Source organism: Neoarius graeffei, chromosome 19 (genome assembly GCF_027579695.1).
Source record: "Neoarius graeffei isolate fNeoGra1 chromosome 19, fNeoGra1.pri, whole genome shotgun sequence".
In the NCBI taxonomy this organism is placed as follows: Eukaryota; Metazoa; Chordata; class Actinopteri; order Siluriformes; family Ariidae; genus Neoarius; species Neoarius graeffei.
The window spans coordinates 31573008-31645096 of record NC_083587.1 but is presented as its reverse complement, the minus strand read 5'-3'; the positions used below and the strand labels follow the sequence as shown (position 1 = coordinate 31645096).

The following is a 72089-nucleotide window of genomic DNA, read 5'->3' as shown; positions in this document are numbered from 1 at the left end:
TGTACCCAAATCAATGAAGGCAGTATGTGGCCTGTTTACAGTACCAGTGAAAAGATTGGACACACCTTCTAATATCTTCTTCATCTCATCTCATTATCTCTAGCTGCTTTATCCTGTTCTACAGGGTCGCAGGCAAGCTGGAGCCTATCCCAGCTGACTACGGGCAAAAGGCGGGGTACACACTGGACAAGTCGCCAGGTCATCACAGGGCTGACACATAGACACAGACAACCATTCACACCTATGGTCAATTTAGAGTCACCAATTAACCTAACCTGCATGTCTTTGGACTGTGGGGGAAACCGGAGCACCCGGAGGAAACCCACGCCGGACACGGGGAGAACATGCAAACTCCACACAGAAAGGCCCTCGTTGGCCATGGGGCTCGAACCTGGACCTTCTTGCTGTGAGGCGACAGCGCTAACCACTACACCACCGTGCCACCCTAATTTCTTCTTTTTCTTTATTTTTATTAATTAAAAGACACTTCATGTCTGAAAGTAATGATGGATGTTATTTCCCTTTACTTAGTTTAGCAGTTCTGGACATAATATGGATCAATACAGTTGTGGAATAGGGCTATTTACTGTATATTTATTATTTACCATTTGATGATCTCAAACACATTAAGAAGGCAAGAAGTTCCACTAATTACCTTTTGATGAGGCACACCTGTTAATTGAAAAGCATTCCAGGTGATGACCTCATGAAGCTGGTTAAGATAATGTCAATAGTGTGCAAAGTGTCATCAAGGTAAACAGTGGCTACTTTGAAGAATTTAAAATATGACACTTTTTTTTTAAATTCTGAGTTCAGAGTTCAGAGTAAAGGTTCAGAAATTGCCGAAGCAAGTGAGCAACAATATCACGTGACCACTGTGGGGCATGTTTGACCTACTTTTAACCAAAACAAGTCGACATGGGCAAACATGGCAGACTCCACTCTCCCACCAGCTACAAGCCAGTGGAAAAGAAAAGGAAAGCCTGCCGAGTGAGTGCAAGATAGAGCAAGGTTAGATGATATAATTTTTCTGGACAGATACAGCGGTGCGGCGGCATGGTGGTGGAATGGTTAGTGCTGTTGCCTCACAGCAAGAAGGTCCGGGTTCGAGCCCTGTGGCCGGTGAGGGCCTTTCTGTGTGGAGTTTGTATGTTCTCCCCGTGTCCGCGTGGGTTTCCTCTGGGTGCTCCGGTTTCCACCACAGTCCAAAGACATGCAGGTTAGGTTAACTGGTGACTGTAAATTGACCATAGGTGTGAATGTGAGTGTGAATGGTTGTCTGTGTCTATGTGTCAGCCCTGTGATGACCTGGAGACTTGTCCAGGGTGTACCCCGCCTTTCGCCTGTAGTCAGCTGGGATAGGCTCCAGCTTGCCTGCGACCCTGTAGAACAGGATAAAGCGGCTACAGATAATGAGATGAGATGAAATACAGCGGTGCTTGAAAGTTTGCGAGCCCTTTAGAATTTTCTATATTTCTGCATAAATATGACCTAAAACATTATCAGATTTTCACGCAAGTCCTAAAAGTAGATAAAGAGAACCCAGTTAAACAAATGAGACAAAAAATATTATACTTGGTCATTTATTTATTGAGGAAAATGATCCAATATTACATCTCTGTCATATTTATGCAGAAATATATACACAAATTTAATAATATAGATTATTAGCATAAGTTTATACACATCTCCAATAGAAACCGGCATCAGCTGAGTGGCTCTTGTGTTTAATAAAGTTATTATTATTATTATTATTATTATTATCTTACAGAGAAAGAAATGATAACACAAAACCAGTAACAGAAAAGATATTTGTCTTTTGTTTCACAGATCTGTTTGTGAATCTCAACCACAAATTATATACCCGTGACTCAAAACTCTCTGGGGTTAATGCAGAGTCACAATGTTTTCCGCATGTCACCATCACAGTCGAACACAGTTCCATAGTTATGCTAATTAGTTCATCACGTTCAGCTGTTTCCATAGGGCCATACTGTTTACCTCAAGAGGTAGGATATTATTTCCCAAAACAGAGAAAATCGACCCTCAGTGCATCGAAATGATCACATCTTGTCTGCATGATATTGTTCTTGCAAGACATGGAAAGATGAAAACAGAAAAAAAAAAATTCAGATGCCTTTGGAGTCATCACCTTTAAACACTTTTTTGTTTACCACATAATTCCATACATGTTCCATTTGTTATTTCATAGTTTTGATGTCTTCCCTATTATTCTACAATGTCAAACATAGTCTAAAAAAATTATGAATGAGTGTGTCCAAACTTTTGACTGGTATCGTACATGTAAACACGAAAAAAAAAAAGTGTGTGGTTTGACAATCCAGCTTTGATGAACAGTTTTGTTCCTGTACCCTGTTTATTGGGTAGGTTGTATTGTTTGGGATGGACTGATGATGGAGAGACCATGATATCTTCTTCTTCTTTTGGCTGCTCCCGATTAGGGGTCGCCACAGTGGATCTTTCGTCTCCATTGCTCCCTGTCTTCCGCATCCTTCTCTACCACACCTGCCACTTTCATGTCCTCTCTCATCACATCCATGTATCTCCTCTTTGGCCTTCCTTGTTTTCATTTGCCTGGCAGCTCCATCCTCAACATTCTCCTTCCCACATGCTCTGCATCTCTTCTCAGGATGTGCCCATACCATCTCAGTCTCATCTCTCTTAGCTTAATTCCCAAGTTCTCTGCATGTGCTGTCCCTCTGATGTACTCGTTCCTTATCCTGTCCAACCTTGTCACTCCCATCGCAAACCTTAGCATCCTCAACTCCGCCACCTCCAACTTTGCCTCCTGTCTCTTTGTTTAGGGTACGGTCTCCAATCCATACATCACAGCTGGTCTCACTACTGTCTTATACATCTTACCTTTCACTTTTGCTGGGACTTTCCTATCACAAATGACTCCCGAAATCCTTCTCCAACTGCTCCACCCTGCCTGCACTCTCTTTCTCACCTCACTATCGCAGCCCCCATTTTCCTGCACAGTTGATCCCAGGTACTTGAATTCACCAACTTTCTTTACGTCTGCTCTTTGGATCTTCACTACACTCTCATCCCCATTCTCATTGATGCACATGTAGTCTGTTTTGCTACTGCTCACCTTCATTCCTCTTCGTTCCAATGCATACTTCCATATCTCCAAACCCAATTCAACCTCCTTTCTACTTTCACCACATATCACAATATCATCCGCAAACATCATGTTCCATGGTGACTCTTGCCTCACTTTGTCCATCAAGCTATCCATCACTATGGCAAACAAAAAAGGACTCAAAGCAGATCCTTGATGGAGTCCCACCTTCACCTTGAACCATTCAGTTGTTCCAACTGCACACCTCACTGCTGTTTCACTGTTCTCATACATGTCTTGCACCACTCTAATATACTTCTCATTCACTCCACTCTTTCTCATACAATACCATATCTCATCTCTCAGCACTCTATTGTATGCCTTCTCCAGGTCTACAAACACACAATGTAGCTTTCTCTGGCCTTCTCTGTACTTCTCCATTAACACTCTTAAAGCAAAAATTGCATCCAATGTGCTCTTCCTTGGCATAAACCCGTACTGCTGTTCACAGATTGCTACCTCTCTTCTCAATCTCACCTCCAATACCCTTCTCCATAGCTTCATGGTGTGGCTCATCAATTTTATTCCTCTGTAATTACTGCAGCTCTGTAAAGCTCCCTTATTCTTGTATATTGGGACTAGCACCCTCTTTCTCCATTCATTTGGCATTTTCTCATTCTCTAGGATCTTATTAAACAATCTCGTTAGGAACTCCACAGCCATCTCACCCAAACATCTCCAAGCTTCAATCGGGATACCATCTGGTCTGACTGCTTTCCCAGTCTTCATTCTTTTCATGGCTGCCCTCACCTCATCCTTACTAACCAACTCTGCTTCCTGATTTGCTGTCTCCAGTGAATTTGACCTTTTCTCTCTTGGATTCTCCTCATTTAATAAATCCTCAAAGTACTCTTTCCACCTTCTTAATACACTCTCTTTGTTTGTCAGCATATTTCCATTTCCATCTTTCATCACTCTTACCTGCTGTACATCCCTCACTTCCCTGTTTCTCTGCCTAGCTAGTCTGTACAGGTCTTTCTCTCCTTCTTTGGTCTCCAGTCTTTCATACAACTCCTGGTATGCATCTGCTTTTGCCTTCGCTACAGCTCTTTTTGCCTTCTGTCTTGTCTCTCTGTATAACCGCCTTCTTTCCTTGTCTCTCTGCGCATCCCAATTCTTCTTTGCTAGCCTCTTCTCTTTTATAATTTCCTGCACTTCTTTGTTCCACCACCATGTCTCCTTGTCTTCCTTCCTCCTTCCCAATGACCACCCTAGCACTTTCCTTGCTGCCTCTCTTACTAGTACAGCAGTAGTATTCCAATCTTTCAGCAGACTTCCATGACCACTCAATGCTCGTCTCATTTCTTCCCTAAACTCCTTCTGATGTTCAACCCCTTTTAGTTTCCACCACTTAATCTTCGGCTCCACTATTTCACGCTTCCTCTTTTTCACTTTCAAGCTCATCCTGCACACGACCACTTGATGTTGTCTAGCTACACTCTCCCCTGCCATCACTTTACAGTCTCCATTCTCCTTCAGGTTACCCCTTCTGCAGAGTATGTAGTCCACCTGTGTAGATCTTCCTCCACTCTTAAATGTCACCCTGTGCTGCTCTTTCTTCTCGAAGTATGTATTGACTATTGCCAAATTCATCCTCTTTGAAAAATCAACCACCATTTGCCCTTCCACATTTCTCTCTCTTACACCATATCTGCCCATCATTTCCTCATCTCCTCTGTTTCCCTCGCCAACATGTCCATTGAAATCTGCTCCTATCAGCACATGCTCCTCCCTCTGTATACTTTCTACCACTTCATCCATCTTTTCCCAGAAAGACTCTTTCTCTTCATTCTGACATCCAACCTATGGGGCATACGCACACACAACATTGATTACCACTCCTTGAATCTCCAACTTCATGCCTATCACTCTATCTGACACCCTCTTCACATCAATCACACTGTTGACCAACTCTCCCCCCAAAACAATACCAACACCATTTCTCTTTCCATCGACTCCATAATAAAACAACTTGCATCCATCTCCAATGTTCTTGGCCTTGCTTACTTTCCACCTCGTCTCCTGCACACACAAAATGTCCAACTTTCTTCTTTCCATCATACCTGCTAACTCTCTCACTCTGCCAGTCAATGTTCCCGCATTCAGTGTTCCTACCCTCAATTCTAAGCTCCTTCCCTTCCATCTTTCACGCTCTCTCCTAACACGCCTCCCCCCTCTCTTTCTCCTTCTCTGTTTTGGCGCAACAGTAGCACACTTTCCACCGGCACCCTGTTGACCAACAGTACCAGAGGTGGTCGTTGTTAACCCGGGCCCCAACCGATCCGGTATGATATTTCTCTTTTCATTCCACATGTTAGATTTGGCACAGTTTTACGCCAGATGCCCTTCCTGACGCAACCCTCTCCAATTTATCCAGGCTTGGGACTGGCACCAAGAGTACGCTTATGCACCCCCAGTGGCTGGATTATATATACCATGATCAGTTGTGGTCAGAAGTTTACATTTACATACAGTGACATGAATGTCATGGCAATATTTGGGCTTTCAGTAATTTCTTTGAACTATTCTTTTGCTGTGGCAGAATATACAGTATACATCTTTAATAAAAAAAAAAAACAAATAAAAAAACACTATAATTTGGTGCACAAGTTTTAATTTTCTTTGGGTTTTCTGAAATCAACACAGAGTCAAAATTATACATACAAGGTCAAAAATATACATACAGCACACCTAATATTTGGGTAAAATGTCTCTTTGCAAGATTCACCTTGACCACACATTAATGTTTACCATGAACAAGTTTCTGGCAGAATTCTGGTTGGATATTTCATGACTCTTCATGGTAGAATTGGTAAAGTTAAATTATGATTATTTTTTTTTTTCTTGGCATGGACTCGACTTCTAAGCACGGTCCATATATTTTCAATAGGGTTGAAGTCAGGACTTGTTTTAAGTTTAATGTTAGCCTGCTTTATCCTCCACAACCAGCTCTGATGCATGTTTGGGTTCATTGTCCTGTTGTAAGTCCCAAGTCATGTTCAAGTTTCTGATGGTTTATGCTGAAAAATTCTGAGGTAGTCCTCCTTTTTCATTATCTCATTCATCTCATTATCTCTAGCTTGACACACACACACACACACACACACACACACACACACACACACACACACACACAATTGAGAGTGGTTTGATTTCTTTTGTGCTGTTCTTATCAACAGTTTGTTGAAAAGTTTATTGTTCAGTGCGAAAATATTTGTGTTGAAAACATCTCATCTCATCTCATTATCTCTAGCCGCTTTATCCTGTTCTACAGGGTCGCAGGCAAGCTGGAGCCTATCCCAGCTGACTACGGGCGAAAGGCAGGGTACACCCTGGACAAGTCGCCATGTCATCACAGGGCTAACACATAGACACAGACAACCATTCACACTCACATTCACACCTATGGTCAATTTAGAGTCACCAGTTAACCTAACCTGCATATCTTTGAACTGTGGAGGAAACTGGAGCACCCGGAGGAAACCCACACAGACACGGGGAGAACATGCAAACTCTGCACAGAAAAGCCCTCGCTGGCCATGGGGCTCAAACCCGGACCTTCTTGCTGTGAGGCAACAGCTCTAACCACTACACCACCATGCCGCCCAAAATCTATTTTTTATGTAAAAATTTGAAAAATACTTTTTTTCAAAAATCCAAAATAGCAACAGGCACCAGTTCACGTGTTGATTGATATGTATACAAAGTTTCATGAAGATATCTTCAGTAGTTTTAAAGATATGACCCAGAAACAAAAACATGACCAGACGAACAGCCAGACGGATGGATGGACAGATGGATGGAACCTGTTTCTACTCTTTACTACTGTGGTAAACAGAAAAGCATCTCAGAATGCACAACATGCTGAATCTTGAGGCAGATGGGCTACAAAAGCAAAAGACCATCCTTGGGTTCCATCCTGTTAGCCAAGAACAAGAACCTGAGGTGATTGTGAACAATAGTCTGGCCATTCTTCTCTGACCTCTCTTAATTAACAAGGCATTTCTGCCTGCAGAACTGCTGCTCACTAGGTGTTTTTTGCACATTATGTGTATACTCAAGAGACTGTTGAGTGTGAAAATCCCAGGAAAGTAGCAGCGAAAGGATTCTGAGAGCATTTCTCAATGTAGAATCTCTCAAGATCCTCCAGGGTCCTTGGTCTACTCTTATGGCCATGTCAGAAGCTTGGTTCTGTGTTCGCCAAACTATTTATGAACCACTGAACCATTCTGCAGAAGGATTAAACTCTGACCCAGTTGTAGTTTCTTGTCAGATTTTCATTTAAAATCTCTCTTACTTGATGGACTCCATAATGCCATGCATATTATCAAGGTAATCAGAGCCATTTGAGGAAAAGCTGCTCTTCATGATCATGGATTTTCCACCATACTGAACATTGGGGAGAAAAATAGCCTGGGCAATGAAGTAACAGAAATATGATATCCATCAGCCTTCCCAGAGAGAACCATGTTGGTGCTGGTGTCAGACCTCTGCTCTGGGAAGTCACAGCGGGAAGTGAAGTTAATGCAAGAAACCTAATAACAAGATCACAAAGTGGAGCTGAAGCCAGCAAAAAAAAAAAAAAAAAAAATTCTTCTGGCTGTGTATTCATTTCCAGCACTTTTTGAAATTATTACAGAAGCATTATGGTTCATTGAAGCTCATTAAAGCAATTATTATTTTTTTTTATCAGCAGAATTCAATGAATACACTAGATTATATAGCAAATATAGGGAGTACATGAATGAGAACAGAACAAGGCCTTCCTGATTTAGGATGAATTAACACAGACACAGAAGTCAAAATGTGAACAAACAATTCAGCCAAAAACGAAGTGTTCACAAAGTATGCAATGATCCCTGTACCAATAAAAAAAAAAATACACTTGGCTTAACAAATCATTTAAAATAGCAGAATAAGAATAAAATTAAAGAAGTCATGCATTGAGAGTCTAAGAGTAATTGCATTTCACTGTGAATGTTATTAGGTGCTCTGTTCAAGCAGCCGCAATATAACATTAGTGCTGAGAGCATTTATGCAGAGTACCAGGTCAGGGGGAAAACGGTGAGGTAGCGAGGTACTTCAAGTGATGCACTCTTTTGTTGACGATTGTTGCTTTATTAAATTTAGATTGTGAACTGTTTTAATGTAACAGTCAATTGAGCTTAGAGCTCACAGCTAGGAAAGATACTGTGCTTTAGTATGAGCTGCTATTATGCTCGGACAGCTTAAGACTAGCCCAACCTGCAGACGGTCTGTTTGGCCAAGCTGGCTTCATGACCGGGTTCAAACAATGACCCTTGCATGCAAGGCAGATTTCACAGGAATCACAGATTTCTCATTTACACACCTCACCAGAGCAGAACGAATGAATCACATCTGGCAAAGCATATAACCCATGTAAGTAGTAATTTACCTCATATGCTACGCAAGTGTCCCAGTTCCAGGAGGTCTCAATTAGATACCTTACAGAGGGGTAGTCATCTGCAGATTGGAGGGATTGCATCCAAAGTTAAATAGCAAACAACCAGCATCCCATATATGATCTAATATCGTAGGACCTTTCCAGCACTCTGGCAGTGCATATCTGGTTAAAGTGGTTTGTCACAAGCAACCAATCACAAGCCTGAACAGCAGCGACATGCCCATCCTGCCCTGTCCTATGGGTTCCTCCATAAACTTCATTGAAGCAAGTGAAGCAAGTTTGTTTGACGATGAATTAACATGAACGCCAACTTTGACTGTGTCAACTTCTTCACTTGTTCAATCAGTAAGTGTAGTATTTCAGAGATCTTTATCCATGGGTCACAATAATATTTTCTGATAGGTTTGGCAAACATCAGTTTTTTTAATATATATATATATGCCGTGTTTTTGGATTGGCATACATGTCCAGAATACCTCAGATGTTGTGCATAGATGAAATTCTGCAGGGGGGTGGTTTTCACAATGTTCTGTAAGTCATCATTGGAGTATACTAATTGGTCTTCTCCCTCTTCCAAATTATGTCTTCTCCATCCATCTATCCATTCACCTTTCACCATGCTTGACCTGCTTGTGATTCTTCATGTTAGTCAAGACCATTGACTGTAGAAAACATGGTTGCTTTATTAAATTCCATTGCCTCCCATTCGATAAAAATAAAGCCAAAATACCTTCTCTGTGTTGTCAAATTTGGAGCCAGGGTCTGCTCAGTAGGGAGTTTCTACTGCTAGAGTGTACATAGTGAAGACAAGGACTGAAGTCAGGTACACCCACTCCTTTTGGTAGGCCCTGCCCCCTTCTCCCAATGTACAGTGGTAGAAATAGATTTATGCACTGCCTAAAAGTGGAGCTCCCATCTGTTTCTGGGTTGTAGAATTTTCTTACATCATAGCCAGCCTCTTTTGTTTTATTTCTTTACCGTTATAGTTACTATACTGTTTCCTTATGTTGTACAAAATGTCGGGTGACAACAGTGATAAGTTACTCACTGCTATACTGTCCCGACTACTACTCTACTTCACACTTCACTACTCACTTCACTAGTTGTTGGGTTTCCTGTGGTGGCATGCACACACAGGACTGAAACCATCAGAAAACAATTCGATGGGTTACTCACTACTCCAGGGTTTCCCAAACTTTTCCATGCCAAGGCCCCCCAAACAGCATTAGCTTCTGGCTGGGGCAAACCCACAGACAATGCTACAAAATATGTAAAGAAACATCAACTTTTAGAATGTTTTCTCTTACTTTTATTCAATATTCAATAATTGTTACATTTGTTTAGCATAAGAATATTATTAACTAACATGTTTTCAACACGGGGCGGCACGGTGGTGTAGTGGTTAGCACTGTCGCCTCACAGCAAGAAGGTCCGGGTTCGAGCCCCGTGGCCGGCGAGGGCCTTTCTGTGTGGAGTTTGCATGTTCTCCCCGTGTCCACGTGGGTTTCCTCCGGGTGCTCCGGTTTCCCCCACAGTCCAAAGACATGCAGGTTAGGTTAACTGGTGACTCTAAATTGACCGTAGGTGTGAACGTGAGTGTGAATGGTTGTCTGTGTCTATGTGTCAGCCCTGTGATGACCTGGCGACTTGTCCAGGGTGTACCCCGCCTTTTGCCTGTAGTCAGCTGGGATAGGCTCCAGCTTGCCTGTGACCCTGTAGAACAGGATAAAGCGGCTAGAGATAATGAGATGAGATGAGATGTTTTCAACACAAATATTTTCGCACTGAACAATAAACTTTTTAACAAACTGTTGATAAGAACAGCACAAAAGAAATCAAACCACTCTCAATTGTGTGTGTGTGTGTGTGTGTGTGTCTGGGAGTGACAGATGGTTTACATTAGTGGGAGGGATGGGCTTGGTGGCTCCTACATAGTTTGTCAACCCTGGGCTTAATCTCCGTCAGTGCCATACGCATGTCATTGTCCACATGTAGACGTGCTCTATGTTTGGTTTTGAGTACCTTTAAAGTTGAAAAGCCAGACTCACACAAGTAGGCTGTTGCAAAAGGGAGAAGGCATTTCAATGCCCTGTCAGCCAAGCTGGGATAGTCCTTTCTTAAGTGTAGCCAGTAGTTAGACAGGGGAAGAGCCTCAAAGTCCATTTTTAAATCCCCTGAGTTTGTCATCTCAATCAGCTCCTCCTGTGACTTTAAGTCCAGACTAGAACCGACACCGGGGGCAAAGGGGTTCCTAACCCAGTTTAAATGTGTGTTTTCGAGGTCAGGGAAATAGTCTTTGAAATATCCTTGGAGGTGCTCCGGGTGGGACTGGATCAATGGAGAGACAGAGCCCAAATCATCACATGACAGCAGCTCCTGGTGAAGTAGTGGGAACATTTCTGTAACTCCCTCCTGGAGCTTGTTTGACCACAGCATGATCTTTTTGGAAAAAGCACGCACTTTGTCTTGCACCTGGAGTATGTACGTGTCACGTCCTTGCATGCTTTGATTCAGTACATTTAGATGCTGGAAAATGTCTGACATCTATGCAAGTTTGTGGATCCAGGTTGCATCGGTGAAACGATCTGCCAGCTGATGCTTTTCAGATAAGAGGAACTCTGCAACCTCCTTCCGCAGCTCATAGACACAGTTCAAAACTGCGCCCTGTGACAGCCAGCGCATGTTCGAGTGAAGCAGCAGCCCCTCAAAATGAGTGCCCATCTCATTACAAAGCAGGGTAAACAGTCTGTGTTTCATGGGATGGGCTTTAATCAAATTCACTACTTGTATAACCTCCTGTAGTACCTGATTCAACTCGTTATCCATCCTTTTTGTGACCAGTGCCTCGCGATGGAGCATGCAGTGTGTGGCCACTACATGCGGGGCCTTCTGCTTAATGAGAGCGGTCACTCCACTGATCTTCCTGGTCATTGCCGCGGCTCCGTCCAAACACACCCCCATACAACGGGTCCAGTCCAATCCGTTAGACTCAAGGTAATCATCCAAAACTTGAAAAATGTCTTTCCCAGTAGTTCTTCTTTCAAGTGCTTTACAAAATAATATTTCCTCCACAATACGCTAGCTTGAGGAGCAAAGCAGCTTGATAAATGGCGCAAACCGCAACGTCACAGGCAATCGGAGAGATGAGCATGGCAAACGTTTCGATATGATGTATTATTATTAATAATTATATTTTATAATAATGATTAAAAAACTAATTACAATATATTTAATAATAATTATTTTTAAAAATATTTTTTTTCCGCAATTTTTTTGTTAGCATCCCTCCAACTTTCTGAGGCCCCCCTAGTGCCCCCTGGCCCCCACTTTGAAAACCACTGCACTACTCAACTGTTGGGTTTCCTGTGGTGGCAGGCACACACATACAGGACCGAAACCATCAGAAAACAACTTTAAAGGTTTCTTTATGTATCCACAATCTATGCCTACAGGGCTCCACTTGCACGGGCCGAGCTCCGCTATTAGACAAATATGGCTATTTTCTCAAATTCTCTTTATTACATTTACCCAGAGAGCTCAAATGGTTTCAGCTGGATATATTTCATTCATATGGATCTGGCTATTGTAGGAAGGACATTTATCATCTCATCTCATTATCTCTAGCCGCTTTATCCTTCTACAGGGTCGCAGGCAAGCTGGAGCCTATCCCAGCTGACTATGGGCAAAAGGCGGGGTACACCCTGGACAAGTCGCCAGGTCATCACAGGGCTGACACATAGACAACCATTCACACCTACGGTCAATTTAGAGTCACCAGTTAACCTAACCTGCATGTTTTTGGACTGTGGGGGAAACCAGAGCAAACCCACGCGGACAACATGCAAACTCCGCACAGAAAGGCCCTCGCCGGCCCCGGGGCTCGAACCCAGGACCTTCTTGCTGTGAGGCGACAGCGCTAACCACTACACCACCGTGCCGCCGGACATTTATCATATGAACTGGAAATTTGCTGACACTGATATGACATTTATCACTTGTTAGTTAATTACTCATTACTTGGCACTGTAAACTAGTTAGTCGACTTATAAAATCTATCCTAATGTTCTTTGTAGTGATTGTGTTCACTGATGAACAAATAGCTTTTGTGCAAATTTCAGTAGGTGGCTGGCTGGATGTTTTTAATACTGAAATAATGTAGCTATCAAGGTGGTTATATGTCTTGGTAGGTAGTGGAATCACACTAGCTTTTTCCTATTAAACTCCTCAATGGTTTATTGAAACAATGGGGTGGGCAGTGCTAGAAGCTGTACTGCAGCCAGCCTGTAGGGGTGCTAGAACTGTGATGGCTACACTGTTTAAAGACGATATGCTGTCCATGTCGGTACGGTGGTGTAGTGGTTAGCACTGTCACCTCACAGCAAGAAGGTCCTGGATTCGAGCCTAGCGGCCGGCGAAGGCCTTTCTATGTGTGTTTGCATGTTCTCTGCATGGGTGTGCTCTGGTTTCCCCCAAAGACATGCAGGTTAGGTTAATTGGTGGCTCTAAAGTGAGTGTGAATGGTTGTTTGTCTCTATGTGTGAGCAGTGCGATGACCTGGTGACTTGTCCGGGGTGTACCCCACCTCTTGCCCATAGTCAGCTGGGATAGGCTCCAGCTTGCCTGAGACCCTGTAGAATAGGATAAGTGGCTACAGATAATGGATGGATGGATGCTGCCATGTTTTTGACAGTCAGTGGTGAAAACAGGCACCATGATAAACTAGACTCCATCCTCAATACCCTGATGGAAGCTGTCAATATGTGATAAAAATGTCTTTATATGAAGAAAACAATTTTACCAAGGAAGAACAGAATGACAGGCAGGGGCGTGTTTAGCCTATTTTTGGGGGTGCTCAAGCACCCCCCAAAACGAGCTGAGCACCCCCTAGCTCAGCAAAAACACTGCTTTTGGACGTAATTTTCAGAAATAAGTGCCCTTGCGCACTGCGCAATGAATGTGTGCGCGGGCGTGTGTGTGTTCTTGAATTCACCTGTTACGTGATAGTCTATGGCCAGTAAAATACCTCTCCTCCCTGTGTCCCCTCTGATTGGGTTGCCTGTCCGTGCGAGTGCTTGCTACGACATGGTGTTTTTTTTAACTGGATTCCACGCCGATGAGGAACTCGAAGTAGCACCTGAGTATTACTGGCATAGCGAGATGTGAAGGTACGGACTGGAGTTACAATTGTTAAACACAACACAATAATATGCATAATGCAATATTGATGTTCCCTGGTCTATGAACAGAATGATAAAAACAACATTTATCATCCATATCGAGATACTTTTGTGCAGAGCTGTACAAGTGCTACGGTGCTAGACCACCGTGTGTTAGTCAATTTTATTTAATGTAACATAGCGTTTACTAATGTAAAATCATAATAATACACACTAGTATTACACAATACACAACAACACATTAATTAACAATTACCACTGTTCAAAAATGAATAGCTCCAACATTACAAATGCAGTAGTAGGTCTTGTTAAAAATATAACGTAAATATTTGTGTCAGTGGTTGTAAATGTGTAGATATCATAGTTTATTAGGTTAGCTTCTGTTAAAACATTGCAGAATTGTCTAGTCTAGTCTTCTTGTCTAGTTAAATCTGTCTAAATGCGGAATAAACGTGGAAACACTGTTATTCAAGCCAGGTGCCTCTGTCAGCTCTGGGGGCTAAGCACCCCCAAAGATCAGATGCTAGAATCGCCCCTGATGACAGGAGGCTATCCCCAGCTTTTGTAAACAGAATACCTGTTGTTCCAGCTGTGGTCAAAAGCTATTTTTATCAAGTTCATGTAGTCCAATATGTACAGAGACAAGAAGGTGAAAGGGAATGATTTCTGTATAATGAAGGTAAATATTGTCTTGCATATCACTGTGATTTTGCTGAAAGGTCCCTCACACAAGGAGGTATCTAGGTGTTACACAACACCCCTGGTAATTAGGAGGTTTCTTATACTTTATAAAACCCTTGAGACAGTATACTTGATTGACATGTCATGATATGTAACAGACCACAATATATACAGGGTACAGGATTCCACTTGTTGATGACATAGTCCTGATTTCAGCATTTTGAACCTATATTACTCATCTCTTTGGCGTGTGTAGTATGAATGCCCTTTCTTCTACCCTTCGCTTCACTTTATTTTACACAACATATACATATCATATGCAATACAACATACAATAACATTTAGTTTATTATTTAGAGAGCAAAATAAATACCTGTAGCTTTTATCTCAAGTGTGATGGAGTCAAAATGTTACACAGTCTTACAGAATCTTTTTTTCATGTAAACATAATAAATTTCACATGCTTATCCAAATAACTAACACACACACACACACACACACACACATATATAAAGCTGTTAAATTCCCCTTTATAATAACAGGGAATTACTTGCAATTACTCCACTCCTGCCCTGACAGGAGTTAAGCATTCATTTCCTATAAAGCATCGACAAAAAAGTGGCCAAAATGCCAGTGTGGGTGTTTTCAGAGACATACTGAGAAAACGGAATAATTAAAATCATACTGCAGCTGAATGGGGTATTCATTATCTCACCCATATCTGCTTTTTTGACACCAATTAGCATGGAATACAATGTGAACAATGGTGTTTTTTTCCCCCCAAGACCAGACCTCAGTTGGTCAGCCAGTACAAATGGCATTAGATGCTAAAAATGGCATAATAGCTGCCATTTCTGCCTAAATGAGTCAGCTGGGAAACCAAATGAAAAGAAAGGAACTAATAATGAACCACATCCTTGCTTTCACAAATGAGTTTGCAGCAGCATTTTTAATTGAACCAGAGAAACAAACAAACAAACAAACAAACAAACACAAAAAACTAAACTGGACCTGGATTGCTGATTTCACCTCAGTCTAATAGACCTCCAAGATCCTTGTTAATGAATATATATTTAACAATCCATCTCGCTGATGGGTAAAAGGAAGTAATGTTTATTAGCTCATCCAGCCGACAGGCGATGAGCTTATGCCATCATGTGTTGTTCATCGTCCATCCGGTGTCGTCCACATTTCACAAAAATCGCTTCTCTCTCAATTCTTCAATTGTTATTCTTTTTGGCAGGAAGGTAGGTGTGCCTGGAGTGCATATAGCTTCAACTCGAATTTGCATAATTACAATTAATAATGAAGATATGGAGTAATTAAGCCCTAATGAGCAGTTTCCACACAAATCGCTTCTTCTCCCTCAATTCTTCACCAATTTTGATTCTTTTTGGCAGGAAGGTAGGGTTATCTAGGGTGCATATAACTTCTACACAGATTTGCTTAATTATAATTATTAACCTCCTAGGGCTTAGCGGTCACATATGTGGACAGCACTTTTTAGAAATTCGGAACAAGAATCCACATATGTGGACATACTTTTTCTCTAAAAGTACATCTTATCAAAGATGATGCTTAGTTTTTATTCTAATCAGGTTCTAATAAGCCCAAATAGCAAAGAGAAATAAAAAATGCATGTAAAAAAACAGCTTGGGCCTTAGGAGGTTAATGAAGTTATGGACTAATTACACCTTCTTCTTGGTCAATTCCTTGCTGTTTTGGATTCTTTCTGGCAAATAGTTTGGTATTCCTAGGGAGTGTGTATATATATATATATATATATATATATATATATATATATATATATATATCTTGTATAGAGTGTATATAGCTTGCAACACTTATTGCGCAAGGTGGTCCACTTTAGATCGTTCCTTCGGGACTAGACGGGTCCGGAGTGAGCTACACCATCATTGACTGTCTCATTTCTTATTGACAGACATATTGGACCAGATTTATGCTCTTTTTCTTACCGTGATTGTGGAATAAGTCATTAAACTGTGTTGGCTTTAAACAGAAACTGAACAGGAACAAAAAATAAATTAAATAAAATAAAAAAGAAAAAGAAACAACAACAGCAGCAAAAAAAATAAACCCTGTCAATCAGATCTAAACAGTAGCACTGTTCCATACACTAGACTTCAGTCTAAAAAGTGCTCGAACTGCTAGAAGCTGGTCTAACAAGACTTCCTGATAGCTGATAATTTATTTTGGTGTCTTCATGAAACGTTATTGATGATAGCTGAAAAACATAGTACATATAGTGGGGCAAAAAAGTATTTGGTCAGCCACCAATTGTACAAGTTCTCCCACTTAAAAAGATGAGAGAGGCCTGTAATTTTCATCATAGGTACACTTCAGCTATGAGAAACAGAATGGGGGGAAAGAATCCAGGAAATCACATTGTAGGATTTTTAATGAATTAATTGGTAAATTCCTCGGTAAAATAAGTATTTGGTCACCTACAAACAAGCAAGATTTCTGGCTCTCACAGACCTGTAACTTCTTCTTTAAGAGGCTCCTCTGTCCTCCACTCGTTACCTGTATTAATGGCACCTGTTTGAACTCGTTATCAGTATAAAAGACACCTGTCCACAACCTCAAATAGTCACACTCCAAACTCCACTATGGCCAAGACCAAAGAGCTGTCAAAGGACACCAGAAACAAAATTGTAGACCTGCACCAGGCTGGGAAGACTGAATCTGCAATAGGTAAGCAGCTTGGTGTGAAGAAATCAACTGTGGGAGCAATTATTAGAAAATGGAAGACATACAAGACCACTGATAATCTCCCTTGATCTGGGGCTCCACACAAGATCTCACCCCGTGGGGTCAAAATGATCACAAGAACGGTGAGCAAAAATCCCAGAACCACATGGGGGGACCTAGTGAATGACCTGCAGAGAGCTGGGACCAAAGTAACAAAGGCTACCATCAGTAACACACTACGCCACCAGGGACTCAAATCCTGCAGTGCCAGATGTGTCCCCCTGCTTAAGCCAGTACATGTCCAGGCCCGTCTGAAATTTGCTAGAGAGCATTTGGATGATCCAGAAGAGGACTGGGAGAATGTCATATGGTCAGATGAAACCAAAATAGAACTTTTTGGTAAAAACTCAACTTGTCATGTTTGGAGGAGAAAGAATGCTGAGTTGCATCCAAAGAACACCATACCTACTGTGAAGCATGGGGGTGGAAACATCATGCTTTGGGGCTGTTTTTCTGCAAAGGGACCAGGACGACTGATCCGTGTAAAGGAAAGAATGAATGGGGCCATGTATCGTGAGATTTTGAGTGAAAACCTCCTTCCATCAGCAAGGGCACTGAAGATGAAACGTGGCTGGGTCTTTCAGCATGACAATGATCCCAAACACACCGCCCGGGCAACGAAGGAGTGGCTTCGTAAGAAGCATTCCAAGGTCCTGGAGTGGCCTAGCCAGTCTCCAGATCTCAACCCCATAGAAAATCTTTGGAGGGAGTTGAAAGTCCGTGTTGCCCAGCGACAGCCCCAAAACATCACTGCTCTAGAGGAGATCTGCATGGAGGAATGGGCCAAAATACCTAGCCTGGCTAACACGACTTCAAAGCTCTCCGAGCATTTGGTCTGGCCAAGCTATTAAGCCAAACCGTTTCCCAGAGCCCGTGGTTGACCCGCCTCCCTGAAATGCCTCAGTTTGCTACTGGTCGAAGCCAGAAAAGGCTGTGACGAAGCTTAAACCAATCACATCACTCTTTCCTCTGACGTATGTGATGCGACGGGGCTAACTGGTAGATTAAACTCTTACCGAAGCCGGTCGGGAGCAAGGCGAAAACGTCCTTCCTTTCAATAAATACCTCCAGGGCTGCTCTTTGCTCTGTTTTCAATGAGAACTTCCCGTTGAATGCTTTCAATACAGCATCTACCGCTGTGTTAAAGGCTTGCCGCTGCTCCATGTTCGTGATGTGAATGAAGCGCTTCTGGCATAGGTTCTGTAAACAATCTATGGCTTCTGGTCGCAGTTCTACTACGTCACTGCCTTGAACACGCCTCTACCCAGGGCCGTTGGAGATGCTCAAAGTTGATTGGTTCCCGATTTTTCGGGAGCTTGGAAATGCTGTAGATAGCCTGCCTGGCCAGACTAAGCTTGGAACAGGCCCTCGTGTTGCGTCACGCTTAGGATGGGCGGGCCCAGGCTACAAAATACCAGCAACAGTGTGTGAAAACCTTGTGAAGACTTACAGAAAACGTTTGACCTCTGTCATTGCCAACAAAGGGTATATAACAAAGTATTGAGATGAACTTTTGTTATTGACCAAATACTTATTTTCCACCATAATTTGCAAATAAATTCTTTAAAAATCAGACAATGTGATTTTCTGGATTTTTTTTCTCATTTTGTCTCTCATAGTTGAGGTAGACCTATGATGAAAATTACAGGCCTCTCTCATCTTTTTAAGTGGGAGAACTTGCACAATTGGTGACTGACTAAATACTTTTTTGCCCCACTGTATTATACGTAAGGTGCTGTAAGCAAGTCATATTTAACACAGTCACTGTACAAATATAACATTCAAAAATAAATATATTTTTTACCCATATTTAATAAAATGTAGTGAAGAGTTAATATTGAAACATAGCTTATTGGTATTTAGACTTCAGCTGTGACTACAAGAAGCCTGGCTCCTAAAGCCAATTTTATATCACTAGTGACTTTTCAAATCTTATTTGTCAGGTGTTAATTAATTTTCAAGAACAGCAGCTCTGACAGTAATGCCAGCTGTAATTTATAATATTAATATTACACATACACACAAACATTTATACACTTTCTAATATGTTATAATTTCTATCGTAATAGCTAATTCACAGGAACTTGTCTGGAAGTCACACATAATCAGCACATGGCCAAAAGTATGTGGACCTGTCCATCACACCCTTATGTAGGTCTTCCTCAATTGTTGCCACAAAGTCTGAAGCACACGATTGTCCAGGATGTCTTTATAAGCTGCAGTATTAAGAATTACTCTTCACTGGAACTAAGGGGCCCAAACCTGTTCCAGCAAGACAATGCCCTTATGAAGACATGGTTTCCCAAGGTTGGAGTGGAAGAACTCCAGTATCCTGCACAGAGCTCTGACCTCAACCCCACTGAACACATTTGGGATCAAGTGGAACATTGAAACCCAAGCCTCCTCACCAAACATTAGTGCCTGACCTCACTAATGATCTTCAACAAATCCAAAATCTAGTGGAAATCCTTCCCAGAAAAATGGAGGTTATTATAACAGTAAAGGAGGACTAAGGCTACGTTTACATTAGACCGTATCTGTCTCATTTTCTTCGCGGATGCACTGTCCGTTTACATTAAACCGCCTGGAAACGCTGGGAAACGGGAATCCGCCAGCGTCCACGTATTCAATCCAGATCGTGTCAGCTCCGGTGCTGTGTAAACATTGAGAATACGCGGATATGCTGTGCTGAGCTCTAGCTGGCGTCTCATTGGACAATGTCACTGTGACATCCACCTTCCTGATTCGCTGGCGTTGGTCATGTGACGCGACTGCTGAAAAACGGCGTGGACTTCCGCCTTGTATCACCTTTCATTAAAGAGTATAAAAGTATGAAAATACTGCAAATACTGATGCAAATACTGCCCATTGTGTAGTTATGATTGTCTTTAGGCTTGCCATCCTTCCACTTGCAAGTGGTAAGTGATGTGCGCTGGGATCACACACACAGCGGCTCAGTCCCGAAAACACTGCTAGTGTGCTTCACTCGCGCGCTCTGTGAGCTGCGCAAGGCCGGAGTGCGCACCCTCCAGAGGGCACTCGCTGTTCAGGGCGGAGCGATTTGGAGCGCAGGATGCCTGCGGAGCCGAGCGTATCCGTGTATTGGTGTTGCTGTGTGCACGCAAATCGTGTATTGGCGTTGCTGTGTGCACACTAATCGTTTTAAAAATGTTAATCTGATGATCCGCTGATACGGTCTAATGTAAACATGGGCTAAATCTGGAATGGTATGTTCAACAAGGACATATGGATGTGATTGGTCATTTGACAAATAAAAATGACTAACAGTTGATATGGTGTAGTTTTAATGGAGGAGAATATTATTTAACTTTTTATTGAGGAGCCTCCAGTGTAAGAAGTTTTCCACCATGGGACAGTCCTTGGGACAGAGGACTGCACTTTGTTGTTTCTTGGTAACGACAAGCTTTCTTTTTTATTTCTTTCTTTTTGATTTTGTAAATTTCTAAAGGCAGAAAGGGAGGTTAGAGAAGGAATGACTGTTTATAGCCATGACAACATATGTGCTAACAGAAACTAACATGCCTTGTTGATATTCCACTACATTGAACTGGATAAAAAGTATGACATGTGGTTCATTAATAAGTTCAACATAAATTGCCCCATCATGTTTTATACATTATTCACAGCACATAGAGCTAGTACTCATATGCATGCATTAGTGTCCTCAGCTTTAGTTAAATTATCCAGCTCTACCTCAACTGCTAATCTGTCTATTATCAAGCAAGCTGTTAGCTAGCTATTGTATAAGCGAGGACAATGCAACATGTTAATGTGATAATCATGATGTTTGCTTACCAAGTGACTTTGTCTGACCTATCCTATACCATATTTTTTAAATACTTACTTTTACTCTGTATTTCAGCACTATAGAGGCCAGTAGGATGTAATAATTCATAAGCGGCTATGAATCAAGGTCTCCAGGTGAATAATAAAGAGTGAAAACCATACGAGAGAGTGCCTTTATGAATTTGTTTATTTTCAGAACAAAGCCTTGGATTATTATGTTCTAGCAGAACATCAAACTAACCTCTAGCAGAAGTTTTATAAACTGTACAACTCTCTTTAATACTGTTCAATAAAAATACATTAAAAAAATCAAAGATAAAGAATGGTTAACCTTCAGGCATGGCTTTTTCACAACCAGCAATCTAATTACGTTTTTGGTCATAACATTTGTGACAGAAGCCATTTTACAGCTTCACACCTCCTAACAACGTGCTGAATAAAATGGAAATGCAAGCATGCGTTGATAAAAAGCAGGTTTTCAAGGTTGAAGTGACCTCGGAGGACTAAACGCAATCCCATTATGTCCCAATCCAGAGGGGTTGTTTATGCCTCAAAACTGCCTTCCATCACTAATCGCAGCCAAATGTTGTTTTAACGGTGTGAGCACATTGTGGCGTCAGCGATAAAATCCTCCTCCAGCCGAGAGCTATTACATTAAACAACTGTCTTAAGACATCAGCATCTAAGAGGAATGCTGATAATGCTAAACAACAGTGATGCCTTTAGATCAACTGTTTTCTTGTGGGAATTTAGAAACAAGAATGTAAGTCCTAATAAAAACTGGCTTCCTTTTTTCAAAATTCGGATGCACATAGTAATTTTTTCTTTAAATATAAAGTTCATTGAGAAGATGTTGAATATGTTCAAGGTTCCAGAGAATGCTGCATATACAGTGGGGAAAAATAATTATTTGATCCCCTGCTGATTTTGTAAAGTTTGCCCGGTTACAAAGAAATGAGCAGTCTATAATTTTTATGGTACTTTTATTTTAGCAGATAGAGACAGAATATCAACAAAAAAGTCCAGAAAAAAAACATATAAAAAGGTTATAAATTCATTTGTATTTCATTGAGTGAAATAAGTATTGGGTCCCTAAGCAAAACATGACTTAGTACTTGGTCGAGAAACCCTTGTTGGCAAGCACAGAAGTCAGATGTTTCTTGTAGCTGGTCACCAGGTTTGCACACATCTCAGGAGGGATTTTGGTCCACTCCACTTTACAGATCCTCTCCAAATTCTGAAGGTTTCGAGGCTGTTGCATGGTAACTTGAAGTTTCAGCTCCCTCCACAATTTTTCTACAGGATTATGGTTTGGAGACTGGCTAGGCCACTCCATGACCTTAATGTGCTTCTTCTTGACCTACTCCTTTGTTGTCTTGGTCATGTTTTGGGTCATTGTCATGCTAGAAGACCCATCCATGACCCATCTTCAGTGCCCTGACTGAGGGAAGGAGGTTCTCTTCCAAGATCTTACGGTACATGGCCCTGTCCATTGGCCCCTCAATGCAGTGAAGTCATCCTGCACTCTTAGCAGAGAAACAGACCCAAAGTATAATGTTTCCACCTCCGTGCTTGATGGTGGGAATGGTATTCTTGGGATTGTAGTCAGCATTTCTCTCCCTCCAAACACGATGAGTTGAGTTGATGCCAACGAGTTCCATTTTAGTCTCATCTGGCCACATCACCTTCTCCCAAGCCTTCTCTGAATCATTTAGGTGCTCACTGGCAAACTTCAGACAGGTCTGTGCATGTGCCTTCTTGAGCAAGGGGACCTTGCGGGCACTGCAGGATTTCAGTCCATTACGACATAGTATGTTACCAATGGTTTTTTTGGTGACTATGGTCCCAGCTGCCTTGAGATCATTAGCTCCTCCCGTGTAGTTCTGGGATGATCCCTCACCCTTCTCATGATCATCCTTACCCCACAAGGCGAAATCTTGCATGGAGCTCCAGGCCGAAGGTCATTTTGTATTTCTTCTGTTTTCTAATAATTGCACCAACAGTTGTCTCCTTCTCACCAAGGTTCTTGCCGATGGTCTTGTAGCCCATTCCAGCCTTGTGCAGGTCTACTCTTATCCCTGATGTGCTTTGAAAGTTCTTTGGTCTTGCCCATGGTGGTGGAGAGGTTGGAAGAGGTTGATTCTGTTGACAGGTGTCTTTTATAACCATAACGAGTAGAAATTAGGAGTACTTTCTTAAAGTGACAGACTAATCTGTGTACCTCATGGGCACATACAGTAACCGGTCTCTGGGAGCCAGAATTCTTGCTGGCTTGTAGGGGATCAAATACTTATTTAATTTGATCAAATGCAAATTAATTTATAACCTTTATATAATGTGGGTTTTTTTTCTGGACTTTTTTATTGATATTCTGTCTCTATCTGCTAAAATAAAAATACCATAAAAATTATAGCCCGCTCATTTCTTTTTAACCGGGCAAACTTACTAAATCAGCAGGGGATCAAATAATTATTTTCCCCCACTGTATTTGTTTGCAGAAGTGTCATGTACTATGTCCGCAGGAGTATCAATAATCCCTCCCAAAATGCCTGTTTACTTTGCTAACGGAAAGAAAAAGGATGAAACTAATAATGACAAACTGTTCATGTTCCTTAACCCACTCCAGCTCAACCTCCAGCTTTCCATTGTCGTCCTTATATTCCATTAAGAACCTCTCTCCATGATGGTCATATGACACTTCCTCATCGTTTGATTTGGTTATGGTTACAGGAGCACTAACACACCAGAATGGTGTCTGGGTTTCAGTAAGAACAGTGAGCGTCAACATGCAACAATGCTGAGGAGAAAAAACAAAAACAAAATCAAAAACAGTACAAAACAGTAATCTAAAGTTACATTTGAGAGAATATCCAAACTTCTGGTTGAACAGAGAAATCTGAAAAATATTCATAGAGTAATCTGAGGATTACATCAATTGTGTAAATAACTCAAATTTAATTATGGATTAAATTAGGAGAATAATGGACCCCTAAATCTGGATTAAGTTAAGGAAGTATCTAAATATCACATTAGGAGGACAATCATAACCTAAACTTGGATTAAACTGGATTGGGATGTATAGTTCAAATTTGCATCTGGATTAATAAAATGTGGCTGGTTTACATCTGGATAAATTTAAGACAATGCAATCTAATCCTAAATTTGTTTTGAATTAGGTATATAATCCAATAATAAATCCTGATGAAAATATAACTATTATCAAATAAATTCTTTGATACCTCAATGACTCCCTGTAGCGCTTCGGTATTCCAAGGCAGGCTGATTAATCCACACAGATGGGTATGTCGTGATGGGTCATCTTTACGGATAACTTGCAAAGGGATGTAACCGTCAGCAATCTGATCTGTAGACCACATAAGACAAAAATAACAGTATTAACATTCTAGTGCCCTGATTCCTACACAGATCAGAGCTGGGTACTTTCCTCTGAGTTATGTTTGGGAATTAAAAATTAAAAATGAACTTGGGTTGGTTTCAGTCTCATACAGTGGTGCTTGAAAGTTTGTGAGCCCTTTAGAATTTTCTATATTTCTGCATAAATATACTTTTTTATATTATATAAATATAATCATCAGCTTTTCACACAAGTCCTAAAAGTAGATAAAGAGAACCCAGTTAAACAAATGAGACAAAAATATTATACTTTCTCATTTATTTATTGAGGAAAATGATTCAATATTACATATCTGTGAGTGGCAAAAGTATGTGAACCTCTAGGATTAGCATTTAATTTGAAGGTGAAATTGGAGTCAGGTGTTTTCAATCAATGGGATGACAATCAGGTGTGAGTGGGCACCTTTTTATTTAAAGAACAGGGATCTATCAAAGTCTGATCTTCACAACATGCAAGAAGTGTATCATGGCACGAACAAAGGAGATTTCGGAGGACCTCAGAAAAAGCATTGTTGTAGCTCATCAGGCTGGAAAAGGTTACAAAACCATCTCTAAAGAGTTTGGACTCCACCAATCCATGGTCAGACAGATTGTGGACAAATGGAGGAAATTCAAGACCATATCCTCCCCAGGAGTGGTCGACCAACAAAGATCACTCCAAGAGCAAGGCGTGTAATAGTCAGCGAGGTCACAAAGGACCTCAGGGTAACTTCTAAGCAACTGAAGGCCTCTCTCACATTGGCTAATGTTAATGTTCATGAGTCCACCATCAGGAGAACACTGAACAACAATGGTGTGCACGGCAGGGTTGCAAGGAGAAAGCCACTGCTCTCCAAAAAGAACATTGCTGCTCATCTGCAGTTTGCTAAAGATCACATGGACAAGCCAGAAGGCTATTGGAAAAATGTTTTGTGGATGGATGAGACCAAAATAGAACTTTTTGGTTTAAATGAGAAGCATTATGTTTGGAGAAAGGAAAACACTGCATTCCAGCATAAGAACCTTATCCCATCTGTGAAACATGGTGGTGGTAGTATCATGGTTTGGGCCTGTTTTGCTGCATCTGGGCCAGGACGGCTTGCCATCATTGATGGAACAATGAATTCTGAATTATCCCAGCGAATTCTAAAGGGAAATGTCAGGACATCTGTCCATGAACTGAATCTCAAGAGAAGGTGGGTCATGCAGCAAGACAACGACCCTAAGCACACAAATCGTTCAACCAAAGAATGGTGAAAGAAGAATAAGGTTAATGTGTTGGAATGGCCAAGTCAAAGTCCTGACCTTAATCCAATCAAAATGTTGTGGAAGAACCTGAAGCGAGCAGTTCATGTGAGGAAACCCACCAACATCCCAGAGTTGAAGCTGTTTTGTACAGAGGAACGGGCTAAAATTTCTCCAAGCTGGTGTGCAGGACTGATCAACAGTTTGCGGAAACATTTAGTTGCAGTTATTGCTGCACAAGGGGGTCACACCAGATACTGAAAGTAAAAGTTCACATACTTTTGCCACGCACAGATATGTAATATTGGCTCATTTTCCTCAATAAATAAATGACCAAGTATAATATTTTTGTCTCATTTGTTTAACTGAGTTCTCTTTGTCTACTTTTAGGACTTGTGTGAAAATCTGATGTTGTTTTAGGTCATATTTATGCAGAAATATAGAAAATTCTAAAGGGTTCACAAACTTTCAAGCACCACTGTATATAGCTTCAGAATTCACAGTGTAATGGAGTCCAAAAGTCAAAGCTCAGCAGAAAGTTTATTTGATTTTATCAGTTTCATCAAATAAAAAAGTCACCTATTATACAAGAATCCATTATGTTAAAACTGAAACAAGTGATTTGTTTTCATATAAAATGTGTTTAGTTTCAGTCAGATTGTTGACACTGTATATTTCATTCAGTGTACAATGTTAAACACTTATCTCTTTATAATAATAATAATAATAATAATAATAATAATAATAATAATAATAATAATTGCAATGCTGAATAAATGAGGATGTGACTCTATACATTTTCTGCTCCTGACCAAATGGCACATTGTGGTTGTTCTTTGTGTTCGGTAGAGTTTAGCTCTCTAGCACACTCTACTGTCCATGCATTAAAGTAAGGGTCAGCAGTAATAATATATTACTGTATTGCTATAAAAGCAAAGCAAGTGAAAGCTCATTAGTTTTCCATGAGTGTAATGCATCCCAATGTTTATGGCTAGAAATACAATAGGACAATGCAAAATAATGCATATTTTAGCCTTATAATTTTAACAAAGTTCAAACTTCACCTTTCCTGCAGAACAGCTGGGAAAAGCCCAGTGATGTAATGCTTTGTCTTGTGTTGTGCAACTCAATGTGCATCCTGTATCCATGCAAGCCGTAATCAGGATCAATGTCATCAAAAGGGGCTTGCATTTCTGTTGAATCATATGGACTGGGAAACAGAAAAAGAAATGTTCAAAACCAGGTCTCTGTTAAATTAGGATGATAATTCAAATTTAAATCTGTATTAAATTAGAGTTAATCCAAAACTAAATTAGTATGATAATCCAAATATGGGTTTGGGATTATCCATAAACTGAGGTAGCGTTTCTATTATCCAAAACCTACATCTGGTGTAAATTACAAGGACAGTCTAAAACTACATCTGGGGTAAACTGAAAACGTATATCCGGATTAAATTAGAGATTTAACCCGAAATCTATATCTGGGATAAATTAGAGGGATCATTCAAACTATAGCTGGATTAAATTAGAGATTTAACCCGAAATCTATATCTGGGATAAATTAGAGGGATCATTCAAACTATAGCTGGAGTAAATTATAGGAATGAATTAACCCACATCTGGATTAAATTAGGTTTTCAAAACTACATTAAAAGAAAATTAGAGAGATAACCCTAAACTTCATCTGATTAGAGGGACGATCCAAAATGCACATCTGGATTAAATTAGAGGGATAATCCAAAACTACATCTGGAATAAATGGGAGGGGGAAATCCAAAAACTATATCTAGATTAAATTAGAGAAATAATCCAAAACTTACACTTGGAATAAATTTGTGTGTGTGCGTGTGAGTGCGCACGCACGCTTGTGCATGCATGTGTATGTAGTGACAATATTTGGGATCACCAGAAGATGGAGTTGTCATGCAACTAATCCACTTTGTTTTTCCTGCTCAACCCTGCGACTAACACATGACAAGACTGAGATGCACAACATTAGTAATGAAGTGACAAAACAATATTAATAAAACAATACATACGTGGTGGATGACCCCAGAAGACTTCTTTCCACAAGTCTGTGATGATGTAGGCTCACTAGGACAAATGCAATTTCCATTTGCTTCTGAATACAAAAAAAAAAGTGTTAAGGATACATTTACAATGCACAAGTTAAGTTTGTTCAGGAGTAAAATTCTTACATTCTTTGGCAAGGACTGCTGCAATAGCAACATATGCAAACACAATAAAATAAAATAACAGTGATAAAATCAAGAGTAGGGGCGGCACGGTGGTGTAGTGGTTGGCGCTGTCGCCTCACAGCAAGAAGGTCCGGGTTCGAGCCCCATAGCCGGCGAGGGCCTTTCTGTGCGGAGTTTGCATGTTCTCCCCGTGTCCGTGTGGGTTTCCTCTGGGTGCTCCGGTTTCCCCCACAGTCCAAAGACATGCAGGTTAGGTTAACTGGTGACTCTAAATTAACCGTAGGTGTCAATGTGAGTGTGAATGGTTGTCTGTGTCTATGCGTCAGCCCTGCGATGACCTGGCGACTTGTCCAGGGTGTACCCCGCCTTTCGCCCGTAGTCAGCTGGGATAGGCTCCAGCTTGCCTGCGACCCTGTAGAACAGGATAAAGCGGCTAGAGATAATGAGAATGAGAAAATCAAGGGTATTAATAAAAAGACAGTAACACAACAATACAGAGACAATACAAGCCAATATATAAGACGGTATACAAGGAAGGTCCATAAGTCAGTGCCATGCAGTTTCAGTCAACGGAGAGGATGCATGTGTGCATGACAGTGATGTGTGTTCATGCTGGATGAGTTCTATGCATATATGCAGAACGTATGTATGCACACATGCATATGTGAGAATGCAAATGTTCATCTATGTAAGAGTCTGAAGGCCTGGTGAAGAAACTGTCTCAGAGCATGCTGGTCCAGGTCTTGAGGTGACCGTACCTCTTGCCAGATAGTAGCAGCTCAAACAGTATGTTGTTCAGGTGATCTGGATCTCTGATTACCCTATAGGTCTTGCGGACACATTGTCTGTTGTAAATGTCCTGATCCTGGATGGAGGGACGTTCACACCCACTAATCCACTGTGCTGTCCTCACTACCCTCTGCAGTGCCTTGAGTTTGAGGATGATGCAGTTCCTGGTGGCTTTCTTAGCCACGCTGCTTGTCGTTCTCTTGACTCCACTGAGTCAGGGCACTTACCTCAGCTCTGTTTCACGTGTTTGGTAATTAAGCCAATTACCAGTGTGCCACTGTCAAACTTCACTACTAGACTGGAGCTGCATGTGGCCACATAGTTGTGTGTATAGGCAGTCGAGGTGCGGGCTCAGGACACAGCCCTCAGGGGCTCTAGTACTGAGCGTCAAGGGGGCAGCGGTGCTGGAACCCATCCTCACCATCTGACATCGGCTCGACAGAAACACCATGATCCACCTGCACACGTTGTCCCAGGTTCTCCGAGTTTGGTGTTGAGTCTGGGGGAAATTATGGCATTGAATACTGAACTATAACCCACGAACAGCATTCGAACATAGGTGTTTTGCTCTTCTCCAGATGGCTGAGGGTGGTGTGGAGTGTTGTGGCTAAGGCATCATCAGTAGATCTATTGCTGTAAATAAAGTCCTTCAAGTGCCTCTCAAAGCATATGCATATGATGGGTGTGAGGGCAACAGGGCATATATTCGCAATGTATCCCTGTCCTCTTGTAAACAAGTCAGTGCATTAAATGAGCATTAGATGAGGGATCACGTAGATCATCTCATCTCATCTCATCTCATTATCTCTAGCCACTTTATCCTGTTCTACAGGGTCGCAGGCAAGCTGGAGCCTATCCCAGCTGACTACCGGTACGGGCGAAAGGCGGGGTACACCCTGGACAAGTCGCCAGGTCATCACAGGGCTGACACATAGACACAGACAACCATTCACACTCACGGTCAATTTAGAGTCACCAGTTAACCTAACCTGCATGTCTTTGGACTGTGGGGGAAAACGGAGCACCCGGAGGAAACCCATGCGGACACGGGGAGAACATGCAAACTCCGCACAGACAGGCCCTCGCCGGCCCCGGGGCTCGAACCCGGACCTTCTTGCTGTGAGGCGACAGTGCTAACCACTACACCACCATGCCGCCCTCACGTAGATCAATGTAGGCAAAACGTTACAGATGTAACGTTTAAAATGTGTATATAAATGCAATAAAATATATGCTTTAAAATACTGTATTTGCTGACAGGTAGTGTAGTACAAATGGAACTGGAAAGACAGGAAATAGCCAAAAGAAAACAAGTCAACATGCTGCTACCATGGCTGAGTGTGTTCTTGTTGAAAACTCTACTCCCTTACACAACATAATTGACTGCGAACATAATTGACTGCAAAAATGCAACATGCTAGTTATTTCTCTTTGCACAGACTAGATATGTGGATGGAAATGCTCTTGACAGAAAATAAAATGAGCGAGTACTAAAAATCTCACAGACTTGGCATTGCTCTATAAAATCTCTCAGATGTAGTATATTGTGTTGCGTTGTAGTTGTGTTGTTCTCTTTCCATCACAGTCTTCATTTTTCTTTTTGGTGTATTTAAATGTGATGTGGCAGTTCGTACTGTCACTATGTTGACATTATCAGAGCTTTGCATTGTACTGTATTTTAGAAGTGATTTCACTTCAGTGTATTCCTGATTCAGTTTCATGCAAACAAACCCGTCGGGTTAAAATAACTGCTACTAGGTTTCATCATCATCATAGCCGGACCACAATGGAAATAAGTGTTATACACTTTCTTGTGTTATCCGTGTATCTTAATCTACACTATATTTATGTATTTTGTGCATTATTTTACTAAATAAAATCAATCAATCAATCAATCAATCAATCAATCAATCGGATTGGCTGGATTTGGGTAGTAGTGTGTGTTCAAGATGCATTTACTGCCTTTTAACTAGAGCATATTAGCTTTCAACACACTTTGTTTTGCATAAGTCATTAAGGTGCAGAGTCTTTATCTGGTTGGAACTGACAAAAAAAATACATTTGGCAAAAAAAAAGAAAAAAAATCGTAGCCTTAAGGGTTTCTCCTTAAAGAGGAAAGCCGTTTGGAAAACTGACTTCTGTTCCAGAACGCTCGTTTGTTTCTGGATGTGCCACCTGTCATTCGTTTTTTTAGACCCTTTACTCTATGGGCCACCACAGATCCTGGGGGTGGAGTTTTGCGAACATGCGTAGGAATCATTCAAAGGTTGAACGCATGTAACTTTAAGAGACCTTATCTTGGGGGGAAAAAAAGACTAATCTTACCTAATATGGCTTTAACATAATCTGCTTGCATTAGGCACCCGGGCTATTGATTTGTACGACCATGTATATGTGTTAGGATTATGGTTTGAGCCATAAATGGAAGTCTATAATTAGTGTGTTGAAAATAGTGTAGAAATGCAGAAAAACAATAAGCTCTGTAGTCAGAGGTCACATGTGCACATACCTGCCATACGCCCACAGTTACACCTTTCTTAATGTACAGCAAAGAGATGAGCTTGTCCGAACCGTACAATTTCCCATTGTCCTTCTTCACCACCACTTTACGTAAGAGGGATCTCCGGCCTGGCCTATAATAATAATAATAATAGGTACCCTATGAGTCCATGTGGCTACTGCTTATACAGTGGTGCTTGAAAGTTTGTGAACCCTTTAGAATTTTTTATATTTCTGAATAAATATGACCTAAAATATCATCAGATTTTCACACAAGTCCTAAAAGTAGATAAAGAGAACCCAGTTAAACAAATGAGGTAAAAATATTATACTTTATTTATTTATATTATCATTTATTTAGTGAGGAAAATGATCCAATATTACATATCTATGAGTGGCAAAAGTATGTGAACATTTGCTTTCAGTATCTGATGTGACCCCCTTGTGCAGCAATAACTGCAACTAAATGTTTCCGGTAACTGCTGATCAGTCCTGCACACCAGCTTGGAGGAATTTTAGCCCATTCCTCTGTGCAAAACAGCTTCAACTCTGGGATGTTGGTGGGTTTCCTCACATAAACTGCTCGCTTCAGGTCCTTCCACAACATTTTGATTGGATTAAGGTCAGGGCTTTGACTCGGCCATTCCAAAACATTAACTTTATTCTTTTTTAACCATTCTTTTGTAGAACGACGTGTGTCCTTAGGGTCATTGTCTTGCTGCATGACCCACCTTCTCTTGAGATTCAGTTCATGGACAGATGTCCTGACATTTTCCTTTAGAACTCGCTGGTATAATTCAGAATTCATTGTTCCATCAATGATGGCAAGCCGTCCTGGCCCAGATGCAGCAAAACAGGCCCAAACCATGATACTACCGCCACCATGTTTCACAGATGGGATAGGGTTCTTATGCTGGAATGCAGTGGTTTCCTTTCTCCAAACAAAACGCTTCTCATTTAAACCAAAATTCTATTTTGGTCTCATCCATCCACAGAACAGTTTTCCAATAGCCTTCTGGCTTGTCCACATGATCTTTAGCAAACTGCAGACGAGCAGCAATGTTCTTTTTGGAGAGCAGTGGCTTTCTCCTTGCAACCCTGCCATGCACACCATTGTTGTTCACTGTTCTCCTGATGGTGGACTCATGAACATTAACATTAGCCAATGTGAGAGAGGCCTTCAGTTGCTTAGAAGTTACCCTGGGGTCCTTTGTGACCTCGCTGACTATTACACGCCTTACTCTTGGAGTGATCATTGTTGGTTGACCACTCCTGGGGAGGGTAACAATGGTCTTGAATTTCCTCCATTTGTACACAGTCTGTCTGACTGTGGATTGGTGGAGTCCAAACTCTTTAGAGATGGTTTTGTAACCTTTTCCAGCCTGATGAGCATCAACAACGCTTTTTCTGAGGTCCTCAGAAATCTCCTTTCTTTGTGCCATGATACACCCACAAACATGTGTTGTGAAGATCAGACCTTGATCGATCCCTGTTCTTTAAATAAAACAGGGAGCCCACTCACACCTGATTGTCATCCCAACTGATTGAAAACACCTGACTCTAATTTCACCTTCAAATTAACTGCTAATCCTGGACGTTCACATACTTTTGCCACTCACAGATATGTAATATTGGATCATTTTCCTCAATAAATAAATGAGCAAGTATAATATTTTTGCTTCATTTGTTTAACTGGGTTCTCTTTATCTATTTTTAGGACTTGTGTGAAAATCTGATGATGTTTTAGGTCATATTTATGCAGAAATATAGAAAATTCTAAAGGGTTCACAAACTTTCAAGCACCACTGTAAATAAACTGTTTTCTGATACAATACCCATACAATAAATATGGCATATATACATGTTATCAATTATACTAGCCTCATCTCTTGCAAGCATCACCAAGCTGTGAGCAGCATCAGGGCTTTGTTCAAAATACAGTGCTGTGAACTAGATCTATTTTCAAAATAACAAGAAAGCACTTGTTCATGAATTGTCTGAGAAGCATTATTTAGTACTAATGAGCACATTTTGTTTCACAAGTGTAAAGACTCTAAAATAAAAAAAATAAACATTTAATAAATAAATAAATAAATAAATAAATAAATAAATATCTACCAAAAAGCTCAAAAAACAAAACAAAAAAACCCCCACAACTTACAAAACCTTTCATTTCTTCTTTCAGAAGAACCAAACAAAAGCTGTGATAATCAAACAGTAAGTTTTCTTAAAATAAACACCACTTGCTTGATATCGAATCAGTAGCCTTGGCGAACCACAAGGTGAATTTCGTTTATCTTTTTATATGCCGATTATCTTCCAATACTGCGAAGTTATAATGAGGTTTTTCTTATTTCGTTTCTAGTTCTGATTAGTTCCGAAGTTTATCAAGAAGTAGAACGGGTACTCGAACTTGATCAGGATAAGTGCTAATTGGTTATGGAGTTTTGCTATTGTTACACTCATTCTTACATTCTTATACTCGTTCTTGTGTACCTTTGATAATGCGAGATCAACAGTTCATATCATGAGATCACAATTCACCGTTGTGGTGATTGTAATCCTTATGCGCATGTGCAGTGCACTATTGTTACACTCATTCTTACATTCTTACAACATGATGATAATGCTAGATCAATGGTTCATATTGCGAGATCACGATTCACCGTTCTGGTGATTGTAATCTTTATGTGCATGCACAGTGCGCCATTGTTACGCTCTTACATTCTTACAGCACGATAACATAGTGGCTACTGCCTCTATATGAGGCAGTAGCCACAATAATAATAATAATAATAATAATAATAATAATAATAAAAACATTCGAGCATCATGCAAGTCTACATCATCACACTTATCATGGACATCATTTGGCTCAGTAACACCACTTGTATCGAAAATGTTCCATAAAATATAACAAGAGTCATCAGGAGACGACGTATCCCCCCAGCCCCCACATGAAACCCCACTCCAAATTTTCCTAAGTTGAACTGGTTACCATGGAAATACGGGAAAAATAAAAATCACAGAAATTCCAAAATGTCAAAAGGTACAACTCGTCTAGTCACTTAACTGTCAGGTTTTGTGGGAAAAAAAATCCTAATAGTTTTTGAGTTACGCTCCGGAAACTAAAATGTTTACAGACGGACGGACAGAGTGACTGCTATATCCCTCCCCGCATTATATGCTGGGGGGGGATAAAAAGTATGTGCTAAAAAAATAGTGTGGCAGCAGGGGTGGGGTCAAGTGCTGACTATAAAACAGAAGGAGAGTCATGGAGAATGAGTAAGTAATGAGTGATTGTCTCCAACTCTGTGTTGTTCATATCAACCTTTTTTATGAGCTCCCCTTTTTTTTTTTTTACAAGGTTGCCAGAGGGTGGCACGGTGGTGTAGTGGTCAGCACTGTCGCATCACAGCAAGAAGGTCCGGGTTCGAGCCCCGTGGCCGGCGAGGGCCTTTCTGTGTGGAGTTTGCATGTTCTCCCCGTGTCCACGTGAGTTTCCTCCGGGTGCTCCGGTTTCCCCCACAGTCCAAAGACATGCAGGTTAGGTGAACTGGTGACTCTAAATTGACCGTAGGTGTGAATGTGAGTGTGAATGGTTGTCTATGTGTCAGCCCTGTGATGACCTGGCGACTTGTCCAGGGTGTACCCCGCCTTTCGCCCGTAGTCAGCTGGGATAGGCTCCAGCTTGCCTGCGACCCTGTAGAACAGGATTAAGTGGCTCGAGATAATGGATGGATGGATGGAGGTTGCCAGATGCCAGTGAGACAAACTCCTGAAGAATCAACCTGAACTTGTCCCAAGCAAGCAGTTGTGTGTTTAATTTTGTTTTGGTCTAATTTTATTTTATTACAAAGAAGCAACACTGAAAATGGAACGTATGAGACAGATCCATTCCCAGCATCACGTGACCTCATTTCCTACCGGTCTGTCAGAGATATAATGCTGTACACAAAAAACAAATTTTAACTATAATATTATCCAATTAAATTCTACCCTTAATGCTGTGTGATACCAAAGTATGTGCTGATTGGTTTGATTTGAGTGTCATGATTTAGGCATGCAGTTTGCCCCATGCCTAAATGGTATCTTGGTCATTTGCACACGTCCGAGCAAGTGAAAACTGGTGCACGTTTCATGTTTGGACGTATTATTTCTTTACAAGGCCTTACCTGCATATGAGTGGACAGTTAATGGGCACAAAAATCACTCCATGCAGCTCTAGTGTAGTGGGTTTATCCAGAATTGGCCAGTTTCCTGAACGCCACATAACAGTCAGTGAGGTTTCGCTGAAGTACACGTCAGTGTGTTTAATTTTGTACTCAGGTCTTCTTGCTTCCTTCACCGTGAGCTCCCAAGTCAAACCAAGACTCCTGATGACAACAAACACAATAAACGCAACCCATGTTTAATTGTTGGCTGAACTATTCATTGAATAATCTGACCATATATATATTTTTTTCTATAGTATATTTAGGGGATTAAGATCACTTCCAAAGAAAGCCACTTGTTGAGATCTAAATCCAGGCAGGAAGTTAAGGAAATAGCTAATATGATGCAGTGACACCCTATGACATCAATCAGAGTGGAAAAAGCAAATGTAGAAGTGCTGAATCCCGTAGAGGTTTAATAGCTGTTGTTTGTGTCTCGAAGAGTGTGGAGACTATTATTACGAGGTAAATCTCATCCTTCTGTGCCACTGTAAACCCAGCGAGCCGACGGGGATTTGTCTGGGCACAAGGACAGAGCCAAGCAATTTATTTCCACGATTTGACAAAACCTTTGGAGTGGTACAACAATTACTTTCACTCCCACTGCACTGCACAAGACCTCAGGGTTGAGAAATCGAGTGACTCTGCAGCTCTAATCAGAGGTTAAATCAGCAGCAGGGATCGTTAGGTGCGCTTTGATTCCTCATTCCCCCAAATAAGTACTGGGAGGATCTGAGATGTGGCCTTCAGAGAAACCTTTAATGAGTCTGAAGACATCAAGGGGATGAAAGACATTGACATTCGTGGAATAAGGAATAACAGATGAACATTTAGTGCACAATACATGTTACCATTATACTGCGGTACTAGGCATGTAATGGTTCATTCAAGTTACAACTCGATTCGATTCACAATATTGGGTTCATGATTCAGTTTTCCCACGATATTTTTAATTACCAAAAAAAATGCAAAATCCATCCATCCACTATCTGTAGCTGCTTATTCTGTTCTACAGGGTCACAGGCAAGCTGGAGCCTATCCCAGCTGACTATGGGCAAGAGGCGGGGTACACCCTGGACAAGTCAGGTTATCACAGGGCTGACAAAGAGACAAACAACCATTCACACCTACGGTCAATTTAGAGTCACCAGTTAACCTAACCTGCATGTCTTTGGACTGTGGGGGAAACCGGAGCACCCGGAGGAAACCCACACAGACATGGGGAGAACATGCAAACACCACACAGAAAGGCCCTCGCCGGCCGCTGGATTCGAACCCAGGGCCTTCTTGCTGTGAGGCGACAGTGCGAACCACTACACCACCATGCTACCTCTATTAACTATTACATTAACTGAAATATTAACTTTATTAAAAATGAAAAAAAATATTAACAAACAGGCCTTTTCTTCATAAACATTTATGAGCGTTTGTACTACTTTCATTTTGTACTCTTTTCTTTAGCTTTCGGCAGTCTGTAAAAAGAGAGCTCTGATTGCTTGTTGAATTTATTTGTACAGTCAGTCATACAACAGCTCTTTTCCACTTTTGATCTGTTTTTGTGTGTGTGTGTGTTTTTATAGCATTACAGCTGTGTTACTTCTTCCTCGGGTAAAGTCATGTGCAGTCTCGCTATTGTACATTATTTTCTACACCTAGGAAAAACTAAGAAATTCCACAGGCTGATAATGATCTTGATTTTTTTTTTATTTCATTGATTCAAATCGTTATAAGTTTGTATTATGATTTATCATTACATGATATATCGTTACATGCCTATGCGGTACATCTCAAGTAACTGTAATAGTGGAGTTCCCCGCGCACAAAGTGAAGCTCCATATTTAAGAGAATATGGTAATGTGCCTGATGTTTGATGGCTTTTGCGACCACACGATAGGGACAGGGAACCCACCCCCCTCAAAAAATAAGCAACAAAATATGGAATAAAATTACATGGCAAGAATGTATCTTTTTTATTTTTCAAGAATTATTATTATTATCGCTTTTTTTTTTACAAATTGCTACTGTTGTTTCGCTGGTTTGTTTACATTCTGAGCAGAAATGATTTTGTCAGACGTTTTGTACAAAGTTTTTATTTATTGAATTTGCAAAAATAAATACATAAATAAATAAAATGCTCTGCTTCTCAAAATCTAGTGAATGTGGATAGAATAAACAGTTATTCCACTCAATCTTGTCGTACATGAGATATGATGGGGTGCTATGCACCTCATCGGCTATCGCTCATATATGACTCGTTTTCGTGGAATAGCTGTTAACTATTTGCTTATCTGTCCAAGTATGTCTGTCTGTCTGTCTGTCTATCTATCTGCTTTACAGATACTACTGTTATTACAAAACAGAGACAAGACAGAAAACTCAGCTCGATCTGCTCTGTCAGTATGAGGATCTAATACTTCACAAACACACATATCTCAGACTAATTAGCAGAGAGATGAAACCACACGCTGAACCTCAGAGACTTTTAACATGGCTCTGGCTTTTGGAGCGGCGGCATTTTCGCTGTCAGAAAACAAAACAGAGTCGGCCATGTGTGAGCCACATGATCGCTCCTGAGATTTATCCTAATTAGACTGAGCCAATTAGCAAATTTGCTGGATGGCTCTGGCATGTTTGGCTAACATCTCAACTCTTCAGTGTTCACTACTTAGCAATGCCTTGTGGGATCACCTTGGGCCGTCTTTTTAGATTTTGTAGTCATACAACTGTAAGATTTAATTGAGATACCTCATGCATATTTCTATCCATCTCAGTGTTAATTAGAATAATAGTTCTGATTGAGACGGAGCTCTTGAGTCTCAATCACCAACTATTTTTTTTCACGCTTTTATTTCAACATCTTTCTTTCAACTTCAATCTTAAAATAATGCTAAAGCTTGGGGCGGCACGGTGGTGCAGTGGGTAGCACTATCCCCTCACAGCAAGCAGGTTCTCGGTTTGAACCTGCTGGCTGACCAGGACCTTTCTGTTTGGAGTTTGCATGTTCTCCCCATGCCTGCATAGGTTTCCTCTCACAGTCCAAAGACATGCGGATGTGGATTAGGTCAACTGGCGACTCTAAATTATTATTATTTTTTTAAACCTTTATTCGTCACATGCACACTTCAAGCACAGTGAAATTCATCCTCTGCATTTAACCCATCTGAAGCAGTGAACACACGCACACACTCAGAGCAGTGGGCAGCCACACTAAAGCGCCCGGGGAGCAGTCTGGAGTTCGGTACCTTGCTCAAGGGCACTTCAGCCCAAGGCCACCCCATGTCAACCTAACTACATGTCTTTGCAGACATTAAAAAAAAAAAAAAATCCTAAAGGTACCTGTGTGAATGGCTGTCTGTCTTTCTGTGTTAACCCTGGGATAGACTAATGACCTGTCCACGGTGTACCCTGCTTCTTGCCCAGCGTCAGCTGGGATTGGCTTTAGCTCACCCACGACCCGCAATGAATAAGCAGTTATAGAGAATGAACGACTGAAGGAATGCATGCTAAAGCTACTACACTAAATGGGAAGCTCAGACCTGACCTGAACATAAGAGTTAAACAGAGGATAAATCTTATTTAGTGCAACAACAACAACAACAGCAATAAAAACACAACTTTAAAGAAGAAAATCTATTTTTATTGCTTACCTGAGGACTTCAGTTGTTCGAGTTGGCAGTCCAGTGTAAGGATGAACGGATTTTAGTTTTTTCTTCCAGTTTGTATTACGATGAGCCAGTTCTTTAAACAAAACTCTCCTCCAATGTCCCTTAGGTTTTATCAGAATGCTGGCCATGTCCACTCCATCTGTCACATCCTTTACTTGCCTGGATGTCTTTGCTTTTGCTCGATGCCAGGTGTAAAAGCGATACCACATGATACTGGGGACAGACAGTTCATTATTAGAAGTGGCAGATAACTGGGTTTAAAAGCACCTTTGTGTGTCTAAAATTGGCATGCCTTTACTTAACCATTCCAAACCTATATTAAATGAACAGTTAGGGGGGAAATCACATTTACATAATGTTCAATTCATTCCAAATGTATTCAGTGAGCCAAGAAGGGTTTGGTAAAAGACGTTTCTTTAGTTCTGAAGCTCCAAGACTAATGGTCCTGGGAAATAATGGAAGTCTGTCTCACCAAAAATCTTTTCTGGATCTGTCTTAAACTACATCTGGTTCATTAATAAGATCACACACAGACTTTTTGATGTGGTTTAGGATACAGTATAACTAGCTGTAATATTATGATGGCAGCCATCTTGAACTACCGGAATCACTTTTTTTTTTCAGCAGGGTTTGGTATCATTCCTTTGACTTGGCTCCTCCCAAAGTTTGAAGGTAAAATGCTAAACATGGTGTGGATGATAATATTTATAGTCATCTTAGAAAACCAGTTGGTGTTGTTGAATTCCAGAAAAGAAAAAAAATCTGTTTTTGGTCAACATTATTTTTTTTCTCCCAGCCAATAAGCTCTGAAACCTCAATTTTACAAACCTGTATATTAAAAAAATAAATAAATAAAATCAAAATAAAAAAGATGCAGAACTGTTTTTTTTTAACCTTTTCTCGGTTGTCTTCTATCAAAGATCATGTGGAGTCAGGAACCGGTTTTATAAAACTCAGTGGTGAAAAGATGCCTAAAACCTTGTTAGCTACTGTAGTAAATGTCACACTTTGGTCATGTTGTATTGCAAAGTGTCATAGTGAAACAAACCTAAACTTAATCAACTCCATTTGCAAGCAGATACTGACTGTAAAAATGTCCATTATCAGCCTGCGCTGCAGTCAAAATAACATCAGGAATTCAGTCCTCTTTCTTTCTTTCATTCTGAAGTAACTAGATTTTTTTTTTTAATAGCTAGAAATTTACTTTTGGTTTACAGATAAAGAAGAAGTATATTTAAGTTCAGAAAGGTCTGTAGTGTTTTATGTATTTGTTTAGAACTATATACAGTAGAAAATGTCAAAAGTTCACATTTAAAGGGGTTTCTGTCAAACAGGGTAGGAACCAGACAAAAGATAATCAAAATTGTTGGGTGTAGGATGATAGATAGAGGAAGAGGCGGAAAACGACAGACTGTCTTTCTGGTTCTTCTCTCTGCGTGCGCTTGGCGAAAGATCTTAACAGACAACGGCAAGGGGACACCTCCATTAGTCTGGTTAACACCAGACCATATCACAAGTGAAGTATGGTCTGGAATCTGCCTATTGAATTTCTCGTAGGGGAGGTGTGGTTTACGATTGTCAATGGCCGTTTATTGGACGTTGCGAATGTCTATCATTTGGCGTATACGTAGCCCATGGCCAATCATGGCAGTTGTACCCCGTGACATAGTTAGAGCGACGAAGAAGACGAAGAGGCGAAGAAGAGAAGGAAAGAGAAAGAGAAGGCAAAACAAAAATAGGAAAAAAAATGGTACCGAACAATTACTGCCGTTTGTGCAAGACAAAGCTTGATTGAAAGTTTGGTTCGTATCGCTCGCCGCCATGTTAAATGTGATCCGTAAACAGTCCCAAATAAACTACAAGCTTCCGTTTGTCGAGTAGTACGCGTCACCATCTTTCCACCCCTCCCCACTCTCTGATTGGCTCCCTAACTCAGGCGAGCCTTTAGACCATAGTTTCCATGCTGTCTTTTCAGATTGGAACAATTGTGCAAAGCAGCATGGGATTTCCCAGGCTACACCTCCATGGGTTAAAGCAAAAAAAAAATTATTTGACTGAAAATTTACGGGGGGGGGGTTATGGGTGGATTTCGATGAAATTCTATGGGGGGGGGGTTATGGGTGGATTTCGATGAAATTCTGAGAATGGTTAACTTAGAACTGATAACTTTATTATCAATTAATTAATGGATTAATATATTAAATTTAGGGCGGCACGGTGGTGTAGTGGTTAGCGCTGTCGCCTCACAGCAAGAAGGTCCTGGGTTCGAGCCCCGGGGCCGGCGAGGGCCTTTCCGTGTGGAGTTTGCATGTTCTCCCCGTGTCCGCGTGGGTTTCCTCCGGGTGCTCCGGTTTCCCCCACAGTCCAAAGACATGCAGGTTAGGTTAACTGGTGACTCTAAATTGACCGTAGGTGTGAGTGTGAATGGTTGTCTGTGTCTATGTGTCAGCCCTGTGATGACCTGGCGACTTGTCCAGGGTGTACCCCACCTTTCGCCCGTAGTCAGCTGGGATAGGCTCCAGCTTGCCTGCGACCCTGTAGAAGGATAAAGCGGCTAGAGATAATGAGATGAGATATTCAATTTATTGCACTTTCTTTCCATTGCTTCCGTATATTATTTTTTTGTGGCAAACCACACAAATGCAAGCACCTGGAATGTTTAGTTTTTTGCACCATGAACTAAATGGCTTTACATTTTCACCTATTTCGTACAGCCAAGCCCACCTCCACTTGTTTTTTACACCTTTATCGATGGCAGACACATCAGTGCCTTCTTTCATGTAAAGCGCTTCCATGCTGCCGAAACCGAAAGCAGAATGACATGCTCCTCTATGCTCGACGTCAATATAGAAAAAAGTTTGGATCTTCGCTTAAATTAAAATTAAAATTATAATTTGACCTTACTTTGTGTTGAATACGACTTCAAAAACAATTCAAGATTTTATTAAGAGAAATATTGTGGCCAACACGAGTGTTAAGTTACCTAAAAGATCGCGTGAAGTTGGCTGCTATCTACTTTGCGTTCGTTCTCATTTTCCTCCATCATTTCATAGGCCAGAAACAGATGTTTTGACGTAATTTAACTTAGTAGGCTATGATTATTATTTAACCATAGTCTTCTAGACATTTTGACTGTTTGGGGCATTGAACGCTGGTGTATGATTTTCAGGGAATAAAGTTTAGCGCATGTCGGAACATCATTGCGCTCGCAGCCTCCAACTCCTCAAACGTCCTTTAAATTGTGATATAATGTAGGCTATAAGGCACGGTTCTAACATACCTTACACATTGGCCTAACGAAAATAATAATTGTTGGGGCGTCTGCTGATTTGTTAGCTATAAATTTAGGTCTAATTACTTCTGACAGTCTGCACGCATTGCACCGTCGGGTCTTCAAGTCTGGCTGAAGCAGAGGAGCGGGCTTTCCGGGGTTTATTTTTTCATTTTTTTTTTTAACATGCTCTATTTCTATATGTCCAAGTTTGAACTAAGTCATTTTGGCAAGATTTAATTTAATACAAAACAGAAATGGTCAGACACAAGCACGCCAAGCACATGGGAATGTATTTTGCCAATTTTGACAGCGCATGTTTTTTTAATGCCGCACCGTAGACAGCGAACGTTTAAACATGATCAAACATAGGAAATGAACGACACAAAGCATGGCTCAAAAACAAAAAAGTTAAATAAACCCTGCTGATAGTTGATGGTGTTGCAACACATCAGTGTTCTAACCCAGTCTCTACCCAACCACCCGTCATTTTAATTCTCCTCGGATCAGCACCGACCTCACATTTGGCCTTGGGAGAGTTCAGTTGACGGAACTCCATCACACGACGGAAAACTTTAATCCATACACCTCCCTAGTTAGCAGGGAACTACACTATTAGTAGGAGTTGCAATCACTAATACAACCATCTTGGCATGGTAGCAATTAGAAAGTCAATCATGATAAATTTCCAAAATGAAAACTCATACCGCATCGCTCGTCGCACGGGTTACCAAGGAGCGCGTACCTCAGTGAAGAACCAGGCTGAGGTCGACAAATCCACTACTGGTCGGAACAACCATCTTCTAAAATGTAAAGCAACATATCTTTTCTCCACACTTAATGTAAACGCTCAGTTCTGCAAAGAAAATGGGAGAGATAACATCGGCATCACAGGAACATAAAATCGATGTGCTATGCGTACAAGAGCACCGAATATACCACAAGGACATCAATATTAGACACCACAAAATGGGAAATGGATGGATGCTATTAACAGCATCAGCAGAAAAAGCTGCTAACAATGCGACGATTAGAGGAGTAGGAATACTCTTAAGCCCACACAGCTATGAAGCACTTAACAACATTGAGTCTATCAGCCCACGAATATTGGTCGCCAACTTCAATGGAAACCCTGCAACAACAATCATATCGTGCTACAGCCCAACAGATTGCTCTGACGAAAATGATGTCACACATTTCTATGCTGAATTGTCAGATTTAGTAAGAGGTATTCCTAAGCATAACGTTATCCTAATTGGGGGAGATATGAATGCAAAAATTGGACAACAAGATTCTAAAGGGTCATCATTCCACAAAATTACCAACCATAATGGTCAATACCTTCTTGATTTTGCAACAGAATGTGATCTTATTAATTTAAGTTCCCAGTATAAGAAGAAAAAAGGCAAGCTTTGGTTTTTCATATACCCAAACGGCAACAAAGCACAACTTGACCATATACTTATAAACAAGAAATGGAGAAACAGTGCCTTAAATTGTGAAGCCTATAATTCATTTACCATAGTAAATTCAGATCATCGAATAGTATCATCAAAAATTCGACTAAGGCTCAGGATGCACAAAAACACCAGCAGAAAGAGGATTAACTATGACTGGAGTAGACTGCTCTTTGTAGATAAAGTCAAGACAGAATATACTGCAGAAGTTATAAAACGTTTCCAAGCACTACAAGATCCATCCATCCATCCATCCATCCATTATCTGTAGCCGCTTATCCTGTACAGGGTCGCAGGCAAGCTGGAGCCTATCCCAGCTGACTATGGGTGAGAGGCGGGGTACACCCTGGACAAGTCACCAGGTCATCGCAGGGCTGACACATAGAGACAAACAACCATTCACACTCACATTCACACCTACGGTCAATTTAGAGTCACCAGTTAGCCTAACCTGCATGTCTTTGGACTGTGGGGGAAACCAGAGCACCCGGAGGAAACCCACGCAGACACGGGGAGAACATGCAAACTCCGCACAGAAAGGCCCTCGCCGGGCACTGGGCTCGAACCCAGGATCTTCTTGCTGTGAGGCGACAGTGCTAACCACTACACCACCATGCCGCCCACTACAAGATCTATCAGAAAATAAAAATGCTAACACTACATACAACAACATAGTTGTAGCACATGAACAGTCTGCGAAAATTCACATACCTGTAAAAGAAAAACGTAAACAGAGGGTGCCCTGGGAAAACACAGATATAAAACTGAAACATGAAGCAGTAAAAAAATGCAGCGAGAGCAAATTCAAGATCAACTAGATCTAGTGTTGCAATACTCGAAAAAAGCAAAAGAAGATCTTAATGCTGCTTATATACGCTAATTCAGCTCATATATCACAGAGAAAAGCAGTGTTATCACTAATGCTTCTGAAAATCGTCAATCACATCTAGCGTAGAAAACTGTAAATGAGATCACAGGAAGAAAACACACACCCAGTGGAAAAATAAAAGCAAACAATCCCAAGGAACGGCTCTCAAAATGGAAAGAACACTTCAGTACTCTTTTGGGTAAACCACCTCAAATCAGTCCTAAAGAAACCATCAAGGTACTGGAAGATATCCTACCAATAAGCACAGAGAATTTCACCAAAGAGGAAATACAAAAATGCATCAAATCATTCTCCAATGGCAAAGCAGCTGGGCTTGACAACATCCCAATAGAAGTCTGGAAGACAGGGGCATTGATAGATCCCCTGTTGGAAGTCTGTAACCAAACTTTCAACAGAGAGAAACCGGATCTATGGGGAAAGAGTGGGCTTGTACCACTCCCAAAAAAGGGTGACCTAGGATACACTAAAAATTACAGAGGAATAAGTTTATCGTAATTGCAGCCAAAATCTACAAGAAGATGCTATTGTTCAGAATTAGACCTCACATTGAACCACTTCTCCATATAAATCAAAATGGATTTCTCCCAAACAGATCGACTTCAGCACAGATATTAACTCTTCGTAGACTAATAGAAGGAATCAAGGCAAAGAATTTATCAGCTGTTCTAACATTTGTTGATTTCAGCAAAGCTTTCGATTCCATTCATCGAGGTAAATTAATGGAAATCCTAGAAGCATACGGTATACCAGCAATCATTGTCAATGCTGTGAAAATACTTTATGAAGATACAAAAGTACAAGTTCTTTCTCCTGATGGCAAAACAGATTTCTTTGAAATATCAGCAGGAGTTCTTCAAGGTGACACTTTAGCACCTCTCCTTTTCATTATTGAAATTGGATTATGCCATGAGAATTGCAACATCTAATCCCCAAGAAATAGGCTTCACATTATCCCACAGCCGCAGTTCAAAATATCCTGCTACAATCATTACTGACACCAACTTTGCCGATGATATCGCTTTAATTTCAGATACACTAGAAAAAGCACAGTTGTTACTGCACCAAGTAGAAATCGTTGCTGAAACAATTGGTCTACGTCAATGAATTTAAGACAGAGTATATGGTATATAACCAGTCAAAAGAGGATATTACCACATCAAATGGCAAAATACTAAAGTGTGTTGCCGACTTCCAATATCTGGGATCTTGGATTGATAATACCAAGAAAGACATGGACATCAGAATAGCAAAAGCATGGTCTGCAGCAAATAAAATGGAAAATGTGTGGTCATCAACCCTAAGCAGAAAATTAAAAACTAATTTCTTCAGAGCTGTTGTCGAAAGTGTGTTACAGTATGGTGCTGAAAGCTGGACGCTTACAAAATCATTAGAAAGAAGGTTTGATGGAGTCTACACAAGATTATTACGATTAGCTCTCAATGTTTCCTGGAAAGAGCACAAAACCAACAAAGAGCTTTATGGCAATCTTCCACGAGTGTCGGAAACATTAAGAATAAGAAGACTTAGGTTCATTGGTCACTGCTGGAGAAAAAAAGATGAAATAATATGCAAACTTCTACTCTGGGAAACTACACATGGAAAAAGAACCAGAGGACATCCCCGTTTCCCATACATAGACCAACTACAACCCCAATTCCGAAAAAGTTGGGACAAAGTACAAATTGTAAATAAAAACGGAATGCAATGATGTGGAAGTTTCAAAATTCCATATTTTATTCAGAATAGAACACAGATGACATATCAAATGTTTAAACTGAGAAAATGTATCATTTAAAGAGTAAAATTAGGTGATTTGAAATTTCATGACAACAACACATCTCAAAAAAGTTGGGACAAGGCCATGTTTACCACTGTGAGACATCCCCTTTTCTCTTTACAACAGTCTGTAAACGTCTGGGGACTGAGGAGACAAGTTGCTCAAGTTTAGGGATAGGAATGTTAACCCATTCTTGTCTAATGTAGGATTCTAGTTGCTCAACTGTCTTAGGTCTTTTTTGTCGTATCTTCCGTTTTATGATGCGCCAAATGTTTTCTATGGGTGAAAGATCTGGACTGCAGGCTGGCCAGTTCAGTACCCGGACCCTTCTTCTACGCAGCCATGATGCTGTAATTGGTGCAGTATGAGGTTTGGCATTGTCATGTTGGAAAATGCAAGGTCTTCCCTGAAAGAGACGTCGTCTGGATGGGAGCATATGTTGCTCTAGAACCTGGATATACCTTTCAGCATTGATGGTGTCTTTCCAGATGTGTAAGCTGCCCATGCCACACGCACTAATGCAACCCCATACCATCAGAGATGCAGGCTTCTGAACTGAGCGCTGATAACAACTTGGGTCATCCTTCTCCTCTTTAGTCCGAATGACACGGCGTCCCTGATTTCCATCAAGAACTTCAAATTTTGATTCGTCTGACCACACAACAGTTTTCCACTTTGCCACAGTCCATTTTAAATGAGCCTTGGCCCAGAGAAGACGTCTGCGCTTCTGGATCATGTTTAGATACGGCTTCTTCTTTGAACTATAGAGTTTTAGCTGGCAATGGCGGATGGCACGGTGAATTGTGTTCACAGATAATGTTCTCTGGAAATATTCCTGAGCCCATTTTGTGATTTCCAATACAGAAGCATGTCTGTATGTGATGCAGTGCCGTCTAAGGGCCCGAAGATCACGGGCACCCAGTATGGTTTTCCGGCCTTGACCCTTACACACAGAGATTCTTCCAGATTCTCTGAATCTTTTGATGATATTATGCACTATAGATGATGATATGTTCAAACTCTTCGCAATTTTTCACTGTCGAACTCCTTTCTGATATTGCGCCACTATTTGTCGGCGCAGAATTAGGGGGATTGGTGATCCTCTTCCCATCTTTACTTCTGAGAGCCACTGCCACTCCAAGATGCTCTTTTTATACCCAGTCATGTTAATGACCTATTGCCAATTGACCTAATGAGTTGCAGTTTGGTCCTCCAGCTGTTCCTTTTTTGTAGCTTTAACTTTTCCAGCCTCTTATTGCCCCTGTCCCAACTTTTTTGAGATGTGTTGCTGTCATGAAATTTGAAATGAGCCAATATTTGGCATGAAATTTCAAAATGTCTCACTTTTGACATCTGATATGTTGTCTATGTTCTATTGTGAATACAATATCAGTTTTTGAGATTTGTAAATTATTGCATTCCATTTTTATTGACAATTTGTACTTTGTCCCAACTTTTTTGGAATCGGGGTTGCAATTGAAGATACTGGACTGGACATACAAAATTTGCCAGATGTAATGAACGACCGAGAAAAATGGAGGAAATTGACAAGTGGTTGACCGAGTACTCACTCGACAAATCATCATCATCATCATCATCTGTCAAATAGTTAGTTTAAATGTGTTAATATGGGATATTTCTGGTATTTTACAAAATTATTTATTTAATAATTGAATTATACAGCCTAACAAAGTTGATGGTTATATGGTCACTAACAAAGGTTACCAAATTGAGCAAGAAATCCATCAGGGAGCAGAATAAATCCTTTTCCCCCCTACCAATTTAAAAGGCTCTTTGATGACAGAAAGATGATGTTGGCAAAATTTTACAAGTAACTGTTGCCCTTTGTTCACATGAGCTGCAAAATTTATATAAGTCACATTTTAGCTTTGATTAAAATGCATTTTGCATTGTGATTATATCCTGGAAAATATGAGACAATTGCTCGTTTGTGCACAAAAAAAGTGATTTTAATGTAGAATAAAAACAGGTAGAAACTGCATTGAAGTCATGATAGTGATGAATCTAGTGATTGATTTTGGTGAGAAGACAATTCATGCTGACAATTATTGTTCTGTATCTCATACTTAGAAAACATTTTTCACTTTATTGCTGTTTTTTTTTCACTTCATAATGCTAACATAGGATATGAACTCTGAAGCAGTGACAAGCTAAAGAGCTGTTTTGTTTTTTTTTTGGTAAAAGTAAAGGTCAAACTTACTTGTGTTCAACCACCTCATAGAAGTGCTTGTTGACAAAGCCAAGGCAGTAAAGAGATCCTGCATCCAAATATGATGTAATCTTCTCAATGATCTCTGGGGGCATCCTAATTCCAGACAAGTTAAAACAAAGTCATATATTAGATTTTATTCTATCCACTTTCACTGGATATGAGCAGTCGTGCACTGTGATTGGCTACTCTACTACTACGCTATCAGCTCATATACCATGAGGAGAGAAAAACAAAATGGTGGAGCGTGTTGCTGAACCAACTGAGGACGAAATAAAAAATCTACTCGAAAATAAAAACCCCCAAATAATAAAAAAGCAACAAAATATGGAATAAAAAGTATATGATGGTAAGAACTTTTTTCTTTTCAAGAATTATTATTATCGCTTTTTTCACAAATTGCTACTGTCATTTTGCCGGTTTGTTTACATTCTATGTGAAAATGATTTTGTCGGGCATTTTGTATAAAGTTTTTAATTGATCAAATTTGCAAAAAATAAAAACAAAAATGCTCTGTTTCTCAAAATCCAGTAAATATGGATAGAATAAAACAGTTATTCCACTTGATCTCGTCGTACATGGCTTATAGCCAGCTTGCCGTGACGCACCTCATCGGCCATCGGGTCATGTACGACTCGATTCCGTGAAATAACTGAATAAATATGAATTAAATATTAATGCTATGATTTAAAAAAGTGTTCTTGAATTCCATTCAAGTTCACTGTATATGCAGTTATTCAAATCAATACACATTTGACTCAAAGAAACAGGTTGGTGAAAAATCAAATTGACTCCAACTGTCCACTTACTGCACATAGCTCAACTACTAAGGCCAAGTTTACATTAGACCGTATCTGTCTCGTTTTCTTCGCGGATGCACTGTCCGTTTACATTAAAACGCCTGGAAACGCCGGGAAACGGGAATCTGCCAGGGTCCACGTATTCAATCTAGATCGTGTCTGGTCCGGTGCTGTGTAAACATTGAGAATACGCGGATACGCTGTGCTGAGCTCTAGCTGGCGTCGTCATTGGACAACGTCACTGTGACATCCACCTTCCTGATTCGCTGGCGCTGGTCATGTGACGCGACTGCTGAAAAACGGCGCGGACTTCCGCCTTGTATCACCTTTCATTAAAGAGTATAAAAGTATGAAAATACTGCAAATACTGATGCAAATACTGCCCATTGTGTAGTTATGATTGTCTTTAGGCTTGCCATCCTTCCACTTGCAAGTGGTAAGTGATATGCGCTGGGATCACACACACAGCGGCTCAGTCCCGAATCACTGCTTGTGCACTCCACTCGCGCGCTCTGTGAGCTGCGCAGGGCCGGAGTGCGCACCCTCCAGAGGGCACTTGCTGTTCAGGGCGGAGTGATTTGGAGCGCAGGATGCCTGCGGAGTCGAGCGTATCCATGTATTGGTGTTGCTGTGTGCACGCGAATCGTGTATTGGCGTTGCTGTGTGCACACTAATCGTTTTAAAAACGTTAATCTGATGATCCGCTGATACGGTCTAATGTAAACCCCACCTAAGACACAACTGGTGTCTGAAGTTTGCTTCTTTAAATTTACAAGGCTAATCTAGCTAGTAAGTAAAAGATAAGGACTAAAACACACTAAAACACTGAGTGCTATTAGAAGAAAATAATCACTAACTGCCCTATAATCAAAGCTGCCATTATACAAAAGTAAACACATTAACACTTTCTGACCAGTCACATTTGAGAACATTATGGCATAGAAAGTTTATCTCAACCAAGATTTTTTTTTCTGTAAATGCCTGCCCAAATATTTGATTCAAATGATATTAAGCTACATGATCCCAATTTTACTTCAAGAATTTTGTGAAATAGGAGGAGTAGACCATCCATACAACCCCAATTCCAAAAAAAAAGTTGGGACACTGTGTAAAACATAAATAAAAAGAGAATGTGAAGATTTGCAAATCATGGAAACCCTATATTTCATTGAAAATAGTACAAAGACAACATATCACGTTGAAACTGAGACATTTTATTGTTTTTTTGAAAAATATATGCTCATTTTGAATTTGATGTCAGCAAAATGTTTCAGAAAAGTTGGGACAGAGGCAACAAAAGACTGAAAAAGTTGTGTAATGCTAAAAAAAAAAAAACTAATGAGGTTAATTGGCAACAGGTCAGTAACATGATTGAGTATAAAAAGAGCATCCCAGAGAGGCGGAGTGTCTCAGAAGTAAAGATGGGGAGGGGTTCAACGCTCTGTGAAAGACTGTGTGAGCAAACAGTGCTACAATTTAAGAATAATGTTCCTCAATGTAAAACTGCAAAGAATTTGGGGATCACATCATCTATGGTACATAATATCATTAAAAGATTCAGAGAATTTGGAGAAATCTCTGTATGCAAGAGACAAGGCTGAAAACTGACATTGGATGCCTGTGATCTTCAGGCCCTCAGGAGACCCTGCATTAAAAGCAGACACGTGTCTGTAGTGGAAATCAGTGTATGGGCTCAGACACTTCAGAAAACCATCGTCTGTGAAAACAGTTCATTACTGCATCCACAAATGCAAGTTAAAACCAGATATAAACAATATCTAGAAACACCGCCACCTTCTCTGAGGCCCGAGCTCTTTTATGATGGACTGAGGCGGAGTGGAAAATTGTCCCGAGGTCTGATGAATCAGAAGTAGAAATTCTTTTTAGAAACCATGGACACCACATCCTCCAGGCTAAAGAGGAGAGGGACCATCCAGCTTGTTATCAGTGCACAGTTCCAAAGCTAGCATCTGTGATGGTATGAGGGTGCATTAGTGCACATGACATGGGTCACTTGAACATCTGGGAAGGCATCATTAATGCTGAATGATATATACATGTTTCAGAGCAATATGCTGTCATCCAGGCAAAATCTTTTTCAGGGAAGGCCTTCCTTCTTTCAGCAAGACAATGCCAAACCACTTTCTGCACATATTAAAACTGCATGGCTCCGTAGTAAAAGAGTCCGGGTGCTAAACTGGCCTGCCTGCAATCCAGACCTGTCTCTCATTTAAAATATTTGGTGCATTATGAAGCGCAAAATATGACACAAGAGACCCCGATCTGTTGAGCAACTGAAATTGTATATCAGACAAGAATGGGACAACATTTCTCTTTCAAAACTACAGCAACTGTTCTCTTCAGTTCCCAAATGTTTACAGAGTGTTATTAAAAGTATAAGTGATGCAACAGTGGTAAACATACCCGTTCCAACTTTTTTGAAATGTGTTGCTGACATAAAATAAATAAATAAATAAATAAATAAATTTTCTCAGTTTCAACATTTGATATGTAGTCTTTGTACTATTTTCAATGAAATATAGGGTTTCTATGATTTGCAAATTATTACATATTGGCATTTTTTGTTTGTTTGTTTTTTAATTTACAGTTTACACAGCATCCCAACTTTTTGGGAACTGGGGTTGTACTTCTGAAATATGCAAGATGGCTGCCTCCATACTGTCACAGTTTCTAACTACACAGAGTTTTGTTCATGTTTATATACAGTATGGATTACAGCCATTCACACAGTATGTGGCATTACGAAAGGACTGGGAATAATTTGAAACAGATATTTACAGAGAGTATTTTGGGTGAGATAAACTTCTATTGCTTGTTACCTCAGAGCTAAAATTAAAAAAAAAAAGTCAACATCAGTACCCATAATGTCTTGGTTGATACCTGGCTGATACCAACGACTGAAGCCGTTTACACACACAATAACTTAGCCAGTGTTAGTTTACACCTGTAACTTGCCTCTGTATGTAGTTTTCAGAGCTCCTGACTAATTTGGGTGGAAGCCTTGTGCAGGCTGATGATCGGTGGGGCATAATGTGTTTTTGTCTGTGAAAAGAACACATACTGTAAATATTTGCATATATTTGAAGAGAAAATGCATTGAATTAGCATTAACTCCTTTTTACGATGCATTAACTGGATGGTCACTATGCGTCGTTCTGAACAATAAGATGCTCAACATTTAATATCAACCATGAACAGAACTGTAACATCTGCAATAACACATATGGAAACACTTAATTCCATACTGTAGTTAGAATTACTTTCACATTTTATGGACTAATTTAACACTGTATTGGGTAATGCAACACTGTCTAGGTTAATTTAATATTATATCCCTCAACAAAATTTCCCATGCACATGCAGGGATTGGCCAAGGATGGTTCAAGTGACATAAAATAGTTCCACCATTGAGTAAGCAATGTATCTTGTGACATAAAAAAAAAAAAAACAAGGAAATGGTGCGAGTCAGTCATTGCATATCCTGGATATACCATGAACTGACATCACAATTTCAAGTTATACAGGGTTAATTTAACACTGTATGAGAGAAAGTAACACTGAATGAGTTAATATAACACTGTACTGTGATAATTTATGGGTTACTTTAACAACTGTATGGGATAATGTAACACTGAATGGAATAGTTTAACATTGACACTGTATGAGATAATGTAACACTCCTGGTTAATGTGACACTGTATGGGTTATTGTACATAACACTATGGAATAGTTTAAGACTGTACAGGTTAATTTGACACTGTATAGGATAATGTAACACTCCGGGTTAATGTAACACTGTATAGAATCGTTTAGCACTGCATGGTTCCCGCTGGCGCTCATCATTGATGAACATACTCCATCAGTGACAAAGAGAAAATTACTATCAGTCATCAAACTGACGAATGTATTTGTCATCATTATCATAAGTCATCTTTTATGGAAATTAGGGCTGTAACGATACACCCAACTCACGATTCGATTCGTATCGCGATTTTTGACCCACGATTCGATACACCCACGATTTTTTTTTAAATGTTTTTTTTAAAGTAGTAAATTTGACTTATTAACATTTACTTACTTAATATTACTTACTAACTATTTAATAACAAATAATTCAGACCACTGCAGAGAATGAGTAATATGTATGCAAAAATGAACAAACGTATATCCAAAGATTGTTTTATTTCTCAAAATAATACTGTTGAGCCGGAAGCTCTGTTTTTTTCGGTTCTGAAAAAGTCATTTTTCCAAATCGTGTAAATCCGTTAAGATTTTTTTTTGGGGGGTGGCTCTCTCACTGTCTCACTCTCATAGGGCCAATGATTTTCTGTGATCGCGGAAAACAGATGGAAATTACGGAATTTTTATGGTGAAACATTGCTCACGTGTCAAAATGTAACTGCCGCAGAAGGCTTCCGCCCAAGCAGACATGCCTTCAGTGTTGCCAGATATTGCTAACGTTTTCCACCCCAAAATATGTTCAAAACCAGCAAAAAAGCACCTAAACCCGCCCAATCTGGCAACACTGCATGCCTTTCCGGTCAAGTGATTGTGATTGGCTTGTGGCACACCTAGCCAGCCAATGAGCTGCTTGTTTACAGATTCGCTCCCCGCGTCGCAACCAGGGCCTGTACTATGAACGGAGGTCAACCTACCCAGAAGTAACCCAGGGTTCCCCCGCTAAACCGGGGTTGACAAAACCTGGTTATCTTGTTTGGGGTTAAACGGTACTACGACGCCAGTTATGAAGTTGATTTGTTGAACCTGTGTTAACCTAATCAGGGTTAATGCGCGTTCACGTTAAAGGGGAGGTTATCAGCGCAAATCACCACTGTTCACAATGGCACGGTCGCCGTACTTCACGGAGGAAGAATGCGCTGTCATAATGCAAAGCTACGAGGAGTTCAAAACAACATTAAGAGCAAACTCTAACACAGCGGCTGCCAATAAGGAGTGGCAAGCATGTTGGCAACGAATTGCCGATCGGGTAAATGCGTAAGTCCTTCGACGTGGCCCCAGTCATATATAGCTTGTTTAATGTCCGAAAAATCCTGAATAAAATTTGGTATGGTAAATTCATGGAGTAGCCTACTTAAGCTGATATGTGCACAGAGTCACATGAATTAGTATGACTGACTGTTCAGTCCCTTTGACTAAGTTGGTGTATGTCCTGTGAACATTTCAGAGGCAACAGCAGTGCCAAACACACCTGGCAACAGGTGAAAATGAAATATAAAAACATCATTCATAATGGTAAGTGTGTGTGTGTGTGTGTGCGCGTGCAAGCAAGCATTCATTTGCCTTTTATTTATTCAAGTTTTATCTGTTTGCCTAATAGTTCAAATTGTTTTGTATATAGTTTATAATGTTGTTGTGTGATATTAATGATAATATTGTGGGAAAACTACTTTGCACGGACATTCATTTAATTTATTCTATCGTCATTTTGTTTGTTCTATTTTTGTGTATTTTATTTATTTATTTATCTGTTTGTCTAGTTGTATCTATTTTTCTAATATATTTTTTGCATTAATAATTTGTTTTTTCCTATTAAAATAATCTTGTGTTCTTGTTATAACTTTATCTATTTATCTGACTGTTTAGTTGTATCTATTTTTGTTACAATTTCAATATTTTTAATATAGAAAGTTTGTTTTTTTTCTATTAAAATGTTCTTGTGTGATAACTAGTTCTTGTGTTATATTTATTGTAGTTGTATCTATTTTGTATCTCAGACTTAAATATTTTTGTAAAACAAGTGTTTTTTCTATAAAATATTCTTGCGTTCTTGATAACTATGTTCTTGAGTGGGTTCTTTTTTTTTTTTTTTACAGAAAAGCCGTTCTGCATGGACATTCATTGAAGCCCTCATTGTTTTTTAATGGTTATTTATGAGCGTTTAGGGGTTACAATAATGTAAGTCTAGGTTGCTTTATATAAAAGGTATGTCCAGAAATATTGATGTCACTGTCTAAGCAGAGGGATCTGGCTTCTTTAGACGCTGTCTTCTTAAAACTGAATAAATATTTAAAAAGAGCCAAATGAGCCAGTCTTTTGAACGGCTCTTTTCAAAGAACGGATCACAAAGATGCGGATCCCATCAAAGAGCCATAAATCCCATCTCTAATCTGCGCTCCGATATCGCACGGGTCATCCAGGTATGCTGGCATTGTCTCTAGAGGAAATGTCGGTGGAGAGGTGGTGTTTAAAAAGGGTGTGGTTAATCGGAAACCTCGGGTTAACCAAGAACATAACCTGAGACGAGCAGGTTTGAGATGCAGTGTAAATTGCCATGGCAGCATACCTCGGTTTGAACATAGCCAACTTTCGTAGTATGGGTTAATCGGGAAGTTACGCTGCACGTGATCAAGTTACTCTCGAAGTTACCCTGGTAAGCCAGAAAACCCGCTTCGTAGTACAGGGACCAGAATGGCGACCGCTTAAAAGAAATGAATGCTCTGCCAGTGGCGAGTGTGGACGTTGCGTGACTCGCAGAAGATTGTCGCAGGTCGGCGAAAAAACGACTTACTAATAGATATAAAAAAAATAAAAGTAATTTAAGTAAGTTTAAAATGTAATTTAAATAAAAAGTAAAGTATTCATAAATTGAAGTTTGGAAGCGCCTCTGTTTTTGGGCTGAGGAGAAGTTTGAAAGGGTGTACCGCGATTCTGCCTTCTTGTATCACGACACGGATCGTGGCTCTGCATATTGCGATTTCGATTTGCATATTGTTACAGCCCTAATGGAAATCCCTCCATTTGCTGAAATCCAACCCCAGTGAAGAGACTTCCCCAGAGTGTAAACAATGAATGCGTGCTTGTGACCAATAAAAATCGACTACACATAATAATAATAATAATAATAATAATAAGTTGAATTTATATAGCACCTTTCAAAAAACCCAAGGACGCTTTACAATTATAGACAAAGAAAAAATAAATAAATAAAAAATAAAGGAAAAAAATATTAATAAAAAATAATAAATGAATAAATAATAAAAAATAAAAAGTAAAAAGTCCACCAAGTAGGGGTCAGGATGTAATTCCCGTGGTGTAGCAGCCACAGTCCCACCAAAAAGCGCATGAAAACGAGTCCCACATCTCCAGCACAGCCGCCGTGACGCCGTCAGCCACATCGCTCAAACACCACGCCGTGGATCCACAAAGCGAGCAGAGAAGCTCCACCACGCAGAGCGCTGGTGTGTCCCAAACCGCCTGCACAGCCGCCGCGACGCCACCGAGCAACATCACTCGGAACATCACGCCAAGCGTTAAAGCACAGAGCGCTGGACAACCACGATGTTAAATGAGCAACGAGCTCACTGCAGTCCACAGCTGGGAGCACAGGCATCACCCACAAACCAACGCCTAAAACTGGGTCCGGAGCTACACCACAACCGGCGGACAAAACACTCAAACAAACATCAAACTACTATGTTCTGTACAAACTATGTTCTGGTATCCGAACCCAGGTGCTCTACGTCTATGGGTTTGGCCCCTGCAGAGTCCATCACTGAGTGGCTAGACAAGTCTGTTCAAGAGACACTCGATAATGCCAGGGCTTCATCTACTAGAGCTTGCTACGCACTCAGATGGAAGATCTTTTCAGATTGGTGTGCCGGCATGGGTCTTGAGCCAGCAGTTTGCCCTGTGCCACATGTTTTAAGCTTCTTGCAGTCCCATTTGTTAGGACTGGGACTGTTTTGGCCTCTAGAGGCCGCTGTTATTTCCTTTTCTTGTCATGTTTGTTTTGGCCTCTAGAGGCCACCACTGTTCCTGTGTTTTGTGTTTGTGTTGATTGCCTGTTTGTCTTCATTATCGTCACCTGTGTTCAATTTATTTTGTGTATTTATACTCCCTCTGTTTGGTCCCTAGTCACGGAGTCTTTATGCTATGCTGTTAGTGCTAGTTCCCTCTGTCCCATGTACCTTGCCTGTGTCTTAGCTTTCTTGGTTTTTGTTGCTTTCTTTTGGACTTTGTGGATTTTTGTTTTGACCTTTGGATCTTCTGAGCATTTGAGTTTTTGCCTCTTCTTTTCTGAGTTGGATTTTGGACATTGAACCTTGGGATATTTTTATTTTTGTATATCTTCTGAGCTTTTGGATTATTCTTTTTGTTTTTCCCTTGGATTGTATATATTGTAAATAAACTGTTTTTGATACTCTACTTTCGCCTCACGCCTCTGCACTTGAGTCATCCCCCTGGTGGCCTAGTGGGGGTTTGCTGGATTATCACACCAGCGAACCGGGTTCGAATCCCAGCAAAACCCTAACACCATTTGGATCAAGGCAGTCAGTACAATAAAGGTCTATGCTTTGGCCATTTCAGCCTTTCACTAGGGCGCAGACAACAGACCCCTGGGTAGGCATCCTTTGATTGGCCAGTTCTTGAAGGGAGCCCGCTGGTTGCGTCCAGGTCGCACCTTGCGTGTGCCAAGCTGGGATCTGCCCACAGTCTTAACATTGCTCACTGAAGGTCCGTATGAGCCTATTTCAGACGCAGATTTGCGATCTTTGTCCCGTAAGACTGCTTTTCTGTTCAGCAAAGCAGATCGGAGAGCTGTATGCTCTCTCCATTAGTGACGACTGTCTAAGGTGGCAGGCAGTAGGCACTGGCCAAATCCAGCTTTTCTGCCAAAGGTTCCTAATCAGCAGTCCATCAACCAGGTTCTGGAGGTGTCCCAATTCCAGCCTTCCTCTGCCTCGCAGGCAGAGCAGGACAAGTTGCTCACTTTGTGCCCAGTCAGGGCCTTGAGGGCTTATCTGGCCCATACACAGTCCTTGAGGAGAACGCACTCTCAACTTTTTGTCTGTTATGGGGCGGCGAAGCGCGGGCTGCTGCTTTCCAAACAGAAGCTGTCTCATTGGCTGGTGGAGGTTATTTCCCACGCTTACAGGGCTCAGGGGATACCGGTCCCTTCGGGTATGAGGGCTCACTCTACCAGAAGTGTAGCTACGTCTTGGGCTGCCCTTAGGGGTGTGGCAGCAGGCGATATCTGTGCAGCGGCTTCATGGGCTACGCCATGCACTTTTACCTGATTTTACAGGGTGGACGTAACTCACCCAGCTCCAGTCGGCGCCGCCGCCCTCATGTGACTGAGCGAGGTTCTAATGATTAATTCTGGGTTCCTCATGACTCTTTTGGTATGTGTCATCCCTTTTTTTAGACCGTAGTGACGGTCAGAGCGAGGTCGAAACAGATCATAAGTTACGAAGGTAACTATGGATCTGTGAGACCGAGGGATGACCATCACTATCCTTGTCGCTCGGACCATCCTGAGGCGCTCAAGGTAGGAGACTGAACTGGGAGCAATCTCTGCTATTTATAACATGAGTCGTTCTGCTTCCGGAGGTCATGGACATGACTTTGTTGACATATGGTCTCGGTGATGGGCAGAACGAAGGTGATCATTCCTTTTTTTAGACCGTAGTGACGGTCATCTCTCGGTCTTACAGATCCATAGTTACCTTCGTAACTTACGTTTTGTGAATAAATGGTTTCTACCACCATTTAACATAATTTTGACTAACCCTGTAGAGTGAGTTTGCCATTTTGTAGTGCTGTCCGAATGTATAATGAGAATTATTACACCCTATATAGTGGACTCAAAGTATCCCACAATGCACCATGAAAAGTAATGTACAACCGATGGTCTTTAACCAAGCAATGTATACCATCATGAATTGTGGTCACACAGAAAGAAAAAAAAAAGCATGTTGGGGTGAATGGACAGAGGAAGAAACACATTATAAATGAACATTCAAGTACAATTAAAAATAGTAAGATAATTAAAAAAGGTAAAATAGAATAAGACATAAAATGCAAGAACAAAAGTTACAGTGCAGTGTGAGGAATTAATCAAAAGCCTCAAATTTGATGTAATAAAAGGCAGCGGCAAAGAAGACAGTATTCAGCCTTGATTTAAAAGAACTGAAAGATGCAGCAGAGACAAAGTACTTTGTATTTATTAATGTGGGAAACACGCTCAGTATAATATGGATTTATCACAAAAATACATGCATATGTTTATTATTTTGAAAACCCACCAGCCGACTGATAATGACATAAACAACAGTGTGGAGGAGTAGTGTCCGAAAGCGTTTTTTTTTTTTCATTTTACCAATGAGCTCACTATATAGTCCTTTAAAAAGCATTCTCTAGAGCAAGGGTCATCAAACTATGGCCCGCGGGCCGACTCCGGCCTGCCACCCCCCTTTGACTGGCCCCCCAGCCCCTCTGCCCCCCCACCACTTGAACTGGCCCTATGAGGCAATCCCCAAAAGTGGTCATGGCCTATTTTCTTTAAATTGCTTTTTGGCAAATAATAACATGTCTGCATCTTGTATTTTGTTGATTTTATCAATTAAAATTGATATTTAGTTATAAAATGAACTATTCATATTTTCCGAATTTTCGTCATATGCTCGCGATCAAGCAGTGCCAGGCAGCGCACGTGCAGAGAACTGTCAGTGTTCAGGACAGCAAAATGGCTAGCGGTCAGCGAAAAGTTGACAGAGAGTGCAGAGTTTTTAAAGAACAGTGGACCACCGATTATTTTTTCGTTCAGTGTAAGGACCGTGCAGTTTGTCTTGTATGTAAAGAAAGTGTGTCGGTTTTCAAAGAATATAATCTGCATCGTCACTACGAAACCCGCCACAAAGAGTATGCTAGTTTGCGAGGGCAAACAAGAGAAGACAGGATTCGGAGGATGAAATGCAGACTGGTTGCACAACGGAATGTATTCCTTCGCCAAACCCAGATCAACCAGGCTGCTGTCCGAGCTAGCTATAAGGTAGCTCACCTACTAGCTACCCATGGAAAGCCGTTTACTGATGGGGACTTTGTTAAAGCCTCGGTCACAACCGGACGTACAATTTTTTGGCCATGCGATTTTTGGCGTTTCCCAAATCGCTGCGTTTTTTTTTTGTTCGTGGAGAATGTAGTTGTGGTGACCATGAAGCAGTAAGATCAGCGCGCACCCAACATACAACCCGGAAGTCGAATGTGCGTACCACGCACGAAATCTGAGGCTGCTCGGACGTACGAATGTCGCTTCATTTGTACAGCCAATGCACCTACAAACGTGCACTAATCGTACTGACCGTGCGTTCCATGCAGGCTTCGTATGAAGGTTGCAAGAACTGCACACGATCTGTACATTGTGTGTACCAACGGCGTTCGTTTGTCGCACTGTGGCGATTGGAGAGGGGTATATATATTTCGGCATACTTTGGTTTCTCACTGTGAAATGGCAATCCCGCCGCAAAGACTTCGTCTCAAACTCCTGGCCTGCTGGCCACTGTCATGGTCTTCATCCTCCTCCTCACTGCTCCTTGTCCTCTCTCTCTCCTCCCTCTCTGCCACCGTCTCTCTCTCCTCCCTCTCTGCCGCGTCTCTCTCTCCTCCGTCTCCGACACCTTTTCTATCCTCCTCTTCCCTTTTGCCTTCGGCATATTGAATTGAAGCGATGCAATGCAATGAAATGAAATTAAATGAAATTGGGTTTTCTCTCAATCAAAGCCTACGTGTACAAATGGCTGTAGGCACCCCTGCAGCTTTATATACCCGAGTTTTCGTGCGATTGACGCCCTCTCGCCGTACGGCCAATGCACGGCCGACTTACTTGACACGCATGGATGACGTACGAAATATCTGAATGTGCGTTGGCCGCACTAATTACGTATGTGGGGCGCACGACACACATACGGAGTCTGCAAGTGCGACATACGAAAAAAATTGACATTTTGCCCAAACCTGACACCAGCAAATCGTACGAAAGATGCACGTCGGCCGTACGGAAGACACACGAGGCTGTAAGTTTGTCTTGCAACCTGAAAAAAACGTAAGCGTCCGTAGAGTTTGTTTGACATGACAAAGAACCTCTGCAGCCGGTCTGCGGCCAGTCTACGGCTCGAAAATCAGCACATCACACGCGCGTCCTCCATGCGTTTCTTTGTGTTTTTTGCACGTACAGTGGTGCTTGAAAGTTTGTGAACCCTTTAGAATTTTCTATATTTCTGCATAAATATGACCTAAAACATCATCAGATTTTCACACAAGTCCTAAAAGTAGATAAAGAGAACCCAGTTAAACAAATGAGACAAAAATATTATACTTTGTCATTTATTTATTGAGGAAAATGATCCAATATTACATATCTGTGAGTGGCAAAAGTATGTGACCCTTTGCTTTCAGTATCTGGTGTGACCCCCTTGTGCAGCAATAACTGCAACTAAATGTTTGCGGTAACTGTTGATCAGTCCTGCACACCGACTTGGAGGAATTTTTGCCCGTTCCTCCATACAGAACAGCTTCAACTCTGGGATGTTGGTGGGTTTCCTCACATGAACTGCTCGCTTCAGGTCCTTCCACAACATTTCCATTGGATTAAGGTCAAGACTTTGACTTGGCCATTCCAAAACATTCACTTTATTCTTCTTTAACCATTCTTTGGCAGAATGACTTGTGTGCTTAGGGTCGTTGTCTTGCTGCATGACCCACCTTCTCTTGAGATTCAGTTCATGGACAGATGTCCTGACATTTTCCTTTAGAATTTGCTGGAATAATTCAGAACTCATTGTTCCATCAATGACGGCAAGCCATCCTGGCCCAGATGCAGCAAAACAGGCCCAAACCATGATACTACCACCACCATGTTTCACAGATGGGATAAGGTTCTTATGCTGGAATGCAGTGTTTTCCTTTTGCCAAACATAATGCTTCTCATTTAAACCAAAAAGTTCTATTTTGTTCGCATCCGTCCAAAACATTTTTCCAATAGCCTTCTGGCTTGTCCACGTGATCTTTAGCAAACTGCAGACGAGCAGCAATGTTCTTTTTGGAGAGCAGTGGCTTTCTCCTTGCAACCCTGCCATGCACACCATTGTTGTTCAGTGTTCTCCTGATGGTGGACTCATGAACATTAACATTAGCCAATGTGAGAGAGGCCTTCAGTTGCTTAGAAGTTACCCTGGGATCCTTTGTGACCTCACCGACTATTACACACCTTGCTCTTGGAGTGATCTTTGTTGGTCAACCACTCCTGGGAAGGGTAACAATGCTCTTGAATTTCCTCCATTTGTACACAATCTGTCTGACTGTGGATTGGTGGAGTCCAAACTCTTTAGAGATGGTTTTGTAACCTTTTCCAGTCTGATGAGCATCAACAACGCTGTTTCTGAGGTCCTCAGAAATCTCCTTTGTTCGTGCCATGATACACTTCCACATACATGCGTTGTGAAGCTCAGACTTTGATAGATCCCTGTTCTTTAAATAAAACAGGGTGCCCACTCACACCTGATTGTCGTCCCATTGATTGAAAACACCTGACTCTAATTTCACCTTCAAATTAACTGCTAATCCTAGAGGTTCACATACTTTTGCCACTGACAGATATGTAATATTGGATCATTTTCCTCAATAAATGACCAAGTATAATATTTTTGTCTCATTTGTTTAACTGGGTTCTCTTTGTCTACTTTTAGGACTTGTGTGAAAATCTGATGATGTTTTAGGTCATATTTATGCAGAAATATAGAAAATTCTAAAGGGTTCACAAACTTTCAAGCACCACTGTAGACTGGCCGTAGGAGCACGTACGGCCAGTTGTGACCGAGGCATAAAGTACGCATGCTTGCTGTGGCCGAGGAGGTGTGTCCCGACAAGAAGGATGCGCTCAACGCGGTGAGTCTCTCCGCACCTACTATGACCAGGCAAACCGAAGATTTGGGGGACAACGTGTATGACTAGCTGAATGAGAAAGCGTCAGAATTCGAGTTTTTTGCTTTGGCCATGGATGAGAGCAATGACGTGCAGGACACAGCACAACTGCTGTGATCTATTGATCTGTTGCTCATATTATTATAATTTCACTGTTTTTTTAAATGTATTTATTTTATAGGGCTATTTATTTGACCTTTATTAAGTGCTGCACACAATTAATATTATTAATAATATCAACAGGCCGACCTACAATTTATAATTTTCCACTCACCTTTGCCAGTGTCAATCACCTCAACTAGGCAGATCTTTCTTACCTTGACAGCTTTGATGTTATTTTTATTAGAAAATAAATAAATGGAATATCTGTGGTATTTCAAATTAAAACAAAGTGTGAAGACTCGATTACTACTTTTGCAAACCACTAGTAAAGATAAACAAATATCTCATCTCATTATCTCTAGCCGCTTTATCCTGTTCTACAGGGTCGTAGGCAAGCTGGAGCCTATCCCAGCTGACTACGGGCGAAAGGCGGGGTACACCCTGGACAAGTCGCCAGGTCATCACAGGGCTGACACATAGACACAGACAACCCATTCACACTCACATTCACACCTACGGTCAATTTAGAGTCACCAGTTAACCTAACCTGCATGTCTTTGGACTGTGGGGGAAACCGGAGCACCCGGAGGAAACCCACGCGGACACGGGGAGAACATGCAAACTCCACACAGAAAGGCCCTCGCCAGCCACGGGGCTCGAACCCAGGACCTTCTTGCTGTGAGGCGACAGCGCTAACCACTACACCACCGTGCCGCCCCAGATAAACAAATATGTGCCAGGAATCCAGTGTTGATATAGTAGTATGGATATAGTAGTGGGGATGGCCGTGCCAGGCTAGTAATCTCTACTACACAATGAGGCCTGCTGGTGGTCATATTTGTCTGGGTCATACAATTCTATGTTATATAGATGACCCGACCCCGGCCCCTTATCACAGTCAGGAACGACAATGTGGCCCCCAGAGAAAAAAGTTTGGTGACCCCTGCTCTAGAGAGTGAGTGAGTGATTTCGGACACAGCCCCCAGTGACTGACTAACGCTATGACGTAAAACCCTGTCATTCTGTGTTCGGTTTGTAAATCGGATTCCTTCACTGTTCGTTGTTCTCAGATTGTTCTCGATCCTGTTCAATTATAAATCAAGTTCTGTGTTGAAGTAAGGGAGCCTTATAGCTCTTTTAAATAATTTCATCCTAAAATAACCTGAAGTAAAGTCAAACTAAAGAGGTTTATTTTCGCCTGACGGTGCTCAGGGTGTCCAAAATCAAGTCTTTATTATTAGGGTTTGAGTGGAGCCCTAATTTTATTATGTCATTTTATATGGAGAGACCGAGCTGTATGTGTACAAATATTTGAATTGTGCCAGTTTGGTCGGTATAAACCTGTATTAAGTCAACTTTAATAGGCTAAGTCGGTAACTAAGAAAAAAAAAAACAGAGTAAGTGAAGGAAAAAAAAGTGAAGAATACTTTGTTGACTTGATTTTTCAAGGGGGGAAAAAGGTGGATAATATTTTTCACAACCCAGAAACGGTTAATATATCACTGGAGTTTGGCGAAAATCGTTTTTAAAATAAATGCAATAATAATAATAATAATAATAATAATAATAATAATAATAATAATAATGCCAAAACCAAACAGCTTAATAATACCTCTCAGACTTACTTCTGTGAGTTCATCTCGACGTTTCTGTTGTACACTTGCACCTGCCCTGTTTTGCTTTAGCAGCTTAAAAACAAAAACAAAACACAGCACACCTCCCCTCGCTCCGTTACACGGATACTTGCTCTACCATGAAATCAGCGCGTCGCCGCGTAACCACAGCAACTTGCTCTGACGTCACACTCACGTTGCTTCCACCCACCCACGATGTGACGTAGTACGCAGAGTTATTCTTTGCTCATGCTCTGATTGGTCAAACTCAAACACTAGCTCAGGGAGCCTTTCTCAAAGTCCACCTGAGGTAGTGTTTTCTGTCTGTGATCCACTGAGCTGGTGCACAGTGTTCAGGCTACATACTGAAGACAAGCCATACTGAAGATGTCAGAGACGTCTGTAGTTCGAAGAAAACTACATAAGTAAAAATACAGTGCTCAGCGTAAATGAGTCCACCCTCTTTGAAAAGTAACATGTTAAACAATATCTCATTGAACACAAACAATTTCCAAAATGCCGACAAGACAAAGTTTAATATATCATCTGTTTGACGGAAAGTAAGGTTAATAATATAAACTTAGATTACACATTTTGGCAGCACGGTGATGTAGTGGTTAGCGCTGTTGCCTCACAGCAACAAGGTCCGGGTTCGAGCCCTGTGGCCGGCGAGGGCCTTTCTGTGTGGAGTTTGCATGTTCTCCCCGTGTCCATGTGGGTTTCCTCCGGGTGCTCCAGTTTCCCCCAAAGACATGCAGGTTAGGTTAACTGGTGACTCTAAATTGACCGTAGGTGTGAATGATTGTCTGTGTGTCAGCCCTGTGATGACCTGGTGACTTGTCCAGGGTGTACCCCGCCTGAGATTACACATTTTTCAGTTTTACTCAAATTAGGGTGGTGCAAAAATGAGTACACCTCACAACAAAAACTACAACCCCGATTCCAAAAAAGTTGGGACAAAGTACAAATTGTAAATAAAAACGGAATGCAATGATGTGGAAGTTTCAAAATTCCATATTTTATTCAGAATAGAACATAGATGACATATCAAATGTTTAAACTGAGAAAATGTATCATTTAAAGAGAAAAATTCGGTGATTTTAAATTTCATGACAACACATCTCAAAAAAGTTGGGACAAGGCCATGTTTACCACTGTGAGACATCCCCTTTTCTCTTTACAACAGTCTGTAAACATCTGGGGACTGAGGAGAGGCATGCTTCTGTATTGGAAATCACAAAATGGGCTCAGGAATATTTCCAGAGAACATTATCTGTGAACACAATTCACCGTGCCATCCGCCGTTGCCAGCTAAAACTCTATAGTTCAAAGAAGAAGCTGTATCTAGCGTGATCCAGAAGCACAGACGTTTTCTCTGGGCCAAGGCTCATTTAAAATGGACTGTGGCAAAGTGGAAAACTGTTCTGTGGTCAGACGAATCAAAATTTGAAGTTCTTTATGGAAATCAGGGATGCCGTGTCATTCGGACTAAAGAGGAGAAGGATGACCCAAGTTGTTATCAGCGCTCAGTTCAGAAGCCTGCATCTCTGATGGTATGGGGTTGCATTAGTGCGTGTGGCATGGGCAGCTTACACATCTGGAAAGACACCATCAATGCTGAAAGGTATATCCAGGTTCTAGAGCAACATATGCTCCCATCCAGACGACGTCTCTTTCAGGGAAGACCTTGCATTTTCCAACATGACAAAGCCAAACCACATACTGCATCAATTACAGCATCATGGCTGCATAGAAGAAGGGTCCGGGTACTGAACTGGCCAGCCTGCAGTCCAGATCTTTCACCCATAGAAAACATTTGGCGCATCATAAAACGGAAGATATGACAAAAAAGACCTAAGACAGTTGAGCAACTAGAATCCTACATTAGACAAGAATGGGTTAACATTCCTATCCCTAAACTTGAGCAACTTGTCTCCCCAGTCCCCAGATGTTTACAGACTGTTGTAAAGAGAAAAAGGGATGTCTCACAGTGGTAAACATGGCCTTGTCCCAACTTTTTTGAGATGTGTTGTTGTCATGAAATTTAAAATCACCTAATTTTTCTCTTTAAATGATAAATTTTCTCAGTTTAAACATTTGATATGTCATCTATGTTCTATTCTGAATAAAATATGGAATTTTGAAACTTCCACATCATTGCATTCCGTTTTTATTTACAATTTGTACTTTGTCCCAACTTTTTTGGAATCGGGGTTGTACATCAGTCTTTTGGTGAAATATGTAAACTTCACCCCCTTTTGGCCAAAGTGGCATTTCAGAGTTGTGTTTTCTGTAGATTATTAGATGTTCCACATCTCTTATCAAAAGACTTGTCTGCTGATTAGTGAGTATTGGCTCAACTTTATCTGGTGCTTCTACCTTCATCATGTAGCTACCATCAGCAGATAACGTCACTGTGGAGACAATCTTTGTGACGTCCATGTCATTGTTCCATAGACGCGTAGCAACCTTTGTAAAATTAACAGAGGTGGTCAAAGTACCCAACTTCATTACTTAAGTCAAAGTACAGATCCCACTGCTCAAATGTTACTCCGATACAAGTGAAAGTTGTACAGTCAAATTTTTACTTAAGTTAAAGTACTGAAGTACTTACTGTTAAAAATACTTAAGTATTAAAAGTACATTTTCTGTCAACGCATTGTTGTATTATTGCCACAGCACCTAATGTCATTAACAAAGACAGAAATGTGAATTCACAAAATGAAATGCATGCTGTGTCATCATGGTGGTTTAACGTTAAGCTAGCTAGTCAGTGACGCTCCACATGACATGCTAGCAAAATCTTTTCAAACTCGAAATCATATTGGGTAGCTAATGCTACTAGAAAAGAAAAATTTCTACATTCTGTTTATTTGGCAAGCTTATGCTAAAACATAGTTCTGAAAGGGCTAAAGATAAGTTAACGTTATTCATATTAGCATAACTCCGTTTTTACATGATAACTAACAGTGTCCAAGTTAACTAGCTATGTGTAAATGTTAGCCATGGACAAGGCGATGGCAACTTGGTGGGCAAATCCATAGAAAGTCATTTGACTAGCCAGACTGCATAATTATTGCAACATTATCGCTAGCTCTAAAAGCACAGACAACTTCGTATACCTCAATATGCTTCCGCAGGTTGGATGGCGAGTTTTTGTAGGTTGTGATGTGGTTTGTTTTCGGCAAACAAAGCAAACATTTAAAACGAAACGAATCTTTAATCCTTTCAGAAAACTGAAACATGGGTTCATGGGCCATGGGTACGTGCATTCCCCAGAAGAACCGCCTCCTTCCATTCTGCCATCAACTGATCATGTTCAAATAATGCTGCTGAGAAATCACTGAACTTGATTTTATACAGTCTATGGACGCGACATGACCTTAGTGATTACTGATAGGCTGTCTCAGCGTCACCTGCGAAAAAATCAATCACGTTTTAGAAAAGAAAAGAAAAAAACCATCCACTTTCAAAGCTGCTTCATAGTAATGAGTAACAAGGACCTTGATAGAAATGCAGTGGAGTGAGAAGTACAATATTTGTCTTTCAAATGTAGTGAAGTTAAAGTCATAAGTTTCCAAAAAAAATAATACTCAAGTAAAGTACAGATACTCAAAAAGTGTACTTAACTACAGTACTCAAGTAAATGTACTTCATTACTGTCCACCTCTGAAAATTAACAATCCATGATACAGCTTCTTCTTCTTCTCCTTCTTCTTTCGGCTGCTCCCATTAGGGGTCGCCACAGTGGATCATCATGAACCACATATTTGATTTGGCATAGGTTTTACATGGGATGCCCTTCCTGAAGCAACCCTCCCCAATCTATCCAGGCTTGGGACAAGCACCAAGTATCTGTATGAAATCCGTAACTAATCTGTAATATACTGAAACATCCGCGACCAATCTGTAAATTACTAGCATCTGTGATGCATCCTTATTAAAATTGATAACCACTCTGTATTTTGTATCCTTTTTTATTATATTTCTGTAGTCCATGACCTATCCATATTTTGTCAACCACCTCCTGCATAATCTAAGTCAGAAAGAAGCAAAGGATAGATATACAGGGAAATTAGAGTTTATTAGTGCTTATGATCTGTACAAAATTCATCAAAATGATTGCAGTGACAATGTAGATTTGTGGCCTAACATTACCTATATAGATGTTGGAATGTACCTTCTCACTGCATTTTCTCTGTTTTAATTTAAAAAGACCCTTATTGAGGATTGGGAATCGAGCGGCTGTGGTTTGTTTACACCCGATACTAAAACTTGTAGCATCCTAGCAACCACTGCAAAGACACATACAAAGAGCCCCAAACTCCCTCCTTACCCAGGCAAAAACAATACAGGATTTATCTTGTAGTGTCCTGATCCCCAGATCTTTAACCCAGCCATATGTAAAAAGTTGTACGCCTCCTTGCTCTTCCAGGTTTTCATCTGTTTGTCCGTGTAGAATGATGTCTGCAGCACCAGGGAGTTTGAGATGTTGGGGAACTCAACGGATGGATAATTTTTCAACTCCTTGGAAAAATCCTTCTTTACTAGCATATAAAGATCTATCCCATTGCAAAGAACAACTTTCTGAAGGTATCTTGACCAGTGCACTGACCTCTAAACTGCCAAAATAGTCAGAGATGGTTTCACTAGCTCTTTACATAGCGGCAGCCAAATCAGTTTGCCTGACCACCACTTCATTCACTGGAAATAAACTCGCAAGCAAAAGTCACGTGATTGAATACAACCTATATTCTCTTCCAGATTAATCACTTGTAAAGAATCACCGAAAAAAACTTTAACTCCATAGATTGACAGTGGAGAAAAATGGTAAGATGGTGGCCGCACACTTCAACTGTATGGCAGGCCTTGGAGGCAGCTGTTCTCGCACAGCATCGTTGTTGTGGGCTTGATGCTGGAGTGAAACGAAGGGATTCACTGACAGTTACAGATAAAAAGGTGTACTGGGTTCTTCCTACTGCTGTGAAAAAAGTCTAGTACTCCCAGATCAGAGATATTTCCTTTCTAAAGAAATGCCCAAGTCAAGTTCCTAAGCCACAATCAGCAGTTCAAGACAAAGTTCCAGGGAGACAGTAATACCTTTTATCTTTTTCTCTATTTGAACAATTGGACCCACCAAAACCAGTGCAAAAATGAACCACATTTAAAACAGATTAAGACTTGCTTACAGGAAAGACAATGTCTGGTTGTCCCCCAGGAGAAATTATGACATGATGCGTGACATCACATGAGCAGGAAGGCATATTGGAGAGGTTTACACTCAACTGTAAGACTACACAGTTCAATCAACAGATGTGGCTCCGCCTCACTAGACTGTGATGTCAACGCTTCCGTCATATTGGAGAGATCCACGCTGAACCATGAGTACGTCTATCGACAGCAACTACTGTATATTTTTGTTCATTTTGAGAACAAAAATTGCTCTGTTGCATTGATTACACATTTCAGAAAGTATTAAGAACATGTACATTGACGATATTTGAATTCAGCCTAATTACTGTCAACTGTCAGCTCAGTCCCAGCTGACTCGGTCTTCTCAGAATCCAGTTGGTTGTTTTTGTTTTGAAAGCACATGACCGCTACTCTGTACAGCAAAAGCTCTGCAAATTCTCTGTTAGTATAATCAGAAATAATAATAATAATTACAAACCATGATAACCTTGAGCAATTGCTTTGCTTCTAATGATACATTTAAATCATGCCCTACTACTACTAAATAATAATAATAATAATAATAATAATAATAATGGGTGGCACGGTGGTGTAGTGGTTAGCGCTGTCGCCTCACAGCAAGAAGGTCCGGGTTCGAGCCCCGTGGCCGGTGAGGGCCTTTCTGTGCGGAGTTTGCATGTTCTCCCCGTGTCCGCGTGGGTTTCCTCCGCGTGCTCTGGTTTCCCCCACAGTCCAAAGACATGCAGGTTAGGTTAACTGGTGACTCTAAATTGACCGTAGGTGTGAATGTGAGTGTGAATGGTTCTATGTGTCAGCCCTGTGATGATCTGGCGACTTGTCCAGGGTATACACCGCCTTTCGCCCGTAGTCAGCTGGGATAGGCTCCAGCTTGCCTGCGACCCTGTAGAACAGGATAAAGCGGCTAGAGATAATGAGATGAGATGAATAATAATAATAATAATAATCAACCTGAAAGCACAAAGTCTTCTGCCTTGAAGACTTTCCTGTGGCAGACAATATACTGATGGTTACAAAGCACCGACACCCGAGACTCCTTCCGTAAATGTTAAATAAACCTCTCCTTACAAAGATTTACCATATAAATGATTTTATATGTTCATCTCATTCATTCATTCATTATCTCTAGCCGCTTTATCCTTCTACAGGGTCGCAGGCAAGCTGGAGCCTATCCCAGCTGACTACGGGCGAAAGGCGGGGTACACCCTGGACAAGTCGCCAGGTCATCACAGGGCTGACACATAGACACAGACAACCATTCACACTCACATTCACACCTACGGTCAATTTAGAGTCACCAGTTAACCTAACCTGCATGTCTTTGGACTGTGGGGGAAACCGGAGCACCCGGAGGAAACCCACGCGGACACGGGGAGAACATGCAAACTCCGCACAGAAAGGCCCTCGCCGGCCCCGGGGCTCGAACCCAGGACCTTCTTGCTGTGAGGCGACAGCGCTAACCACTACACCACCGTGCCGCCCGATTTTATATGTTTTCTTTGTTAAACAGCAACATGTTTGTTTGTTTGTTTGTTTGTTTAATCAATGATTATAAGTTGTTAATTAATGTGTGCTAGCAGCGCTGGTGCAAGTTGTTATTCAGGATCTTCTTCTTCTTCTAATGTTTGTTTAGGACGTGATTTCTTCCTCAGTTTTCAACCAATCGTCACTAAATTTCACATGAAGAATACCTCTGGGCTGAATTAAGTTGCTATGACTTTTGGTGGTGATCTGGATCACTGAACCAGAATGATCCATGTAAAACAGGATTTTTTTTCAGTCACTTATAACTCTGTCAATTTTCATGATTTTTTTCAATCAGTTTTTTTTATTTTGTTCAAGGCGACAGGGCAGAACTTTTCCTCACTAAGCGTCATTCTCTATCTCTTACTGTTCCGGATCTATAGGGTACGGTGACCAGACGTCCTGGTTTGTAACAGCTAGCGCAAATTACTGTGACTTTAGTCACAGTCTCTATCTAGTT

At 40.9% G+C, this 72089-nt stretch overlaps 1 protein-coding gene across 1 annotated transcript; it reads right to left on the bottom strand.

The window, feature by feature from the left end:
• Positions 1–23537: 23537 nt before the first annotated feature.
• On the bottom strand, positions 23538–52489 carry fbxo15 (F-box protein 15). The gene is made up of 9 exons (XM_060900882.1): positions 52416–52489; positions 48631–48735; positions 38998–39228; positions 35312–35512; positions 31147–31270; positions 27690–27772; positions 26713–26858; positions 24250–24374; positions 23538–23807 (listed from the first exon to the last, which is right to left on the bottom strand). The coding sequence occupies exons 1-9, from the start codon at positions 52487–52489 to the stop codon at positions 23538–23540; spliced, it is 1359 nt and encodes a 452-aa protein (XP_060756865.1).
• Between the last annotated feature and the right edge of the window lie 19600 nt (positions 52490–72089).

Bases quoted from the DNA above. Each gene is read 5' to 3' on its own strand.
- fbxo15 (XM_060900882.1), bottom strand. From the start codon at position 52,489: ATGCCCCACCGATCATCAGCCTGCACAAGGCTTCCACCCAAATTAGTC. The intron at 48,736-52,415 runs GCAAGTTACAGG...GTCTGGAATTAG, and splicing joins TCTGAAAACTACATACAGAG to GATGCCCCCAGAGATCATTG. The intron at 27,773-31,146 runs GTATGTGCACAT...TTTTGTATTCAG, and splicing joins TAACTGTGGGCGTATGGCAG to AAGCAAATGGAAATTGCATT.